General features: G+C 36.7%; 3 protein-coding genes and 1 long non-coding RNA gene across 4 annotated transcripts; all 4 read right to left on the bottom strand.

Annotated features, from left to right (window-relative positions):
• Positions 1-1,740: 1,740 nt before the first annotated feature.
• Positions 1,741-2,869, bottom strand: LOC133525667 (uncharacterized). The gene is made up of 2 exons (XR_009800607.1): positions 2,537-2,869; positions 1,741-1,969 (listed from the first exon to the last, which is right to left on the bottom strand). It is a non-coding gene; the product is annotated as an uncharacterized LOC133525667 (long non-coding RNA).
• A 14,177-nt stretch (positions 2,870-17,046) lies between these two features.
• Positions 17,047-20,029, bottom strand: LOC133525668 (uncharacterized). The gene has a single exon (XM_061862005.1). The coding sequence runs from the start codon at positions 20,027-20,029 to the stop codon at positions 17,213-17,215; it is 2,817 nt and encodes a 938-aa protein (XP_061717989.1). The 3' UTR covers positions 17,047-17,212.
• Positions 20,030-20,049: 20 nt separating this feature from the next.
• On the bottom strand, positions 20,050-21,324 carry LOC133525669 (uncharacterized). The gene has a single exon (XM_061862006.1). The coding sequence runs from the start codon at positions 21,322-21,324 to the stop codon at positions 20,050-20,052; it is 1,275 nt and encodes a 424-aa protein (XP_061717990.1).
• Positions 21,325-59,288: 37,964 nt separating this feature from the next.
• On the bottom strand, positions 59,289-60,427 carry LOC133525672 (cuticle protein 3). Its single transcript, XM_061862008.1, has one exon. It carries the CDS (start codon positions 60,378-60,380, stop codon positions 59,553-59,555), a length of 828 nt encoding a protein of 275 aa, XP_061717992.1. The 5' UTR covers positions 60,381-60,427; the 3' UTR covers positions 59,289-59,552.
• Positions 60,428-62,025: the final 1,598 nt, after the last annotated feature.

The raw sequence follows: 62,025 nt of genomic DNA on the forward strand, positions 1-62,025 counted from the left end.
GCTATCTCAGTTGCTTGAGTAAATGTCAGCTTTTCACATTGTAACAATTTCCTTTGAACCTCTTTGCTTCTAATACCACATACCAACCGATCACGTAAAGTTCGGTCCAAGTCTGTAAAATTGCAATGAATACTCATTTTCCTTAAATTTGCCACATAATCTCTGATCTTTTCCCCCTCCTCTTGATTTCTTGAGTGAAACTTAAAAGATTCTACAATCTCATTAGGCGTGGGGTGGAAATGAGCCTTCAAAAATTCTAAAATTTGTTTATAGGTTATGTTCCCTATACTAGTTGGTGATGACAAAGAAACTATTAAATCAAATAATTGAGAGCCACATACCGCCAACAAATTAGCCTTTTTCTTGTCTTCATCCACAATATCATTTGCACTTAAACAGAATTCAAACCTTGTAATGTAGTTTTCCCAGCAGCCATGACCCATATCAAATTCACCAAATTTAATACCCATTTTTTGCACTTTGCACTCACAATTTCACAAAAACTCACTAACACAATGATTTGCCTCGATTTGCCTCGTCGCCACTATTATATTGCGATATAATCGCCGAAATTCGGGAGAGCACACGGGAATGCCTACCTGACAAATCCAGACTGGTTTTGTAGAAGTACCCTCCTATTTCAATACACTACAATACCTAATTTCTTTCGCAACATCTACCTAATACTTCCATATGTTTGTTGCAGGATTAAAACTCGCCCAATATAAGGCGTTCGTAAAAGTTTCTCTTCATACAAAACTTACCTACGGCGCTTTACGTACATACGTGTACAACGCAAACAAGACGAAAAATAAACTTGTTAATTAAAAAAACTAAAAAAATTGGGACAATAGTTTAGATTACATATTATTGTAAAAGTTGTCCGTTTGTTAATCATCACGAAAATATATTATTTAGGCTGATTTGTTTCATGCACTCAGCTATTGCACATGTATACCTATGGAAAATCCTAGTTTATACTTTGTGAAGTCGGTATGTACCTATTAAAGAGAAGTTTTAAGTCGCTTTACCTGTTTGCTCAATAAATTAAAATCATTTATTCAGTGTGCATAATTTTAGAAAAATATTTTAACATTTAAATCATACCTTCTTTTATCCAGAAACAATATAACTCCATATTACTCACATGAGTGGAAGTTGTTAAGTTTCCATTGTCAAGGTATCTTTTATTAATATTTTGAGTAACTGAAATTGTGTCAGTTCCTGACAAGTCTTGAATAGACTAATGTGAAAGTTAATAAAATTTCTTAACAGCATTCTCCTGATATCTAAATGACTTTTTTAAATATCTACATATAAAATATGATCTAGCCGATACATGTAAATATCTAACATTTTTAGCCTGTATAAAAACAGTAGTGTGAGCAAAACCTTACCAAGCTAGCATGTAAGAGTGGTCTCAGAGATATTGGAATATCTCTGTACTATAAATTAGGCAAATTGCTTTAGACTAAGTTTTATGTGTAACTACTACTATAAGAATAAATTTTGAAACTTGGAGTGGAAACTTTAAACTTGAAATTACAAATTTTCAAACAGATCTGTTTTATGCTTAAGATGCAATAAGTGACTAGGTACAAAGTATTCTGATGCTTGGTTGGAGTGGACCAGTAACATTGGTAACTTAATGATATTTTTTCAATGAATGGCCTGAATTAAGTGTAAATAAGCTAAAGTGACCCGTATCTTAATTGCTTTGAAATTAAATGAACACCAAAATATCTGCAGTTGTGTTTTATTTATTTTTAATCTGTATATTTATATAAGTATATTGTAAAACCATTTCAAAATTACACTGGTATGTGAATGTGACATTGTTCAAGAGAAATACACTAATTTACAATTAACAAGTGGCATAAGGCTTCTTCAGTTTCTGAACTGATGTTAAAAACAGCTTTCTACCGTGGTGCTCATGTTCTCTTTGCTCCCTATTTGTCTTCTAAGTTTGCTAAAACAGAATAAAACCATATCAAAATGATGTAAATAGTCCAGATATTTGATATTTAATAAGCCCTGCAATTGTGACAAGAATAGTTACAGTGATACCCTACCAGGGCTACCGCTGCCAGTGATGGCTCAGGGGTTACTTACCTAGGTTTTAATATTTACCTAAATAAAACAATGGATTGTTTTATTCTAGTTAAATTCAGTAGTATAGGTACCTACTAACAGCTCGTTTGTTAAAAAGTACTCAAGTGCAAATGCCTTAACCTTTACATTTATTTAGCTATGACATCTTCATGTTTAAGTTGAATATATATGTAGCAGATCTGCTCCTAAGCATACCAAAGGTTAAGAATGCGAGCGCTCGCCTTTTGCGTCCACCTTTTACTAAGCATACAAACCTTTATTTTAATTCAATCTATTGATATATTTTTCGATTGTACCTACCTAAATATGTCTAATTAGCTTTTGAAGGTTGCATAAAGGAGCATTTGTATTGCATTTTATCGTGATATGTCTTTAATATTGAATTCCAACCGAGAAATCTGATAATATATTAAAATCCAGCTACCTGCGGAAGCAATGATTTGATTCAAACATTATTTTCTCCAGCATAGTCCGTTTGCAAATAGGTATTTTTTGATCTCGTTTATCATATTGATTGACATCGTTTTTACTCCAGTTTAAATTGTCCCTCTCATAATAATAACAATTTCCAAATGCTTCAATAAACCGCGAGCGGCAATTTTAGTTGACGTACGAAGAGCGCACTCAGCGGAAAAAAATATGTTTCGGTTCGATGTACATTGCTGCTTTTCTTAGCGCAATACTGCTCTGTGAGTGTTGCCATACTTCAGTTTGCTTTACATTGCTACTGACAGACTTTGCTTGACAGACTATATAATTGAATCTAAAAATAATCATCGTGTGCATTTATTTAACTGGCAAGATGTTTACAACTTTCTGTCATGTCAACAATAAAATTATTTGTCTTAAATGTCACTGTCAACGTGAAGTGAACAAGATGTTTTTACGTAGCTTTGTTTTCCAATTTTCTCAAAAAAGAAAAAAACAAACATATTGTAACTGCATTGGCAACTAATTTGTTAGCACCTTACATTATTACGGGTGATGTATTCATATCATTTTGCACACGTTCTTATTCCCTATATAGTACAACAAAGTTATGTACTAATTCTGCTTTTGATTGTACATTGCTGTTTTCTTCAAACGCCTACTGAGTAAGGTCGAATCAAATGATCAGACGAGCTAACGCAGATCTGGAGGTCATGTTCCACTGTGATTTGCCCGATATTTTTTCTCTCCCTCGAATACACGGCCAGGATATACGTGCAGAGATATATACACACAAGTTACCGCCTGGATAGGGGCAACCCTAAATTGCTTTGCCAACAAATCCTCGGCTCTGCGATAGCACGCTTTATATGGGTCAGGTTCGCGGTAAAGTACGCCTTCCTCGATAAGTGTCACTTCTAGAGCTACGAGGAGCTTGTGTTTTAGCACTAACAATGATTTAGCCACTTTCATATCGGTAAATGTTTTCACGTAGTTAGGAAGGGTTGGTGAGGAAGGATTTGGACTGGTTTAATTAAAAAAAATGTGTACATACATGTACAAGCGTAGATTATAGTAGTTTATGTGACTGCTACATAATATAAGGGTTTAAGAAACGAACGAAGTGAGTCATCACACGAGTTTTATTTTACTGTTCACGTAACAAGTTAGATAATTTACCTACTGATACCAAAAATTCCGCATAAAAATATATTATGGCTTAAAAACTTTAATTTTAAAGTTTACATTTCAAGCAACAACAATGTATTATTTATTTTGACAAACCGTGATTTGTGAATATTCTTTGAACTGTCCCAATAAACTTGGAGGTACTAGATGAATGTGCCCGTGAGGCGAGGGGAGTTTTATACGAGCCTTTAATTTTGACTAATGTTCATACTTCGGTCTTTAGCTACAGTCCAAAGCAGAACAAAACATCCTAGAGTAGAAACGTTTTTATTTCTTTTTGACTGTTTAACCTAGTTTAAGGATACATCTGAAGACTTAAGCTTTTATGAAAAACTAGAAATTATAAGGAGACCAGACTCGATAAAAGAAGAAGAATATCATTCTTAGTTTTAGCGAGTAGTCAGTTTTTTGTAAATATTTAATGTTTACTGTATACTTATTGTTATTTTATATTGTTTCATAAATAAAATGACATCAGATAAAAAAAAAAACAAATATGAAATACTCTCGAGTACCAAGTCTTAAGCACATCCACGAGGATGTGCTTAAATTAAAGTTACTGTAATTAATGTTTTTTTTTTTTCATATAACTAGTAAATAATTTATTTAACATTTAACTCATTTAATATGAACTTATTTTCAACTGTTCAAATGTATATCAAATTAAATTTTATCAGTTTACTATATACAAAGACGACTGCAATTATTCCATGATCCGAATCTGCAGAAAAGCGGGAGATATGGCGCAGTTGAACTAAAAGTTAAGATTTAAATTGGGCCGTGGTCCCCGCGTGGGGAGCTCTCATTTTGAGGGTTGTAAATCAGGGTAATACGTTCCTAGTCAATTAAACTGGTTCTTGATAAACGTGTTTATTTTCATCGGAAATAGAAGGATGCTGAGTAATGTATCTGGTAAGTGGTTGATTTTATTTAAGATAGGGAAATTTATTTAACAGTACCGATGTTTAACAGCTGAGATTCATGTCTGACCAAAATTAATACTTAATTATGCTTAGTATTTCTACATAAATCAGTATGGAGTAAATCAACCGCGGTTACCTTGCGAATGTGTGATAATGTCAAGTTTGGAAGGCGATATCAGAATGAAGGCTTGAATGAATGAATACTATCGTCGGTCACTCTTTTATTTTATCTAGCTAGGACTTATTCTCAAACAGCGTATAACCAGACCTACCAGGCCTAAGTGAATCACACGGCGTAGGTTCTAAAGTAAAAGTATTGTCATTTATTAATAACATAAAGCGCGGAGACGGCAAGATTGCCCCAGTTTGCCGGCGCAGTACTCATCTTGCAATCGCTGTTGCATTTTATTACTTTTCCATTTCCACTGGGGTTTCAATTTCCTTTCTCATAATTAATAGCCTTTCCACAGTGTACTGGCATTTTCTATTCCCCGACCGCTTACGTGAAAAGGCTTATCTTAGTTAGGGGAAAAAGGCCTTTACGCCCTTATGTTAAAAGGGAGTATTCCCGTGCCGCAGAAACTTTACCGTGCAGTTTGCGTTCCATCCACCAACTTATTACCTTTGGTTTTGTTTTTCATGTGCTTCTCTAGTTTTAAAATCGATTAGGAATCAAGTAACACTACTTACCATTATCTACCTATTTAACTTGTTATTAAATTAGAATATTTCGTATTTAATTAACTAAGTATATGAAATTATTTAACAAGTACAGTGAGCTGCGAAATTGCATGGATAAATTATGACTTAGGTAATTCATTGAAAAATTCTCCATGCAATTTAACCTTTTTACGTTACTCTATTAGGTAAAAATCGAACCTTCTAATTAAATAAAGTGCCCTTATTTAGTTTTAAAATACCTAGTATCTTGATGTGATGTAACCCTGAGATCGCTTCACTCATATTATAAAGCTCCATCGACTGCGCCATCGACCCTGAGCGTTGGGAGGAGCTTGCTGGAAGGAGGTCTTCTTGGTGTTCTACCATCCATAACGGTGTCAAAACATTCGAAGATAACCGCCTCACTAGCCTAGACATGAAACGCCAGTTACGGAAAGAGAGACCTAAGCCCTCCTACGTGTACACGTTCAACGCAGCTGGCCAACTTTATTGTCACGCGTGCAATAGAGTATTTAAGAGCAAGTTCGGCCTGGCCAGCCACATTAGGGCTCATGCTAGACAACGTCCATAATGTGTTTATTTGGGGTCGCCGTCATCGATAACGATGAGGAGGACTATATAAAGCTCCATATATACTGTTTTAGAACTTGCATGCAATATTCAATAAATTGCTATACCTACAGAGTACAATTAATTCAATCAATCGATCTAATACCACAATGTAGATAGATAGATATAATACTCTTTATTAGCACACCTCAGTAAAATGATACCAAAGAAAAGAGGCAATTAAGGTGGTTCGATTTTCATACAAAAAACAATCGCTATTTATTAATTAATTACACAATATTATAACATAAATAGTTGCGCATCTATCTACTTTCGAATATTCATTTGCGCTAAATTAATAGAAAAACTTTGTTTCATACAGAAATCATGCAATAATCAACGTTATATTTTTATAAATTTTACTCATGTGTGTGTGACAAATGTCGTGTATAGTTTCTATTTTCCTCCGTGAGCTTCTACGGGTTATCGTCTTATCTATTGTTTAAAAACCGCAAAGGCGCGTGCCACTATGAAAAAATGGGCAGGCCGCATAGGTAGCGTTTATTGAATTACTACTCTATTGAGCACGGAATAAGATTCATTATGAACTAATACAGAATTCTAACAGAATAGCTGTCTGATCTCTATTGGTGCGTCTAAGGTAGGCGACTAAACGCTCTCAAACCAGCTTAACTTGTGACACTGCGATCCGAAACAAAGATACGTATTCGAAGACCTCGCTTGCACTGGTAATGCGAGCGCACGGCTAGCTAGCGCAAAGGAAGCAATGTTATGTTTCTCGAGGAGCAGGTAAAAAACAGGGCCGGATTTTCACACAAATATTATAGCACATAACAGTCTAAACATTAGCAAGCTGAATCCAAAAAAACGTAGCCAGGTCGTCATAAAAAGGTCGATATAGATTAAAGGGCACATGTACTTAAAGCGGAAACTTGTAAGACACTAAAAAAATGTACATACATTTAATCCAGCTTAACCATATCCATTTAACAATCCCCTACCCCAATCTGTTAGTACCCAGACCGAGACCGGCAGGTAAGCGCATTCCAAAATAATGAGTCATCTTAACGCTTAGCAAACATGCCTAGCGGTGACTCGTCATTTGTATAATTGGTTTTATAAGCGACATTTTACATGGCCCAACGTAGGGAATGCTAACCGGTTAACCGGTTAACCGGTTACCCGGTAATTTGACCAATATTACAGTCGGTAAAATACCGGTAATTTCCAGCCGTAACCGGGAATTTACCGAACGTTGTATAGGCAAATAAAAATGTAACAACCTGTTGAATTAGCCCATCTATGTCTTCGTACTTACAAAAAAAACAATTACTACGATTTACGATTACGAAGAGACACTTAAAATACTTACTTTTCTGCATCTTATGATCTCGTCGGAGTAGGAACTAGGAAGCAATGTTTTGTGACAAATGAGTGGTCGCTAATCCCTCGCCCTTTCCCTTCTCGCCACCCCTACCCGACCCGCCTTACTATGTTCAGTGTCCTTTGTTTTAGTCTGTAGTGTCCGACAAGTGTGGAATGCGAAAGAACATTTTCTACCGCTGGTAACTTGTGTTCAAGATATCGTTCACGAATGTCTAAGCAACGTTCTAATTAATCGCCTAGATATTTAACAAACGCAATTATTTTATATATAATTAACAGAATGATCTGATGATGACATGTTCCTGATTCCAACTCCTATCTTAAGAGCCCGGTAACGATTTTAGAGCAAAAATTTTAAATTGATAGATTTTGTCGTTGGAATTGTACACCTTTTGTTACGTAATATCTAAATAACAAGTATTGGTTTATATTAGCACGTTTTTTCATCTTGCCTTTTAATAATGAGGTCGCAAGCGTGCGTCCCCGGTAATAGGTGACGAGAAGGGATAGTTTTTAAAAATTCATATAAATTATGGTAGTAAATTATACAAAATGATGTATAAGAACAGTTTCAGCAAATGTTGTAGATTGTTTAAGTATCAAAATTACGTTGAAAATAAGTCAATTTTCAGAGAAATTGTCACTTGTTTTGAAGTAGTTTCTGGAGAAAATTGATTTCGTCTAACTTTCATTTACACTACTTCAAATTTATAGTAACAAAAATGTAGTTTATTAAAGTTGAAGTACAGGATATGTGTAATACAAAATTACCATTTTTAGCAGTCCAAACTTAACGACATTTACAAATAAGATCGACAAAATCACTGCTTTTCGCGCGTTTACCTAAACGTCCATCAGAAAAGAAATCATTATTAATTAAGTGAGTCTGTTTTTAAAAAAAATATTTAATATAATGAAAGATAACAAGACGTGCTAAGGGAAACCAGTACTTGTTATTTTTAATAGTTAACAAAAGGTGTACAATTTCATGCGCTTAATCTATCAATTTGACATTTTTGCGACTAAAATCGATAACGGCCTCTTAAACTGTAATTTTAAAGTAACTAGTGTTAAAATGATATGAAACTTATTTTGCTGTTAAATTTTTTTTCTTATATTTACTAGATGATTACGGTTTTAGTTACTTTAATAACAATATTATATTGATAGATGTGTAAATGCAAACTTGTATGACATTTAAATGACGACTGTCACTCTTTAGTTATAATTTTTGTTACCCTTTGATTACTGCGATTTTTAAAGAATTAAAAAAGTTTGATGTTGCTAATTTAATGTACAAGTTCATTTCGCTTTGAAATGATACATGTTTTCATTTTTTATTTAATATGATTAGTAAATATATCTTGTTTAATGTTTATAGTTTATTTTCATTATTTTGTTTTGTCGATGTTTCTATAACGTGCTGTTGATTACTTTTAAAGGTTACTGACGAAAATAAGGACACAATCAATAATAATGCAAAATCAATGTTTTTTATTTCATAAACGTATAACCGGTAATTTACCGGTTAACCGGTTAGTGGGACCTCGCGTCGGTAAATTACCGGTAATGAAAAACGCCCGGTTATTGCATTCCCTAGCCCAACGATAAAATATTTATGATTGTTTCTTAAATGTTAAAAAATGTAAAGCCATATATAAGATACGTATTCGAAGACCTATATAGGTCTATATTTAATACTATTTTAACATTGTTTTCTGTGATTTTACCTAGAGTCGAACAACGCTAACTCTTCAGACTTCTAACAGACTGACACTGATTGTATGGTTTGCTTGAAAGAGTTAGCGTGATTTGACTCTAAACGATATGCATATTTTGTTTTATATTTATTTATTTTATGCATACACTATTATGTATATGTTACTTATTTTTTTGTTGACTCATAATATAAATTTGTATAAATGTTTTACTAAATGTGTACTCTATTGTAAATAATATCTTTATTTTAGTGTACATAATTATAACATATAGGTCTATTTTAACATTAGTAGTACGGGATTGTTAAATGGATATACATATTTATTACTATTTTACCATTGTTTTATTGTTTATTTAAAATTAGCCTGTTTAAAGTTTAAAATTAGCAAACAACTGTTTAAACAGTTGATTATAAAAATGAGTGTATCTCGTTATTATTGTAATTACACAAACCCATTCTGTTAGATGTGTACCTACTATTTAAATAGTGTTATGTTTTATCTCTTTAAATTAAACAACGTAAAACCACCCAAATATATTTGTGTGAAAATCCGGCCCTGTTTTTTACCTGCTCCTCGAGAAACATAACATTGCTTCCTTTGCGCTAGCTAGCCGTGCGCTCGCATTACCAGTGCAAGCGAGGTCTTCGAATACGTATCTTTGTTTCGGATCGCAGTGTCACAAGTTAAGCTGGTTTGAGAGCGTTTAGTCGCCTACCTTAGACGCACCAATAGAGATCAGACAGCTATTCTGTTAGAATTCTGTATTAGTTCATAATGAATCTTATTCCGTGCTCAATAGAGTAGTAATTCAATAAACGCTACCTATGCGGCCTGCCCATTTTTTCATAGTGGCACGCGCCTTTGCGGTTTTTAAACAATAGATAAAACGATAACCCGTAGAAGCTCACGGAGGAAAATAGAAACTATACAAATACATTGCGGCGTTGCCACCCCGCCTCGGACGGCCATCGGCGCGACGTTGCGATGTTTGACGCGTTTTTAGCTGACTCTGTCGACACTGACACTCAGTGTGACCAGGCGTACGATAATTGTCGTATATGTACGATAATTTGGGCCCCGGTATGACGTAATGTTCCAAAGAGCATTATCGTACACTAAAGTACTATAATTTCAGCCCTTGGTTGATGCCACCTTAAAAGTCTAGTAATTTGAAGCAAAATATGACACTTTCTCTCAGAAATAGGCTAAAATTAGTATCTTTTGGGTGTTCGGCTCCTTGGTGTAAGTTTAAAGTTTAAAATGTCACAATTTCCTGTATACCGTTTGAGTCTATCCCAAAAATACACAAACATAAACAGATTTTTTGCGCAATTTAGACGAAAATTGTTTTTTCTTATTATTATTAATTGGAAATTTAAGCTTATTTTGCTAGACATTTTTAGGGGCTGCCTTTTTGATTGGCGTACGATATTTTTTTCAACGGCACAATAATATTGACACTCAAGTACGATAATTCTCTTCCGCTCACCTGGCAACACTGCTGAAACTTGACAGGACCTGGGGGCCTACCGCGAAAACCTAAATTCGCAAATTTCGGGAATCTTTCTCTTTTACTCTCACTAAGACGTAATTAGAGTGACAGAGAAAAATGCCCGAAATTGACGAATTTCGATTTTCCCGGTAGCCGCCCTGGTGCTTCAGGTACTTGATAGAAAACAACGCTGCCGCATGTTCTGAATTGTGATTTTATGTGTTTTTGGATTGAAAATGATAGCAACGTCAAAATCAAGTTACAAAAATCATCGATATTCTGGTCCGCGAAAAACCAGGAAAAGTGTAACTGTAATTGGAGTCTACAAAAATGACCAATTCATAGAAAATATGACCTAGAAACTAGTTCACTTTTATAAAACTCAATTTTGCCCGAGATTGTACTTAGGCGAATACCTAAGGGAGCTAAGTGTATTGATCTTGAATAATTAGTTGGCTAATACATATATGACTCCAACATGATATGGACATTCACATCATAACTATTATACCTAGTTGGTTACTAAATTCTGTTACTCGATTTCTTTCTTTCTTCCTAGCGTTGTCCCAGCATATTGCCACGGCTCAATGGAGCTTGGGGTCCGCTTTGACAACTAATCCCAAGATTTGGCGTAGGCACTAGTTTTTACGAAAGCCACTGCCATCTGACCTTCCAACCCAGAGGGTAAAACTAAGCCTTGTTGGGATTAGTCCAGTTTCCTCACGATGTTTTCCTTCACCGAAAAGCGACTGGTAAATATCAAATGATATCTGTTCTGAAGTTCTGGTACTCGATTTGCAACCTCTTTATTTCCGTTAAAACAAATGCTACCGAAAAAATAAAAAATGACATAATGTGGTGGATTTGTGAGCTATAATTATATACCACACATAACGCTTATCTCGTCGTATCTATAATGAATTGGGGCCTAAAAGAGAATCGTATTCCAATTTTTTGAAACGCTTGTATTACTTTCTGTATTAACTAAAAGTTGCCTTAAAATTCAGCTTTTATACTAAAAACGGCTTTAAATATGTTAAATTAACAAAATATATTATGACAGATGCTTTCGCACCCAAAACGCTCTTTGAAAATTGTGTGACGTCACAGTTTATGGTTTGACACATAACTACATACACACGTAGAAGATACGAACTGTCAACTGATATTTGTCATTTGTTGTTAATCGCCTAACTGTCAACAGTGTCAATCTGAGAGTTGTGACGTCATCAGAATCTTCAATGACGTTTCGAGTTTGGTCACGTGACGTGTGCCAAAAGATATTTGAAATTCAATATTTACAAAAATATGGTCATTACAAGTCCCCTAAAAGTAGTTTAACATGTTCTTATAATCCAAAATAATTTTTTGGGATACAATTATGCCCTAAGATTTGTAGATGGAAACAACCCTATTGCGTTGCACAAATGTGGGCACCCGCCAAACATGATTTTGAGTGTGTCATACTCAGGGCTAACACAGATTCATTTCTGTGAAAAAGGTGTGAAAACCGGAAACTGGAAACCGTTCTCGAACCAATAGTGAAGCCCTTAAGCCACACCCTATTTCAAAACCAGCCATGGATCTTTGAACAGGACTCAGCTCCTGCACATAAGGCAAAAACAACTCAAGCCTGGTTTCGAAGGAACAAAATTGACTTTATTGCCCACGAAGACTGGCCGTCTCCAGCCCGGACCTTAACCCCCTGGATTATGCCATATAGCAGGTTATTGAGGAGAAAGCCTGTGCTAAACCCCACACAAATCTTAACTCCCTCAAGCGGGCCATAGTTAAGACAGTGACGGAATTAGACATGACAATCGTGCGTGCCGCTATTGATGACTGGCCTCGTCGTTTGAGGGCCTGTGTCAAAGCCAGAGGAGGCGATTTTGAAGGATATTGTCATATGTAATTCCTGATTTTGTGTACTTCATTTTAATATATACTTAATTAAACTTTCGTTGGTATATTTTATGTAGATAAAGATTATTGCAGTAACAGAATTTAATAACCAACTAGGTAGAAAACAATGCAATACATAAACACATAAATTGGATATGATGTGATCCGTTGAATGAAATTGACAATAAATAAAATAAATAAATAATTTTCTATCTGAAACTTCTAGTCGTGTCAAAATATCGGGAAATCAATAATATAAACAAACATGGTAAATATCTCATTTCTTTTTATAATGGTTATAAATAGAAGGCCATGCAATTTTGTAATTCACTGTAATTTAATTAAATGTATCGTAAAAAAATGTTTTAATTCTACTGTAAAATAGTACCTACTTTTTTAAAGGCTGGGCAGTAAGGGATTGCTTTAATTTTAGAACAAAACAGCGTTTTTTTTTTTGAAAAAAATTCCGGAAAATCTGACTTACAAATTTGGACTTTCTTAGGTTCATTCTACTTAGAATCTTCTCCACCCATTATCCACATTAAAAAAAGATATCCTAAAATATCCATACCATTACGTCACATTTTAGTGTGAAAGAAATTTCAATGTAAAACTAAAATTTCAATACAAATTTTCGGGTTTTTTTAGCACGAGGACTGATTATGCTAGTGATTCTGAGTTGGAAGAACCCAAAAATATCATGATGTGTGAGAATCAGATTTTTAATATTTTTATGGAAAACGCTCATATTTCTCATAAAATAATTTATTAATAATAGGTACTTGATAAAACTGATAACAAAAAAAAAAATAATGAGTCTCGAACCCACATCCTCTTGCATGTATTTCCACGTACATACCGCAACGCTATTGAAGCCTACTCACGCTGTGCCAAATTGTCTACTACAAGGATCCCAGTAAGACTGTTTGAATGTGTGAGTGATACTTAGAAATAGAGTCAAGAAACATTCTGTCGACATTAAGGGGTAGTTTTTGTACAATGAAGTGTTCAATGTTTGTTGTAATAGTTCAATATTTATTTAAAGAGTGCGCTAAACATAATTTACAGTATAGAAATACCAAGACTACTCCACAAAAAAATTAAAACTTAAAATTTGCAATTGTGGCGCCATCTAGTGAGGTTTAAGCTTTGGGTAACCTAGTCGAACCACCTTAATTAAATATAGCTGCAGAAAACAGGCAGGAAGGTAGGGAACGAAAATCGTATGAAAGTTCATGAACCGCCTAAATGGAGCATATTTTTGTCTTAATTCAATCAAGATCGAGTGAGACTAATATAAAAATATGATCATATTTTAAAATGTTGAGTGTTTGAAAGCTAGCTATTTCTAAAATAACTTTAAGGCCATGATTGTCATGAATAGTCTAGTCGTCAAAGGGAAAAATTGTGCACATTTCGTGTATCATGTTCAAGTTGTGAATTTTCAGTAGATGTCTAGTAGTACTTATTTTTGAGAAGTGCACGTTTTATTAGGTATTCTAAAGAGCGTTTATAACTCTTATCTGCCAATATAAAAACCTAATCCCTTTTCGGGACGCTGCAGAAGAAAAGACAATGAAATTTCACAGAAGGTACACTTATTTGAAAATTTATGGCTCGTAAACATGTCGTCACTTTACGGTCGTGACGCAAAACACGGAATACTTTATACATTTTTTACGAGCGTGTTAGTCGTAATTTCAAATGCCTTATATAAGAAAATTATTATAATATGCACGTGTATGATAAAATGAGGTTTTCTTTGTTTAAGTGGAAAATATACCAGACTGAGAAAAACCGAATAATTCTACTTCGTTTCTTTATTTGCAAATTAGCAGGGCTCGAAACCGATGTTTTGAAAAACCCGAAATAGCCCAATATTTTTAATTATTTTATGCTCTTCACGTAGGACTGAATCATGTATTTAGGTTAAACACTTTGTATTATTAGATTGTCCTAATTAAATATGAAATAATAAACCAAAGAACGAAAAAGAACGTAATAATACCGGTATTTTTTGTGTGAAGAAAAAACCGGTTAGTTTTTATAATTGATAGTCAATAAATGAATGCAGTCAGTTGTCACAAAAGCACATTTTTAATAGGGCCGACAACGACCCACTGGCCATATTTGTTTTAACATTATATTTCCTTTCGTAAAGATTAAGTAGATAGCTTTTTCTCTTAAGTTCCACAACTAAGTTCCGGTAAGCATACCTAATAAAGACGGAGAGGAAGCCGTGGATATGACGATAGAAAGCCGAGGTGATGCGGAAACGTGTGGCGAAAGCTATTTCCTCCAGTGGGCATCCTACCGTTGAATTTACAGTTCGATTATAACAGTAAATAAAAAAAAAAAAAAATAAATAAATCATTTATTCTGGTAAAAAAAAACCCTGATTTTACAATTTTATTTTCTTCTGCCAAACTGTAAGACAGTTTGTTGGCAGAGGGAACTCCCTTAAAAACAGATGGGTTAGCTTATTGCCTAGTTAATTAATAAGTAAGTACGGTACATCTTATAGCTTATTGTGGTGGTAATTTAATTTTGTTTAATAGGTACGTTTTCAATTTACATTTAAACATCCTAAATGATTTACATTCCCTTATATCATACGGTATTTCATTATACAATTTGGGGACCAGATACTTTCTACTTCTTTTTCCATAATAATTATTACGGCACGACGGAACCTCTAACATTTTTTTACTTATTGTTCTTGTTAATCCAGGGCGATTAATATAGTTTTTAAATTCATCTTTATTGAACTGCTCTAATGCCAGCAACATCCCTACTTCCTCATGCACCGGCAACATACGGCATTCCACAAATAATTCCTCATAGTCACTTTTTTTACAGCGAGTTTTAGTTTTTTTGTCTACTAATAGTTTCATAAAGCGTATCTGTAATGATTTAATCCTGTCTAAATAAGTTTTAAATGTCCTACCATAGCATGTCAGACCATAAGAAAGCAGAGAGTTTGCCAGCGCATAGTATAAAGTAAACATCGTGGCCCTATCCAATACATATTTTAACTGATGTAGTTTTACTAGTACAATTCTTAATTTTTCACATAACTTGTTGACATGACTTTTCCAAGAAAAATTGTAATCTATTAATAAATAAGTAGAAGTGATGAGTTCATGTTTATTATCTCTTCTATAACCCTCTGTTCGAGTCGTTATTAGGTAACCCTTAAAACTTATTCTGATGCATTATTTTTAGAGACATTCTTATACAAATTGACTAAGTAAAAAAAAAAATCTGTTTATTTCAGTGTTGTTGTTGAGATACAGTCCGAACTCAGTTACAATCTCTATATTTGGAGATTATCTTAAATAAGTTTAGCCTTAACTATATAATTAGTTTTGTTGGCAGTTAGTGTTTACATTTTATTTTAATATCCCACCCTATACAAGGTGATTCAGTACACGTGAGCAGGATCAAGCTTGCGTATTCAGTAAGTTATAAGCAACTGTTTCGTACCTGTATTTGTGAGATTACCTAACGTTAATTTAATTTTTACTGTTCAAATTTTTTTTATGTACGATAAAGGTCTTTATGGTCACCCTCTGTTTCATCCATAACAAATGACAAATTGAATGTCATCGAAGTCTTTTAACAAGTGTGACATTTTATTTTCTTCATAATCAAACTGCTGTCATAGCGGTTAAAGCGGTTTTATCTTTGTTAATTAAGTATTGTAGGGTGTCCATGATTGTAAATAATCAAATTTGTCCTTAAAAAAGTTAGATAACAGAAAAAAAGCGTGATTGTCTTACTTAAATATGACGGTGAACGATTCATTAACATGTACTGATTGTGTAGGCTTGGTCCTGCTCGCGTCTCGCGAATCACCCTGTATAGTCCCACGGTAAGCCAAGAAGATATTGATTTGATTGCATATTGTGAAAAGACGACGCAACCCATTTGTTGCTGGGGTCATGGGATAATTTATTATTTACAAAATTATCTTACATATTTAACTAAATTTTCAACTAAGGTCAGTGCTGCCAAATCCATCGGCGAAAAATTCCAATATGATACCATGTCAGCTATCTTAGATTAATATGTAATGTTTGAAGCGCGCGTACTCCCGAGAACCTACTCGTATAAAACAATAGCCTGTCGGTTACGTAATAGTACATTACGACACTAGTGCGAAAATAGGAAATTCGACACGAGTTGCGAATTACCTATTCGCACATGTATCGTACAACGTTTTACAGTACATATGGCCCTTTAAATGTCCGACACAGTAACGGAATATGCTAATTTTCGCACTAGTGCAGTAAAATAGCACCATATGTACTATAAAAGTACATAAACGATCATGCATTAAATATATCATAATCATAATTTTCGAAATCCACAACCTCGAGAACTTAGAAAACGATAACCATAATGAATTTTACGAAATAATACCTACAGTCAGCCTTATCTTTTATATTTCCCTGACTTCGTCCCTGACCCATTTATCTAAAGATCGTAATTTCGTTATGCCGGTGCTCGCTAAGGAATGTGATCGCTTTTCATATCAACGCGCCGCTGTGGATGTTTTCACACGCCATCGCCTCCGATAGACTGCCTCCAGGTATTTTAAGGTTCCGTTGGACTAACGGAAAATCTTTATTAAATTAAATTAAAATTAAAATTCGTTTATTTCGAGTAACATAATGACTCATACATATTAATTTGGAACACTAGACTTAAACACTATACTACAAATACGAGTACACATGCATTAATACCTACAATAAAATTATACAAAGAAAATTAAAGTTTTTTAACACATTGACAGTTATCACCTATCTCAATGTGTTAACCACAGCGCTGCTGGGCGCATGGAGTCCACAGCAAAATGTCATGTACGGGCAAAACTTGTCCGCAATCATTGCCAGGACGCTGTTGGAGCTGGCGCGCACGCGTCGCACCAGAGATGCGGCTCGCAAGCGCATGGTAGCTTTAAAACACGCCACCTGCGCCTCCGCAAACATCCCTGATGCGCTGCAGTATCGCGACAGCCCCATCAGTGCCCTGAACGCGTTATTATATTGTACTTGTAGGGCCCTATACGATCTCAAGGTGTACCTTTTCCATAGACTGCAAGTGTAGAATGTTGTGCAAAAAGCTCTGAATAAGGTCACCTTACTTTCTTTTGAGCATCGAGCAAATCTGCGTGCAATCATGTTAGCTCTGACCGATAAGGCCCTACGTTCCCGTTCTATATCAGCATCGTCCTTGAGGTCGGTAGTAACGATATGACCTAGATACTTGAACTGGTATACCCTTTGCAGGGCAACCGTGTTAAGTTTGATAGGTGGTATTACAGATGGTATTTTAGACTCGACCCCAAAAACCATATACTGACTTTTATCAACATTATACTTGAGTCCGTGCGTGTGTGCGTAATCCTCACATACTTTAAGCAACCTTCTGATGCCGCAGACTGACGCACTCAACAGCACCATGTCGTCGGCATAGCTCACATTGTTCATATTAACCCCGTCTATGTGACAGCCCGCATGCATGCTGCTGAGCGCGACAATAAGCTCATTCATATATAGGTTGAAAAGCGATGGTGAGCTCAACCCCCCCTGCCTCACCCCACATTGCAACCTATACGTCTCAGACAATGTACCTGCCCATCTCACGTTGTTGATCTGGTTTCCATACCAATATCTAAATATACCTATCAAATCGGGCGCTAAGTTAATTCCCTCAAGTTTCTTCCAAAGTATATCGTAGGAAACCAGATCAAACGCTTTTGATAAATCTAGGTAACAGGCATAAACTGGCGTATTTCTATCAACATAATACGCTGCGGTATGCTTAAGGCACAGGATAGCACTTTCAGTTGACAGCCCGGGCCTAAACCCGAACTGGTTGTCATGCAATGAAAGGTTTTTATTCAACTGCGCATTAAGCACACCGTCCAGTACCTTTGCCATAACAGTAGCGAGCGATATCGGTCTATAGTTATTTTTACTAGTTAGGTCTCCTGTCTTGTTTTTCGCCACTGGTATGACCAAGGTTTTTATTAAGTCGAGGGGCAGGTAAGAATGGGATATGCACAGAGAATAAAACATTGCAAGTACACGCAGAATATGACGACCAGCAAACCGTAGATGCTCCACACTGAGACCATCGTGACCAGGCGACTTGCAACCAGACATGGATTTAATGGCTTTGGCTATCTCTGAGACTGATATCATTGTCGCCTGTCTATCCACAATCGCCCCAGCGCAGGCCTCCCTTTCCTGCGAAGGTGTTATGCTTGGTTTCACAATAAAGTGGTCTCTGAATATATTAGCAATAGTCTCATGATCCGTTGCCCCTTCAACGCTCGCCGGCGGGCCAGGCCTAGCATTTAGCTTGCTAGTTGACTTCCAAAATGCCTTAAAATCTTTTTTTGCGTGTTGTGACGCTATTATGTCCATTTGTATTTGATTTTGATGATCTTGGCACCATTTTAGTCGAGACTTGAATATACGTCGACTCTCACACATTTTATTGTACTCAGTGCCCACCATAGGTTTGCCACTAGACACCCACACAAGAAATGCCTGCCTCGCCCGCCAATGAGCATCTTTCACGTGCCTGTTCCAACCCACTATACGATTTCTATTCTTTTTCTTAGGTCCCACATTTCCCTTACTAACTATGGCAGACTGGCTGAGCGCCGATACAATGTCCCTATACATGTCATCTAAGATTAATTTATGATATGGGTCACTACAGCATTTATCACCACAATGAATAAAATCAGAAGGAAAATGGATATTTTTTAATCTGTTATCGCATTCTTTTGTGTATGCCGCAATCTGCTCTGTTGTTCTCTCCCCCCATATTGCGTAATTAGTGTTATTAAGTGGCGCAGCAGTTAATCTAGGTGTTAATACACCTATATTACATTCCACTATGAGGGGAAAGTGGTCAGACCAAACCACGTCACACTTAACATGTAAATTCCGAACAGAACCTAAAGCCGATTGTGTCACAATACAGTGGTCCAGCCAGCGCCTAGACCCGTGCGCCTCACTGATAAAAGTGTAGGTATCAGAAGAAAGTCCAAATCTGTTTATATCTACGCACACCCAGCTCTGTTCATTACAATAATTACTTAGTTCCGTGAAAAATAACTCACCTGGATGTGCGTTAAAGTCCCCTAAGATATAAACTGATTCCACTTCACATTCATCCACTATTGCACTCACCGCGCTAAGGCAATCCGTGAACTCGGGCAAGTTGTCTGAGCAATCCGTGGGCATATACACACAGACAACTATAAACGGCCGACCACTAGTCACTATTTTAACCGCACATACGCGTGAATTACTACACTGTAACACTGATACGCATTGAAACAGATTACTTCGCCACAGAAGTGCCACTCCGCCGTACGGTCGCCCTTTCAGCATACCAGAGGATGTGTCCACCGCCGATGTTCCCGTAAACGAGAAATCGCTGCTAATATTGCCTAAATATGGAATTTCAGTAGGTAATAGCCACGATTCCTGCAAAGCGATTATATCGGAGAATTGGCAGAGTTGTCTAACGTAGTCGACTGATCGTTTGACACTTTTACAATTAAAACTAGTTAATTTAATTGTGCGTTGTTCCATTAATATATGTAATTATGTACTTATGTGCCGCCTTCAGTAGCAACTCTGTTCGAGTATCTGTGCTTGAAATGCACAAACCGCCTAAATACAATGTCTTTAGGCCACAGACTAGTGTCTAGAAACAATGGCAATTTACTCTCGTATACAAAAAATTTAAAAGCCTTATGATTTTGTTTCTTTTTCATTATAATTTTTTCTAATGACACATTTTCATGAGTTTTTGTTTTTATGTAATCTATTATGTCATTTTCATTAGTATCCTGGTGTATTTTTGATATAAAGATAGGAATCAGTTTCTCTGCCGCTTTGAACTTGCTGTTGACATCACTAGTTGCCGTTCCCACCTGTCCATTAAATCGGTTTGACGATTTCTTTTTTCGGTATGTAACAGTTTTCCATTCATCCCCGTATTTATTATGCAAGCACTCTTTGCTTATCGGGTCGCTGTTACTAATCATGACGTTTTGCGCGCCGGAGGTAGAACAGCTGATCACCTGACTTTCCGTTGTTCGTGGCGAGCCAGTTCCGATATGAGTAGACCTATTTTCCTTATCAGTCTCGACGGCCATTTCATTTCTCGTACTAATAGATTTAGATAAGGATATAGGTTGTTCATGCGGAACAGATGTCGATGACTCATCCACAATGGTTCTATATTGCAAATTTTCCTCCATCTGATTTATTTGCATTGACACATTTTGTTTTATGGAACTAGCATTATCGTTTAAGGTTGAGTTATGATGTTGTGACATACCATAAGGTCCACTGTCTGCTTGTAAACACCAAGCACCCCTTTTTACGTTAATAGTGGACAAAGGAATATGCGGTGGAGAAGCATACCTATAAGATAGTTGTATTTCATTCCTTAAATCCTCTATCTGTCCTTTCGTGGCATAAGTATCCTTTATGGTGTTAATTTCAGCCTGGATCCGCAGTATGTCCTTTAAAAGCTTGGAACAGTCAAGATGATCAAAAGTCAATGGGGGTAGTTTTTCAAGCTGGTGAGCCACGAAAGTCGGAATTATATCTGGTTCCGTTGCTTTAAAAACACGTATTATATCACGAAGGTCCCTTTGATCCTTGCCTCCGCCCTTTCTTTTAATATTCCGCTCATTTGTAGGCAGAGCATCGAATAACAATGATTTTGATTTTTGAATTTCATCAACTGTAAACGACTTTTCACATATTCGCACTAAAGTATCTTCGTCACTTATTGAAATTTTATTTTGAATGTATGATAACATTTCGTCAATAATAATATTGCACGTATTGCACTTTAAAGTGTTCGATAACATTTTTAAACGACACAGCGGTGACGCGTATTGAAAGCAATGCGCGCACACGGATGAGCGCTCGCGCAAGACTGTGTTTTTATAAATTCTTAACAAACTTTTTTATCCAGTGTGAGTACACAAACCTGATTCACAACGCTTCGTCAATATATCAAAGATAAAAAAACTACTAGGTAAAAAAATACAAGTTTTCTTAAAATATGGACGTTACATTTTGACGACTGGTTTGGCCTAGTGACCCTACCTACGAAGCTGATGGTCCCGGGTTCAAATCATGCCGGCCTAGCCAAGGCGACAATCGCTATCGCTTCGACAACGAATCGCTTCGTGTCTCTCTATTCGTCTTCCATATTAGTGCGACAGTGACAGTTGCGTTTCGATCGCTACGGAGCGTAAGCGATTTGCACGTTGGCTACGTGGCCTGGTAAAGGCATTTATTCGTGTGATGAGCATGGATATTTGTTCCTAAGTCATGGGTGTTTTCTATGTATTTAAGTATTTATAAATATTGATACATTATATATATCGTTGTCTTAGTACCCTCAACACAAGGTTACTGTGGGACTTAGTCAATTTGTGTAATAATGTCCTTGCAAAATCTAGCCTTTAAAGTTTGGCATAAGACCGTTTAGTATTAGAAAGAGGATGTTTACTCTTTCTAATAAATGCAGTTGAAAAGATCCCAATAGTCTCTCGCACGAGATACTGGAGTTGCACCGCATTTATGCTGGGCTTGCAGCGCATTGATTACGAAGGTAGTTATCGTTCCTAAAATGAGTCCATGGTACACGAACTTATAGTAGGTATTAGGCACGTTAGATTTGAGTAGAACTATCACCAATTATTTACTCTTACTTAAAATTCTAAATCTAAATCCGATTGGGAGATCTTCAATAACAAACTTCCATAAAACTTATTTATACCAAGTTTCTCAATAACTTACGCAACAGCTATTCACTGCCCACGCCTTTAGCTCTTAAAGTGCATAGATAACTAGTCAGATAAGCTTGTTCGACCTGGCCTCATCAACACTTTGCATAAGGGGATCCGGGCCACGCAACTTCTTTCAATACGTACCTACTTATAACGTGGGTAAGGACAACCTTTGAGTCTAGATCAGGTCCAGTTTGTTTTGCATTACAATTAAACAGACAAGTTTAAATAAATAAATATTATAGGAAATTATCACACAATTGACTAAATCCCACAGCAAGCTCAATAAGGCTTGTGTTGTGGGTACTTAAACAACGATATATGTATATAATACACAGATCCTTAAGTGTATAGAAAACATCCAAGACTTAGGAAGAAATATGAGTGCTCATCACACAAATAAATGCCCTTACCAGGACTTGAACCCGGGACCATCAGCTTCATAGGCAGGGTCACTACCCACTAGGCCAGATTAGGATCGTCAGGTCGTAAGTTTATAGTATACTACCTACTAATCTTAAACAAAATCTGAAAGTAGCTTTCTTTGTTATGATTATAGATGGCGTACATTCTGATTATAGACCTGCGCAGTAACAACTAACTTTACAAGTACATATGTTATTTATAGATAGCCTATATATTTATAGATAGTTGTAGCAGAAGTACCTAGGCAGTGTAATAACCAATGACGGTTACATTGACAACGACTGGCTGGCAAAAGTGGAGGGAGCTTACAGGAGTACTCTGTGACCCGAGGATGCCCATCCGCTTAAAGGGCAAAGTGTACAAAACTGCTGTCAGACCAGCAATGTTATATGGTGCAGAATGTTGGCCTCTCGAGAAGCAACAATCCGACCAACTTCACGTCGCTGAAATGCGAATGCTTAGGTGGTCTGCAGGAGTGACACTCATGGACAAAGTACCGAACCGTTACATCAGAGGCTCGTTCAAAATAAGACCCATACAGGACAAGCTACCAGAAACACGACTCCGATGGTATGGGCATGTCATGAGAAGGCCGGAGGACCACATGACTAGAAAGGTGCTCGAATATATGAAAGAACCGAAAAAGAGTGGACGACCCCGACTTACATGGATTTCCGTAGTTAAGAAAGACCTAGAGAATAAGAATATAGACCCAACGACGACCCGGAACAGATATAACTGGAGAAAATTGATTAGGAGAGCCGACCCCAAATAAAAATGGGATAAGGCCAGAAGAAGAAGCAAGTAAGAACCAGTTGCCGTTGTTAAAGTGCATATGCTTATATTATTAAATGTGTATCTTGATCTAGTATTATAAAGTCTATAATGTGGAACATAATGACAATGTATATTGCTAATAGTCATAGTTGTCCTCAAATGTAAAGGTAACTACAGGCTTCTCTTCAAAATTTGCAATATTTAGCAGTTAGTTTAAGACATAAATACCTACTTGCGATCAATAGCCATAGCTGCCTAGAGCTTAACTCAGCGGATTCCTTAACCAGTTAATCATACTTATATTACAAAGGCTGTGTGACTTAGGGAAACTATCCGTTCCTAGAATTAATAACTACTACAGGGACTAGAACCCTTAGGAAAAGAATTCCATGCTTACTTAATAGTTTGCCTGAAGCCATAAGAGGTGAAACTAATAAGTCTATATATTAAATCTATGTTAAAAACATTACCATACATTGTAGTAATTAATTATAAATTATAAGTTATTTCGGGCTACGACTATTTTTAAGAACAGCACTGTATCTTATTAAATTAAATAAATGAAGCCAGATGATGTTGACATTTTTGCTGATAGTACTGGTGTATTTCCAGGAAACTCTTAAAGTGCATAGATGTGATATGATATGATACTATTATCTCGTTGTATAAATTTTAAAATTTAACTTTTTATTGTTTTATGTAATTAATATTTTAATTTTAATATGGATACCACATACGTGTCTTGGTGTAATACTGTTAACCTATGTGTAACGTTTAAATAAATAATGAGTAGGTAATGCCAAAAGAAAGCTAGCAATGTCAAAAGAAATCAAATTTTCATTTTCTAATTTAAAAAGCATAATATTTTCTTCTTCATAAATCCAGTTTTAAAAAATTCGTCACAATGCTGTTTTACACTTTACGTACCATCCCATCCAAGTCAACGAGACACAACACACAAATCTCTATTTTAAATGCTTAAACCTAAAAGCGAATGTCTACCTTCAAGTGCCAACATCCCACATCCCACCGAACTTTAAACATTCGAATTCTACGTAAGTTATCAATAATGGCAACAACTTCGTTGAAAATTGAACGTCAACTTCTTAATGAGGCCAAGAAAATTCGTGCATGCGAGTGATGGAACTTAAAGCGTGTAAACTTATTCGTCGTCATTAAAAGTTTGGAAGATTTGTGCCAGGGCTAATTAGCCAGACACTTCGTGAAAAATGTGTGTCGAGTTCCTGTTTGAGTTTATTTCTTGTGTCGTCTGTGTTTTGTTTTAATACGTGTTAGGAACATAAGGAGCGGGTTGATGCGAGTATTTAATTACTTCTTCACCTCAGCAGCGTTATTTGCCGTGCGAATACACTGCGCGCAAAGAGCAAAATTCAATTTTGCTCCGTCTGTCTAGTAATTTAATTTGTTTAGTTATTATAAAATAAACAGTTTTTTTATATGGTGTGGTACTTACACCTAGTTTGTAAATGCAACGTTGATTTAATATCTTTCACGTTGTATTTGTGTTCTCGGTACTGAGTTGAATAATTGGGTGTACAACGAGAGAATTTAAGTTCAACATTTTCAACTCGAGTGAGTGAGAGTGAGAGGTCCATTGCTTCGTTCAAGATTCTGAATTTAGGATCTATCATATGCTTGGAATTTCGAGAGCAAAAACCAACTTTGCTCCATTACATGTTTTTTGTACAATTGTTTTATAAATACTGTTTGTTGTATGGGAGCCCCCCTTAAATATTTATTTTATTCTGTTTTTAGTATTTGTTGTTATAGCGGCAACAGAAATAAATCATCTGTAAAAATTTCAACTGTCTAGCTATCACGGTTCATGAGATACAGTCTGGTGACAGAAGGACGGACGGACGGACGGACGGACAGTGAAGTCTCAGTAATAGGGTCCCGTTTGACCCTTTGGGTACGGAACCCTAAAAAGTACAATTCGAACGTCTTTATCATTGTAAAACATGATTAGTTACAAACACTTTTAACAGATAACCATAGTAAACTAATCTTTCCATTAAATTAACCCTAAATTAGTTACAAGCTAAGTTACACGGTTTCAACAGCAAGTAATTGCCAAGTTACCGTGTTCAAAATCATTAAATTTATAAGTTCGGGGCACAACCAAACTTAGTCTAAGTGGACAGCCTGCTCTAGTCCAGGAAGCGAATTTAACTTAATTTATTTACATTTAACGGTGTAGTCACTATATATTATAAATATATATATATATATATATACTGTTATGAATATTTAGGATTTAAAGATTCAAAAGATTCAAAGATTCAAAGAATTTATTTGCATAGAACACAGTAATATAAAGGTCTTACAAGATAAAAGAAAATCCGTGCATTCAGTCTGCATGCAGGCGTGCAAATATTTAAAAAAACAGTCAATATATATAAAAATAGAAACAAAAATTTAAAAATATCAAATTTACACAATGTCAAGTAAAATAATAATCGAGGGTCGAAGTTAAACAAAATGTCAAAGTTATAATAAATAAAATAGAATTTACAATTATTTCCTGAATATGAATGTCAATTATCAACTAGAAATTTCAGCAGCGTGTCAGTTGTGATCTAAATATTTTTGTACACTATAGAAACAATTATCAAGAAGCCAAGCAGTCAGTTTATTCTTAAATCTATTTCCTTTCAATAATTTGATGTCATTAGGTAATCGATTATATATTACTATACACATGTTATATACATTTTTTTTGTAAATAATTTTATAAGCTCGTGGTTTATGTAGCAAATTCATAATATTTGGTCGGGTCTGTCTGTGTATCACTTCCCCACGTTTTTTGAAAAAAGGTCTATTGTTATTTACAAACATGCATATTTCTTTTATGTATAAGCAGGGTAAGGGGAGTATCTGCAATTTTTTAAACAGTGGAATGCAAGGGTCTTCAGGCCAGGCGTTACAGATAGCCCGAACACATTTTTTCTGAATAATGAATGCTCTTTCAACATCGACAGAATTACCCCACATAATCAAGCCGTAGTGAAGGACTGAAGACACATATCCGTGATAAGCCGCCAAAGCTGCTTCCACAGATATTGTGTTTCTCAATCTTCGTAGAGCAAACACAAATCTGTTCAGTCTAACACAAATTTGCTCGATGTGGTCTTTCCAGTGTAAATGGTCATCTAAAGTGAATCCTAGAAACTTTACAGAAGATACCTCATCTACGTTTGCATTTTGGTACTGGACTGAAATTGGTACAACATTTGAATTATAAGAGGTAATCTGCATACATTTAGTTTTAGTAATGTTAATTTTTAAATCATTCATATTCATCCAACTAATAATGTCATTTATAGTATTATTTATTTCTTGATTGAAAGTTAACCTATTATTACATTTTACCAGAATAGTCGTGTCATCTGCAAACATTATTATTTTATTGGGGGTCACATTAGGCAAGTCGTTTATATATATCACAAAAAGCAACGGACCCAAAATACTGCCCTGTGGGACACCGATGTGGTTTGTTCTAAACTGAGAGCGGAAAACCTCTTTAGTGGTTACATTATTGAATTCTACTAATCTACTGATCTCTGTACATTGCGATCTGTCTGATAAATAGCTTCTGATCCAATCGAGCGCTCTTCCTCTGATACCATAATGTTCTAGTTTGCTTAAAAGTTTCAAGTGATTTACAGAATCGAATGCTTTTGACATGTCTAGGAAAAGCGATGCCACTGGAGTACCTTTATTGATGTTTTCTGTGATGAATTTTACGAACTCAAACCCAGCATGGGTTGTTGATTTCATTTTACGAAAACCAAACTGTTCCGGACATAATATGTTAAATTTTGTTAAAAAATTACTAAGTCGGGTATGAAAAGCTTTTTCAAATATTTTTGACATTATAGGTATCAATGCGATGGGTCTATAATTGCCTGGGTCCTGACTGTCACCTTTTTTAAAAAGTGGCTTGACTATTGATATTTTTAGTTCTTTTGGGAAGACACCTTCGACAAATGACAAATTTATAACATGAGCCAGTGGGCTGCAAACATTATTCACGGGTTGGTAATGATGGTACTATTTTGATGGGTTATTTCGAAATTACGGAGTCTTTTATGCCACTGTAATAGTTAGAAAACATTATTATTATATGAAATATAAATTACAAGCACTTTTTATTAATCACTAAAAAATTATAACGACTTAAGCTTTTAATTCTGACGACCGGTCTGTGTAGTAGTGGGTAGTGACCCTGCCTATTATGTAACCGATGAACCTGGGTTCGAAACTCATTCTCTCTCTCTCACTATCTGTGTATTTGTTCCTGATAGATGTTTTCTATGTATTTAAGTATTTATATATTATATACCTATATCGTTGCCTGAGCCCCCACAACAGCCTTCAACGCCTCAAGCCTTCTTGAGCTTACCGTGGGACTTAGTCAATTTGTGTAAGAATGTCCCCTATAATATTGATTATTTATTTAGTTCACAAAATTCAAAGTACCTACAGTGGAACCTCGATTAGGCACTCGAATCTCTAAAAAGCGATAACAGCCTTTACTGCCCATTTACTTTAACTTATCTTATTTGATACAATTTTAAAACATTACAACGTGGTAACAGCCTTAACACAAACATTACGATACGATTTTAATCTCCGTACCTGTGTAAATGACGCAACTGTTTCGTCAACTTTTCGCAAGCCCTCAGGTACACCATAAATTTGGACCTTTTGGGACAAGTAATAAAGATTATTTTATTAAAGCATCCTTATGAGCAGTGTGTCACGATTGGCTCATAATTCTAGGACGTGCTAGGGATGCACTAGTCTAGAATACGGGGGCAAAAAGTTTAATTGTACCCGGATGGCGTGAACGTGCGCTAGCATGCGGAATAGATATAAATTATTTTTGCTCTGAAATGTTCCGTTTGTCATCTTTTAATGTATAGAGATATATCGTCCAAACGAGCTCTGTAAAAGACATCGTTTTAAAATTTGGGGAAATTACATTTTCAGAATATTACTCTGCGTAGTTTTACTTAAATATAATGGTCCACAATAATGTCTTCATGTGGAATGAGGAGCTAATTAATTGACTTTCTACGAAATGTTATATTTTAAAAATGACATCTATGTGAATGACAAGGAGATATGAATCTAAATTTGAGTCATAAGCCTAATTTTCATCACTAGATCCTCACGGGTGGCAAGCCAATGGAAAACGTCATACACATATACCTGTTAATTTCCATGCAGAATCAGTTTTTCTTATTATATTCATAGTCAAGTACGAAAAACTAGTGGGAAAGCGAGTTTTAAATTAAAAACCACCCGGTTGAAACCACTTGGCTCTAACTAATTACCATACAGAGACATATTAACGCGTTTCTAACGACCAACTTGCAGACGTCCAAAATACCGCAAGAAAACAATTTAGCCAGCGCCCGCCATAATGGCGAGGGTAGGTGCAAAAACGCTGGGAATGCGGCAGCTGACCCTCAGGGCACAGGGCCGCAGTTGGTGGAATCCTGGACCGATATGTTAGTACCGAACCATTGATTGGGTGCCCTGCGGCGCTTTTTAACATGTCCGATTTTGTGACACCTCAGTGATTTCAACGAGATTTTTTTCGGGATTTGACAATTTTTGGTATTCGATGAGGAATTTTTTGTGAATATTTTAGGTATACATTTTCGAGGATCTTCCTCCTTGAAAATAATTTCCTTAATTTATATGTTAGGTGTTTTAGAGTATTAACTACATAAGCTTTCTATAACACGGAAGGAACTCAAAAACTGCTGTAAAATCAACATGTCGCAGTCCTAATGATAAATAATAGAGTAATTGTTAGTTTGGAAAAATCAAATTATAGCAATAAAGGTATTATTTTTTTGTTCTACCATAATGTATCAAACTAGTACCTAGTAATAAAAATAATGATTTATCGGGTTTTTTGATGGTGTTTTAAATTAACTTCACTTTAATACGTCCAATAATTTCTTAAATTTTATTCTGTCCGCTTTTTAATTATTTTATCAAACTCTTTTTGTACCACTGTAACTATTTTGGCACAAAGCAATTCCAAGAATCAGAATATTGTCTAAATATTGAAACTATTGGTAATATCGGAATGCAGACTCCGTCTCTGAAGCAGTCGACGGGGATTAATGGCGGCAGCAATTAAAGTAGTAAACAGCAGGTGCAGTGAGACGCGCCGGCACCCTCTCGAACAAACAAAATAGTGTGGCGAACCCGCGAGGAGTGAGCTCGAGCTATACGGCGGTAACTGTGACATACAACCAATTGGCGAAGATTGACCAAAAGCGAGACTGTGACGTGGGTGTACAGTAATACAAGGTATCGTTAATAGAAAAATAAAAAAAACAGTGGGCCTAAAATACTACCTTGTGGTACTTTTTTCGCATTGAATCTTTCTTGGATTAGGTTCTTAGTTTCGAATCTATATGTTTATTTTTTTATTTCAATACTACTACGAATGCTTTATTTCCTCTAATAGCACAGTATTTAGAGAAGAATAGGTACATGGTTCATGTCAAAAGCCAATGATAAATCATACAAAAGTGCTTCAATGGCAATAGTAATTATATTCTCTTTCAAATATTTTTTTTTTTTCTGTTGGCAACACCACAAATCAAAACAGAGATTTTATTGAAATATCGTGGAAAATTTACAATACAAATGTGATGCGACTAATAACAATTTTGTTTTTCATTCTTGATGTCCGTGTACCACAAGTATAAGAAAGTAAATGAGTAAACGGAACCAGCGGGTAATTCCGCAGGGCTTCTGAGCGAACTCAAGTAATGCGATATTGTTGGCGAACGAAATAATCTGTTTACGAACCAACATACATGCACCGCAGCATTGCAGTGAGCAAACTATCGCGATGGCGACAGTTATACAAATAACTAAGGAAAGTATGCACCTATACAGAGTATAAAGTATTCAGGAATAAGATTGCTTGTCTTAGTAAAGTGTTTTTTATACGTTTGATGTCTATTGGTCTATACAAAAAGATTCAATTCTACCATGTTAATTTAAGTTCATAATCAGTAAATAAGGTAACATATGTCACATGATAATTACGGACTCTTTAAAAACCTGTAAGAGCATTCTTTAACTTCTGCAGTTGATGAAAATTGGCAGTGGCTGGAATTAAAATGGGAATATGAACATAATTATCGTACCTGCGTGAAATGCAGAAAAATAATTATATACCACATCAAAACCGGGATAAATATTTGCATCTCACTGAAAACCTTCAGTTGCGAATATTTTATTAATTTATTTCCTTTTTGTGTATGTGGTTAGCAAATATAGCTATTCATTTTATTTTCTTAACAAAAGTGAAAATGTTCATTTTCAGCAAAGAGAATTTAAAATAGAGGTGTATTGTCAAAGAAAACTTTGTACGAGTAGCCACGTAAATTTGCTGCCATCTTTCGATACATGATTAAAACTTTTAGAACGCCATTTGACTTTAATTCTTATTCTTTCACTGATATGTGTCAAATTTGTTAAATATCAAAAAGTGGCGCCATCTTACCGGGCGCAACCTAAAGGTTATGGCGCCATCGCTCGAAATAATGCCGCCATACCTTTGGCTTTTGATCTATTAGATAAATTTTCTGTGTCTACAAAGTTTTCTTTGACAATCCACCTCTATTTCTAATTCTCTTTGCTTTCAGGCTGGTAAAATAAATAGTAACTAGGAAAATGATATGAGTATAGGCACTATGTAATTATGTAAGACTAAGTTGGAAGTGAATCCACGAGTACCAACTAGTAGAGGATGCTAATTTCCGTGATCCGGTGTTCACCTGCGGCCGGATGTGTTGGACAGCACCCGTGAGCGAGCTTCGCTACGCGTTTTCTTGTGTAGGTAAGGTATTTCCTTTTATTGGAATTTGATTATAAAAATATATATTAGTACTTATACTTATATCAAAGCGCCGAATTAATTAATTTTGTAATTAAATCTTCAGAATTTCAAACAAGGTTCAATTTTGAGACACATGCTTACTTATAAATTGTCTCTAAACTTATTTCTGGAATATATATTTTAGTGTTGACTAATTGTTAAGCTTATATTTTTCTAGACTTTTTTTAAGAAATCAGGCTTGTATCCATTAATCAAATGGTATTATTATAAAAAAACTATATTTTATTCTCGCATGACATTCAATCTCGCACATTCAAATAAAGGTACCGTAATATTGTTTGCTGGTGAAGGGTACTTCATGTGGCGGTCACCGGAATGACTGGGGCGACAGCACATCCCATCACGGACAGGACATAAATCCACAGGCACGTGCCTTATCGCACGAAAAAAACACTTCCATGTGTCCTGTTTTTATTGCGCACAATAATGCAGTTTAAGAGTTTGTCCTGCTTTTTTGTGGTTACTTGGGCTTAGTTAAGTTTTTATCGTTTGAAGCAAAGTGGCTGTTCAAGGGGTTGAAGAATAAAACAGGATGCACTGTTTCTTATATATTTACAAGCTGCGCTCGCGGCTATATCCGCATATGAGTTTTGAAGATTTGTATAATTTTCTGTCCGTTCTGGCTTTCAAAAATACTGTAGCCTATTGTAATTCTCAGGCTTTAAGATATATAATTTTTTAATATTTAAATTAGTTTTTTTGCTTTAATCTGAAATTACTGCACTCTAAACTTTCGCGTTTTGTAGTGCCGCGCTGACGTCCCAGCAAAATGTCAATGGAGATATTGGTTAACAAAAATGGAGGTATTGGTAGCTGGGACGTCAGTCTTTCGTGACCACAGCTAGTGCAACCCTGTAGGGCTATGATGGTCGGCTCTTTATCATTTGTCACCATGCCTGTCACGTTCTAACAAGTATGTAAGTGCGAAAGTGACGGGCATAGTAACAACTGATATAAATGGAACCATGATGCCACCACTGATTGAAACGTCAGATAAAATGTAAAATAATGAAATTTAATCGCATTAGACCCATTAATGACATTAAATATGTCTGAATTTACTGTTCAAAAGTGTGCGTGATACATCTTATTTATTTGAAAAAGTATTTATTTGATGACGTAACCTTCAGAGTCCTGTTTGAGTTTAGTATGTACAAAGGTTGAAAACGGAACCTTGTTAGTCTGAGTACTATGATGCTTGTGTCTTTCAGTGTGGCTACCACCAGTTCGGCGCTGACATGAATGCCATCGAGAACGTAACTTACTTTCTATGCATCTCACTCGTACTGGCATATAAGTGCGAGCGAAATGTATAGAAAGTAAATTACGTTCTCGATAGCGTATATGTCAGTTTTGACACTGTCAGTGACTTATGGTACGGGTACAGGAGTCTGCGTCAAAAAAAAGGCAAAGGTATTCATTTACATAAAATGCGTAAAACTATTAGTGTAGTGTGAAAGAAGGCCATTATGAGATAAATGGAGGTGATAACTAATTACCACCTCGTATATGATGAAAATATAATTTTAAAAACCGGCCAAGAGCATGTCGGGCCATGCTCAGTGTAGGGTTCCGTAGTGACCTGTCTGTCATAATAAAACGGCTTAATCCTGACGACGGCGACCTGACCATGTTCGCCATAATTTTCATTGAATGTCTTTATTAAGCTCTGCTGCTGCTTCATATTTTTTGGATCCATGGAGTATTTAGTGGGGGAGGACAATTTTTTTTATTTCTGAGCGATTATTTCCGAGAATATTAATTTTATTAAAAAATAATTGTTAAAGATCCCTACCTAATCTGGGGGCACGGCAGTGCCCCCACCAAGTCGAGCAAAAAAGCATCACGGCCGTACCATCCTTTTCTCGAAGCAATTCAGACCATTTTCGACCCCCTGTAACTTCGTTGTGAATAAAACTAGAAGACTGAATTTTCAGTAACCATGCAGGCATTGTAAAGACACGGTATATTTCAAATTTCATTCAATTTGAACCAGTATTTTAAGAATTATAACGGGTTTAATTTCTTAATTTTGTCACTCACTCGCCTGAAAACACGTGTAAATTCAATCGCCTGAAAACACATGTAAATTCAATTATTTAGTGCGATGGCCAAGTGTCAATATATTTATATAAAACATTAAAGAATTTTAATATTGATATGCGTCACTATAAGATGCTGTTAATTATTACGTAACAACTTAATGCTTCGAGTACGGAGATTCCAGACACAATTGATTTTCAATTGTTATGGACCACGATCGTGGTCTTAGAGACTGGACGTATTAAGACAGAAAGTCGCTTAAGTAGAGACTGAATAAATTAATAACCGACTTGGTATTACATGGATCTCACGACTTTTTACCGCAGAACAACTGAGTTGCGAGACTTGGTTTTTTCGACAAGTATTGTTTTTGATGGGATTATTATGACTTTTCCAACGATATCCCACACCATAGAATTGAAGGAATAAAAATCATCCCCACTTTACATGTAGGGGGAGGTAAAAAAAATGCTTTTATTTTCCCACTTTGTCGCATTTATTGATTTAAATATCCATGCCAAATTTTAACATTCTAATAGCACTAACGACCACGGAGCCAAGCCTCTGACGGACAGACAGACAGACGGACATGGCGAAACTTAAACTATAAGGGTTCCTAGTTGACTACGGAACCCTAAAAACATATATAATTTGTAATGCAGACCAATTCTTTTGGTGTACATCGATCCTGTGTTTACGAGTTGTGAAAAATTTGCCCAGATAATGGATAAAGAACGTACTAAAAACTTATAAGCCGTTAAACTTAAAAACAACAGTAGCTAGCACTAAAACAATGAAAAAAGTTTTGCAAACATTTATTCAACTTATTCTTATTCTACACCTAACCGTAAGAAAATCTAATTTATCCCTAACATACGTAGAGCAGTAAGTCTTGCGGTATAGGTACCTAAGTTCCGCACTACAAGGTGTCACAGTATTAGTGACAATGACAGTAAACTATTTCTAACTGTTATAAACGTGAGATTATGTTCGACAATAAGTCCACGGACGTAAGAATTGGTCGACCTTACTGTATGGTATGTGTCAAATCAACACAAGTGAGTGCATTTGCAACATGTGTCATCATTTGCTTTTTGCATGCGGCGGGAACCTAAGACAACCTTTGTTTTTGATGACTATTTTTATACTAGTTTTATCCCGACAATCTATTTCGATTAAAATTATAATAGGAGAACAATGTCCGTGAACACTCATATATTTATGTACTTAACGTATTTTTCGTTACTGCAATTTACGGAAAAGTTATACCTAAGGGTCTACCGCGAACCACGTATGAAGTTTTGCCTTTCAATCGCACTTGTTAATTCATACATAAGTGCGACAGAGAGGTAAAACTTCGTTCGCGGTTCGCGGTAGGCCCTCTGCATTCAAAAACCTACGGGTCGCTTTAGGACGTCCAATACTAATGTTTTCTTATTTCAAAGATGGGGTACTCTATACACATGTACTCTGGTCATACCTACCTACAAGTGCCGCACTACAAGATATCGTGTGTCCAGTAAGGGGCATGCATTTCCCGCTCTCCCGAGGGACGCGAGCGGTTTTCCACTGGAATAGTAATGTACCGGAGATGTTAGTGTTTAGATCGATAAAAAGATGAATTTATCGCTGGTTTTCTTCTTTAATATTAGATTGGCTTGCTTTTTATCCCGCCGGGATGTGGAGTTTACTTGAATTTAACGTGGTTATAAGTTGTGAGTTACTTATTTTTCTTGTTCTGTCCTATATATGTTCTAAAATGTTACTATGCTCTCCACATGTTGATGTTATAAACTAAAAAAAGTGGCGGTGACATAAACGGACAGACAGACGGACATGACGAATCTATAAGGGTTCCGTTTTTTGCCATTTAGTACGGTCGCCAAGCCGCTCCGAGGCCAGTTTTAATTGACTCAGCTCGGCCTTACCCACAACCGGTATCAATGTGTTCGGACAGTTCTCCTGATCACCGTACATGCGGTAGTAAAGCGGAAAAATGGTGGAGGGGATAGTAATGACGTCACAAAGATGGCGGCCGGACCTATTCTTTTTGGCGGTGTATCTCGAAAACCACTTAACCGATTTTAATCATCGAGGTGTCAAATAATAGCATATATTATGGAGATTATTTCCTTTTCTACAAACATTTACGTGAAACCTATAGGAAAAAAAATAATCACAAAAAACAGTTTTTTTATAAAATTATTATTTTTTATTTTGTAAAAATCTCCGTAAATATTAGCATTTCGCAAATTTTGTTTCATATAAAACATATTGCTTCATTATCAAGGAATATAATGAGCCTTAAAACATACAGATCGAGTAATAAACAATGAAGCTACACTCATTTATTTGCGCATGGGTAACGATAACTGGCTTTTACCGGTCGAAACTGTGGTGACTGTTACGATACGTATTGAATGGAATTTATAGAGTATCGGTTTTAATTACTGAAATTATAATGACAATTATAAAACCAGACACAATAATGTTACCTTACTTCGACGTTTAGTCTCTTTTTTCGTCTTAATCATAGGTAGGTACATATTTCTTTTTACTTAAAAATTTTATACAGGGTGAACTTTTAACCACCAGTCATACTCTGCGCAGCGACTTTATAGGTCATACTTAACAACTTTTACTATGGGACCAAGTCCGAAATCGCGAAAAAAATTTTGACTGTTCCATATAAAGGTGCGACCAACTTTACCAGACCAACACTTTTCCAAACTGAGCTACAGCTGTCCGATGAAGTTAAGTACTTAGGACTAACTCTCGACAATAAACTCAATTGGAACAACCACATCAACAAACGGATAGACAAGGCGGGAGTTGTCTTCTGGCAGTGCAGAAGGATGATTGGTAAGAGGTGGGGACTCAACCCGAAAATTACCCTCTGGCTCTATAAGACGATAATCCGCCCCTTACTCTGTTACGGTGCTCTGGTTTGGTGGCCAAGAACAAACCTAGGCAACGTACGAGACAAACTACAAAGACTTCAAAGGCTCGCATGCGCGGCCACCACTGGCTGCACGAGGTCTACCCCGACTGCAGCCATGGAGGTCATGATAAACCTTCCACCGCCGCACCTACACATACAGCAAGAGGCCAGTCTCTCAGCGGTAAGGTTGCGAACCCTCAAGATATGGTCTAACATCACAGGAGCTCTTCACACAAAATGCCTGGAAAAGGTGTATGACGAATTTCCAGTGCTTAGGTCAGGCACGGACCGGATTCACAAACAAGCTATCTTCGATAAAAGGTACAAAATACAGTTATATGAGGACGACAATCATGAAGGACTCAATTCCCGGGAGCTGAGAATCTTCACTGATGGGTCCAAAACAGACAGCGGATCGGGCTCTGGAACCTTCTCAGAAGACCTGAACATGTCGATCACCATTCCGCTAGGAGCCCATAACTCGGTATTCCAAGCTGAGTGCATGGGCATCATAAACGCGGCGGCTGCCATCACTGCAAGGAAGGTAGTAGGATCCTCCATCCGCATACTCTCCGACAGTAGAGCAGTCTTAATGGCTCTAAATAGCCATATAGTTACATCCAAACTTATACACGAATGCCACGAACGACTAATGGAGGTATGTCATAATAACAAGATCACCCTACAATGGATCAAGGGACACAGTGGATCCCGAGGTAACGATGCTGCGGACGAGCTTGCCAGGCAAGGATCGAATGCGGGGGCGATTGGTCCGGAACCGATTCTTCCGATACCATTTAGCAAGGTACGCTCAATGCTGCTGGCACGTACAGGGAAACTACACACAGAACACTGGCTGAACCAGACTGGATGCAGACAGGCAAAAGAAGCCATGCCTGGCATCAACGGAAAACTCACAAGGGCGCTCCTGCAACTAGGGAAGGTCCGACTGAGTATGGTAACCAGTGTCATAACAGGTCATGGACTATTTAACAAACATCTTTTCACAACAGGTGTCACAGACAGTCCCCTGTGCCGAGGTTGCATGGAGACAGAAGAAACAGCCTCTCACGTGGTGCTGGAATGCAGCGGAGTGACTCCATACAGGGCTAAACATCTCGGATCTCCGAGAGACCTCCCCGAGGTCCTACTCAACATCAAAGGTTTGATAGGATTCCTCGAGGAGCTGGGCTGGCAGGACTAGCCCACCCCCAACATATCACGCAAAATAGGCGCAAGTCGTCGAGTTGCGGAAAAATCGCCCGAATACAATACAATACAATACAATACAAGGTGCGACCAGACCGCAGCTTAAAAAACGGTCACGATACGGAATCGCAGTGACGCGTCGTATGCGTACCGTTTTTGACGCATGCTCCCCACGCCGCTGTTTAAAAAACGGTGACGGTACGGAATCGCAGTGACGTGCTTCACGCGAATCTTTTTTGTTCGCAAAACAGTTGCGTCTTTTACGTCACCGGTACGGTGTCTGCCATAAGATCTCCGTGTAATATTTTTTGCGATTTTTACGCAGTTCAATTTACGGTGCGTCAGCTTATTTTAAGCAGCGGTGTGGCGAGCATGCGTCATGGACCCGGGTACGTCCTTAAACTACGTCCAAAAGAGAGGTATGGGCATTGTGAATGTCATCTCGCTTTGTGTGGTAGGGCACAGCCAGTGGGTGTCATTCCAGATCCAAATTTTCTTGCGTGATTCGGCATTGGTCCCATAATAAAAGTTGTTCAGTATGACCTGTAAAGTCACTGCGCAGAGTATGGCTGGTGGTTAAAATTTCATCTTATACCTATATTCGACACAAGTAGTTAGTACTTACAGACCAACTATGATACACATTTTGCCTGTATAGTGATACATAGTGAATAAATTAATACCTGATTTAAAAAATAAAACAAAAATAACAAATAGCATGTTATTTAATTCAGTAATCACTAATCAGTCTTAAACAATGAACATCATACTTTTAGATTAGACAACAAAATGTTTATTTATACTGTGTTTCGACTTGAAAGATTTTACTGCTTTAAAACATAAGACAAACCTACCAACCAAATGTATAAAAAAAAATGTTTTTGTGATTATTATTTTCCTATAGGTTTCACGTAAATGTTTGTAAAAAGGAAATAATCTCCATAATATAAGCTATTAGTTGACACCTCGATGAATACAATCGGTTAAGTGGTTTTCGAGATACACCGCCAAAAAGAATAGGTCCGGACGCCATCTTTGTGACGTCATTACTATCCCCTCCCACCATTTTTCCGCTTTACTACCGCATGTACGGTGATCAGGAGAAACGCCCGAACACATTGATACCGGTTGTGGGTAAGACCGAGCTGAGTCAATTAAATCTGGCCTCGGAGCGGCTTGGGGACTACTAATAGTAAAAGTTGTTCAGTATGACCTATAAAGTCGCTGCGCAGAGTATGACTGGTGGTTAAAAGTTCATCCTGTATAAAATTTTTAAGTAAAAAGAAATATGTACCTACCTATGATTAAGACGAAATAAGAGACTAAACGTCGAAGTAAGGTAACATTATTGTGTCTGGTTTTTATAATTGTCATTATAATTTCAGTAATTAAAACCGATACTCTATAAATTCCATTCAATACGTATCGTAACAGTCACCACAGTTTCGACCGGTAAAAGCCAGTTATCGTTACCCATGCGCAAATAAATGAGTGTAGCTTCATTGTTTATTACTCGATCTGTATGTTTTAAGGCTCTATATATTCCTTGATAATGAAGCAATATGTTTTATATGAAACAAAATTTGCGAAATGCTAATATTTACGGAGATTTTTACAAAATAAAAAAAAATAATTTTATAAAAAAACTGTTTTTTGTGATTATTTTTTTTCCTATAGGTTTCACGTAAATGTTTGTAGAAAAGGAAATAATCTCCATAATATATGCTATTATTTGACACCTCGATGATTAAAATCGGTTAAGTGGTTTTCGAGATACACCGCCAAAAAGAATAGGTCCGGCTGCCATCTTTGTGACGTCATTACTATCCCCTCCACCATTTTTCCGCTTTACTACCGCATGTACGGTGATCAGGAGAACTGTCCGAACACATTGATACCGGTTGTGGGTAAGGCCGAGCCGAGTCAATTAAATCGTGTTTCTAGAGGGCTTTTGAGATTTGGCGACCGTACTAATTTGGCTACGGAACCCTAAAAACTAGGTACATTTTATTTAGGAATAACAGGTTAAAATAAATTAAACTAAAAAATCAACAAATTAAACTAAATCTACATAAAAAATAAAAGCCTACAAAATTGACCCCAGGTCTGTGCCGTTCGGTAGGGTGCCCAGAAGACTGGCGGTGTTGCCGCGCTGAACGGGCAACGCCAATGCGTTGGGCTCTCGCCCAGCATATCTCTATGCTCCAGCCTTCCGGTCACTCGTCGCGTCTATTAGGCGCTTGGCCAACTCTTTATAAATGCTTTGCGTGCTTTAACCCCACGGCCCAAACGTCTTCACTCCAAACAGCTCAAACATGCAGCCGATGTCAATGGCTGCATATTTGCGCCATTTGAGAAGCTCAACCGTATTGCCAGCAGCGCCAGCCTCAACAGAGGTCCCTGGAAGATGGGACGGCGCGAGAGTATCCACACACGTGTACCGGCCCGGTTCTAGAACCGACGGGGCTCCGGCGGTGACGAGGGGCCTTCGTCACCGCCGGCGCAGTATGTCAGCCGCCGCTCTTGGTGCAAGAGAGGCCGTGGGTGCCAAACTTCGACACGTCAGTACCCCAGTGGCAACGATGTGGGGCCATAAGAATTAACATGAGAACTTAATAATTTGGGATTAATTTCGTTTTTAGCCGACTATCGACTGTAAGGTACACCTGTACGTAATTTGTCTGACTTTATAAATAATATATCTAAATAAAGCCCGTCACAGACGGAGCAATAAGATATATTAAGTACCTAATGTACAATAATATAGCGACAGATACCGACAGACAGATATCTTAGAATATCGCTAAGCACGCCAACTATACCAAAATATATACCGCTGTCTGTATAGCACCTACATTGTGAGAGAGACGAAATCTGCCAAAATATATCGTAATATACCGAGCGATATATACATATTAAGATGCCACGTTCATATCCTAGACTTTTCTTCTCCATTAAAATCAATAAGTCTTTGTATCAATACAGCACGTAATAAAACTTCAGAAAACTCAAACTGCATTAGACCTCACTCGGTAACGTTTAGCAGTCGTAACCCGGAGTCAAGTTTAGCGGCCGTAAACGCGTGGGCCGTAACCTGCATAACTGCCTAACTTCATTATGGGGCACTTCAGCGGGAACCGTTCTGTTCATAAATTGCTACATGGGTGCTGCTACGGTATAAGGTGCGATACGAAAGCGACATGGATATTATCGAGTGTTTTTGTACTACACTTTTACGTTTTTGGCCAAATGCTCAGCAATACTTAATTTATTTTTAGATTATTATTTTTTTCTATAAATCTGGCCATGCACACTGGTACGCCTGCCCAGTTTTACCTGTATAGTTCAACTGCACAGGTGAAGCTGCCAGCCTAGCCAAGTTGACAATCGCTATCGCTTCGACAATGAAACCCTTTATGTCTCTATCACTCTTCAATATTAGTGCGACAATAACAGTTGCGTTTCGATCGTAAGCGATTTGCATGTTGGCTCCGCGGCCAAAACTGCGCAGTCGAATGCCACATACGCTACGTTTTACCTGTGCAGTTGACAAAACTATACCCTACCCTACCCATACCATATACCCTACATATCATATACCCTAGTCTATTGTATAATATGGCCAGCTTAAGTATGAACGTGAACTAAAACTTCAAGGGCACATTTTTTATAGTAAATTCAGATGTCTCGGTCTGTTTACAAGTACCAAGTGTACCAAGGCTCCTTCTTTCTTACTGTTGATCGTATCGTTGCCGTATTCATGTCGTTTAGTATAAATATCTACAAAGTTCAGGTATAAATGGAGCAGGGTAGTTTGAAAATAGCCAGGTAAAGTTTTGAGAGGCTACTAGTTTGTCTGTAGGCAAAATTGTGAAATTGTATTTTAGAAACTATGTCATCGGGCTACTTTGGATGTATGTACTTACGCTTTTACATGAGCATAACTGGCTCGCATACGATTACGGACTTAAATTGTTGGGCCATTTAGAGTTTACATTGGACATTTCATACCGTAAGTATCGACAGCCAAAATTAAATAAGCCTGGACCCTAAATGGAACAACAATCTGTGCATATTGATAAACGAAATTGATATCGTGTTTAGCAAATCCAGTAAACTTCCTTGGAATGAAATATTTATAAATAACGTTAAATTATACCGACTGCCTTTCTATTCGAATCTATTTTGTTTTGAGTTAGCTGTGAAACTTTAGTTTAAAATAAAGCAATTTATTCAATTTATTTACGTATTCGCTTGTTTATATTTTTCAACTCCCGCTTGTTAGTTGATTCGTTCATTTTAAATCATATGCCTATTGCAATCATTATATCTTGAATATCTGGTTTATTTGCAGTTATTTTATGTATTATTGAAATCATTTTCATTAATTTATAGTTTTTCTATTGCCGTAACCTACGTTGGTTTTTAAGAAGTCAGGATTTTTTCAAAATTGCAGTAGTTCATAAATCACTTTTTTAAATTAAGTCTTGCGAAAATATAGTTCTTTAAAAACAATTATCTGAAAAATGAACTTCACTAAATTAGTGAAGAAGTAACATTAAATGTTACTTCTTCAAGTAAAGGCCAGGACATTTGTAACTTATTTTAGAAAACATTATTCTTAAGGATCACTTCAATCATATAAAGTGCAAAACTTTTGTCGTTATACACTTTTTTTCTTAGCTACGCTTCTGAAAACTTTATTTTTCCTACTTTTATGAAGTTACAAAGGTTTTCCGTAAGGTTCATTTTTAATAATTAAAATAGTTATTAAGGTAGTGTACGAGATGAATAAGGGTTTTGAAAGCCAGTAACGCGTACGTGACACCTCTGGAATTAAAGGCGTTCATAGTTTCTAATAATAGTTTACGATGACGTTGGATCATAAGCTGTTTTCCACCGACGTGATTAAAAAAAAGATTTTAAATTGCAACTATACTGAAACTAATACACCTGTGGGTACTCGGATAATGATGAGTACAAAACGTTGGGAGGTAGTTCTTAAAAAAATCTATGATGGAATTATGGGTAATTATATGGGTATTTATCACTTACCAACTTTTTGTAATTATTTTTTCCTGATTGTAAGCTTTGGTTCATTCATCTTCCTCGCGTTGTTCCGGCATTTTGCCACAGCTCATGGGAGGCTGGGGCTCCGCTTGGCAACTAATCCCAAGAATTGTAGTATGCACTAGTCCCGAAAGCGACTGCCATCTGACCTTTCCAACCCAGAGGGTAAACTAGGGCTTATTGAGAGTAGTCCGGTTTGCTCACGATGTTTTCCTTCACCGAAAAGCAACTGGTAAATATCAAATGATATTTCGTACATTAATTCCGAAAATCTCATAGGTAGGAGCCGGGGTTTGAACCAACAACCTCCGGATTGCAAGTAGCTCACTCTTACCGCTACTAGGCCACCAGCGATTCAATTGTAAACTCTGGTTATTTTACTTGTATTTGATTGTAGTTTCGTTTAAGCTTTATAAATTTAGAGAACTTCTCGTGCCCGGCGGAATAATTTCAAAATCCCAATTTGGGAAAAACGAGTGTAACTTTCATACGTTTTCTTAAGTTTTTAGAGCAAGATTTTGAAGTAAAATTACGCTTTTATTGTACAGAATAGGGAACTCCACACAATCCCCCAAATTTTATCGAATTCAAACGAAAAAAAAATCGGCCCATATAATAAAACGCATAACATACCCTTTACATCGTCTACATATTCATTTTGCCAAGATTTCAATTTAAAGCACAAAAATCCAAGTCTCCAGTCTTGCCAATTGGTGTATGTTTGTCGTATTGGTGCAGAGAATCTGCACTCCGTGAGCTGCAGTCGAATGCATCGGAAGGAATGCACAATGCATACAAAGTGAACTTCACAAGCAGTGAGCCGTGATTTTTCCTTCGCTCAGATAGGTAGCATTCGGCGACAAAGACTGATTATTGCTACGAATCGTATGTACGTGTGCTCGATTTACGATGGTTATTTTTTAAATGAGTTTTTGATTGAAAATGGTCGACTCAGTCTTAAGTATCATACTTGAAATTTGACAAATTACCAATATAGAGGAATATTTATACTAAAATATTTTTATGGGTTTGTTGGGTCGCCGGAGTGGCAGCTGACGTTCACAAAGTTTTATGATACATCTTCCTTAAGAGGAAAGGTGACGAGCCGACCGCTTCTTCATAATATAAATATATATGTAGTCTCCTCATTTTTCTCTGGATTTTAACGTCACAGAAAATACTTATACATAATTTAATGTAAGTATATTAATGTATGTTTGCTTAATGCTTGTTGTGTGATGTTTGTTTGGTGTTTATTTCCATTTTTTTAATATTGTAAGAGTTTTTTAAAAAAAATATATAGTTTTTGTATTTGCTTATAAATCTTATATCGTCGCCGTAGAGCGAAAAGTCACCAAATCACAAAATGGCCAAAATTGACTTATATATGTCATCAAAATCGCATTTTTTTTCTCCAAATTTCAGTCTTATTGCGGTAGCAATAGCGATCATAGTTTCAATTTTACAAAGTTAAAGAAGTAACTAAAAACTCACTTCGCATTCAATATTATAGTCGAAAAATACCTAATTCCGTTATACATTTTTAAACTTCTTGTAACTTCTTTATGAGCGTACCTAAGTCAATTTAGTTATTTTTTCCCTAAGTATTACTAAACTATTTAACCACGAAGAACCTTATTCAAAAAGTCACTTAATTTACTTAGTTACTTTTTAAATACCGGTTATGTCAAAAGTGTGAAAGCGAAAATTAACTAACTCTATTTAGTTATTTTTTATTCATAGTTGTAAGGCAATGTACATCATTTAACCAAAGCGATAATTAATTAAACAGTTTTAATGAGTTTTACCCTACAAACAAATCTACAATACAATAACTAATCATATTTAATGAATTTTACAATAAAGACTGTACTGTACGCCGACGTGATTTGATTAAAATTCGCTCGCAAGTTAGTGACTTTTCGCCCAGTGCCGCAGGCCCCCGCTACCGATACCAACCGCTGCGCTGTGGCGTATGAGCCGACAGTGATACGTGTAGTTACTATTTTCTACACGGCACTTCTTGCAGCATAAGTCGCATGTATGTGTATGTTGTGCCTCTAGATATGAGACCACTCCACGAGCGCGACGCCTGTTCCTTTTATGCCTCAAGTTTTCCAGCCACACGTCGTCGTGCTTCTTCACTCCCACGCATAGGTCTCTACGCCACTCGGGTCTCAATGCAGCACGTTCTTCCCAGTCGCCGGTATCGATGCCAAAGCATTCCATGTCACGCTTGCAGGAGTCTCTAAATCTTAACATCGGGCGCCCCACTAGGTCTTTTCGCATTATTTGCTATCTGACCCATTAGCACTTGGCGTGGCACCCTTTCTGGATCCATACGGTGTACATGACCGAGCCAACGCAGTCTCTTCTGTTTGAGCATCGCCGTAATGCTGGTGATGCCTGACTTTGCAAGAACTGCTTCATTTGTCATCTTATCCTTCCAGGTCACTCCCAATATTAGTCTCAGGCAACGCATATGAAAAGCGTTTAACTGGCGCTTTTGTTTAGAGTAAGTAGTCCACGTTTCCGAAGCATATAAAAGGGTACTGAGTACGCACGACTGGTATACGAGGACTTTGGTGGCTATGGTGAGCTTATCATTTCTCCAAACGCGAGTGTGAAGACGTCCAAATGTACACGAGGCTTTGCCTATTCGAGAAGCTATTTCCTTGCCGCTAGAAAGCGTAGATCTTCTTGTGGAACCGAGGTAGCAAAAATGATCAACCACTTGCAAAGCAGAACCATTAAGCAGAAAGCTAGGCTTCCTATCTGTGCCTTGCACCATAACCACTGTTTTCTTGGCATTGACACTCATGGAAATAGCTGGCAAGCCTGGCTAAACTTATCAAGTAGCACCTGAAGATCCCCCTCTGAGTCGGCAACAAGTGCAGCGTCATCTGCATAAAAAAGTTCTCTGGCAAATAGATCATCACGTCTTGTAGTTGAATTTAAACAGTTGATATTGAAAAGTCGGCCATCCTTTCTGGTATGCAGATGCACTCCGACGTCGCCATCCCTGAATGCCAAATGAAAATCCCTGAATGAAATATATCAAAGAGAGTTGGTGCCAGCACACAGTCCTGCCTTATACCGCGGTTGACGCCGAAGGTTTCCGACGTTTCACCATCGAACACTACCGAAGCACGCATGTTTTCGTGAAAATATTTCACTATGGAAAGTAGAGTAGGCGGACATCCGACCTTACACAACACTTCGTAAAGACCATTTCGACTCACTGTGTCGAATGCCTTGTTCAAATCTACAAAGGCCATGTAAAATGGGACACGATGTTCGCGGCACTTCTCCTGAAGCTGACGAAGAGTGAATATCATGTCGCTTGTCGACCGTCCACCGCGAAATCCGCACTGAGTTTCAGGGTAAATACGCATCGCTAAGGCTTCAAGCTTTTTTAAAACCACCTTTGCAAAAGCTTTACCAGCAATACTCAGTAGGGATATGCCTCTATAATTATTGCAGTCCCCGCGATCTCCTTTTCCTTTGTATAGAGTGACGATGTCTGCATCCCTCATGTCCTGTGGCACCGTGCCCTCGGTCCAACAACGCTGAAGGAGAGCGTACAGGGAGCGAGACACACAACGAAGTCGAATTAGTTCGGCAGGCAAATTATCACGACCAGTACTATATCCTTATCTTTGACCAGTATGAAAAGGAGCTGGAGAGAGTCGATCGATTCAAATATCTAGGTCACATCATCACTAGTGACCTAAAAGACGATAGTGATATATATGAATATGCTGGCTCGCAGGTTCGCGCATTGTACAGGGGAAGTTAAGAAACCTTTGTTTAAATCCTTCAGTCAATCGTTTTACACCAGCGGCCTGTGGGTTAATTATACTCAGAGAGCACGCTGAGTGCTACGAGTCCTCTATAATAACATGTTTAGGGTCCTGATGGGACTTCCTAGATTCTGCAGCGCATCTGGCATGATTGCCGACGCCCACGTAGAGGATTTCCACGCCATAATGCACAAAAGAATCATGTCCATAAGAAGCAGAATCCAGGGTAGTCCCAACAGCATACTAAGTATGTTAGCGAATAGGCCAGACAGTCTTTTGCAAAGACATTGGATGTCCGCATTAATAAACCCCCATTCTGGGTTTGTTAATTATTAAAATTAAAATTTTGTAGCCGTTTTATTTTTATTTTTAGTGTTTTTTTTTTGTACAAGTAGTAAATAACTATAGCTTATAAGATACTCAAATTAACAAATGTGGACCACTTTGTCTGAATAAATAAATTATTTATTTATTATTAAATATTAAGCAGTATCCAAAAAAATATTATAGTTAGTAGTTTTTAATTAACACGTATTTTCACTTTATCATAGCAGTCACAATTCAACTAACTTCAATTAGTCAAATATAGACGCACTAAAATGTGGGCAAATAATCATCAACTTCGTTTAAAAAAATCACTAAGTTATAATTAAGGTGTAATATTTAAGGGCAAAAATTAATTATCGCCTATAGCTCCTAAATCGTTAGTGTGAATAATATAAGTCCATTTTGAGCTCAAAGAATAGCAGTTTCCAATGAATAAACACATATAAAACCACAATTTCATCTTAAGATAATTTCAGTAAAATAAAAATTAATTATTATTTTTTTAAACCCTCATAACTCAAAATGACTAATGAACGATTTGGTGACTTTTCGCTCTACGGCGACGATATCTAATAAAAAATCGTCATTATTTTGTATTCTGCCCAAAGTGCGTAGCCAACAAGCCAGTCGTTTACGCTCCGTAGCGAAAGAAACGCAACTGTAACTAAACTGTTACACTAATATGGAAGAGTTATAGAGATCCCGAAAATTTTTCGTTCTCAAGGCTCGCGTCGTCGTGAATGACGCGATCTATATCATATTCCGTATTCCGTCTTTTTCTAGCGATTAAATGAAACTGCACAATAATATTGTTAAAAACTTTTAATGATTGCCTCTGCTAGTGGAAGTAAATATCGTTTTTCTACACGACTAAGACACAATAATCGTAATAAAAGTCTGCAAATGGTATTTACAATCGTTAAAAGTAAATTCAGAGAAAAGTTATTAATTAAAGGAAAGAAGGTATTCTTTGTAAACCTCTTTGTTCAATTAAACGGGAACTTAAGGCTCCCTTTGTCAACGTCTCATTATTTAATTGACGCAGTAGACGTAGGCAGGTATTTTCATTTTTCATCGGGTCCATTTCTTTTTCAAAACAACTAAGCTGTCGTATTGTTACCAGAAAGACTGACTCTCCGATTAAAAGGAAAAAGAAAGAAATTTTATTTCGTATTATTTATGCTGTCTTTAAGTTAAATTAAAATTTAAAAGGTTTGCAAATGCTTGTGAAACAATTTATTTTTATTTTATAGTGTTTAAGCCTAGAGATCAGACATGGATATCAAAAACTGTTGCTTCAATACCATATCGACGCGAATTGTTTTTAGGAGATCTGGTTATTGCATATAAATTATGCACTACCTATACAGCTTTAGTAACCGTCAAAGGTCTTAAATAATGATATCATATCAAAATATAGAAAACTATGTAACAACATAAATATCAATTAATTTATATGAGGGTAAAACTGGGAATATTTTTTTTTGGTGTAAAAAAATAAAAAGGCAATTTCCACTTTTTTGTACATTTGAATAGTCAACTTGTCCATCCGAGGCAAATGCAACTATGGGGTTATTGCATCTTTTTGTTATTTCTCTAATAAGTACGATTGGTCGAAATTCCCTCTACGTTACATTTTATTTCTAAGTAGTTCAGGCTTTTATTACTACATGACGGGATGTCTTATAACTTAAGTAAGTTGTTTAAAAAACCGGACAAGTGCGAGTCTGGCTCGCCCACCGAGGGTTCCGTACTTTTTAATATTTGTTGTTATAGCGGGAACAGAAATATAACATCTGTGAAAATTACAACCGTCTAGCAGTTCATGAGACACGGACAGATAGACAAACAAACAGACACACAGACGGACAGCGGAGTCTTAGTTATTACTATTATCATTATTGGGTCCCGTTTTAACCTTTGGGTACGAAACCCTAAAAAAGAACTCAAATAGACGCAATAACCCTATAGTTGCATTTGTCGCGGTTGAACTTTACCCCATTTCTGGTAGAAAACATGTTATTGTGTTTCCTGACACAATAATGAAGATTTAGCTGCGATCGATCGTCAGATTATTTTAGTCCGATGATAGCAGCTTCGACTCGGTTCAGAACACATTGAGTTTCCTTTACCCGCGTGACCTAGTTTCTGACTAAGGTTTGAAGTCAGATGTCTAACTCTATTTCCTTTGAAGCAATACTGTAACTAATCTCAGATATTTCTTTGTGAAAATCTCTTTGAAAATGCTTAGTTAAAGCAACAGTTAGAATCTTCAGTGGGTTACTTGATATGTTATTTTAGTGAAAAATACTACGGAAACCTTTGTACGTGGCAATGGTTTAAAACAAGCGTATGGTGCAATTTTTTTTCAGCTAATTAAAAATCCCTTACCAACGCGTGGTGTCAGAAAGAGACCGATGCTATCGCGTTAAAACTAGATTTCTTTATGTAATAATTATCTAATGAGCAGACGAGACACTTACCCGGAAGCGGTGATCTTCACACATGTTTGTATCTAAGCTAATCGTTTAGCTGCTGACTGTAAAGGTATGCAAGGTATGGAAGTTTGTATGCAAAGGTGCTAAGCGAATAGTATTGCTGTACATAAATAACATCAAATGCGCTGACGACGTTGTAGAATCTTAAATAATCGCTTTTTAAAAAACTTTATGTCATAAAGCCTCATAGTGCAAGAAATACCTCAAAAGCATGTTTAAAAAAAAACGCGCCGTCTCGAAACTGCCTTTACCTGCCTTTGTAGTTTCTACTTCTAATAGTTATAGCAATCGGTATTAACGCAGTCCCGTTCAATTTAAGAAAAATACATTTAAAACGGCGCTCGTCGCCACTTAACATTGACTTATTAGTTTACCTTCGCTTTACTTCGTCCTGATTTCACGGTACCTATTACGCTAGACGGCATTTAGATTCTGATTTCCGCTCATAATTACGGTAAGACGAAGTTCTTCGTTGGTTCTGGAGCGTTTCTTCGCTTCAGCTCCGATTGATTCGCTAACTTGATTTTATTTACTTTTAAACTCAGCAGAGCTCTTGACCCACCAAGTAATGTTTTTTTTTAAACGAGTTAGATTTTTATTACTTTAATTATACAATACAACAAGAGGCCTTTGCCCAGCAGCGGGACACCGTATAGGCTTATAATAAATGAATAAATAAAATAATTATACAATATTAGTGGTTTAGGTGCAGGTCGCTGTGAAGATTTTTAACTAAACCAAATTAAGAAGCTTTCTTAGTCACTGCACCTCTTCGTCCTAGCGTTGTCCGCTTGGCACCTTATCCCATGAATTGGCGTAGGCCAAATAATAAATGTGCGATTTCGAAACAGTGGACTGTAAATTTTGGGGGGATTCAATCGAAATTAAATATTACAAGAATGCAGTTATACAGAATAATGCTTTAATTGCCTTGAAATTCAGATTTTAGGCACTAACCTGGGTTTAGAGTGGTCGTCAGCTCCTCTTTCAGGCGGCGAGGGCCCCGGAGACCAGCTCGTGCACTCACCAGACCTATAGCCACTCACTTGCTTGATATTTTTCAGTGACTTCTATTACTATAATAAAATAAGGGTGACAGCTGGTAACCACAGTTACCAAAAGCAAGTGAGTGGCTAAGGTTACCTGCACGCCTGAATATACCGCAACTCCAGCGTCCCTCCGTCCGATCTGAAGGCACAAACTTAATTTTCAACAATTTTAAGCACGATTACTCCGATTTACCGAGATAACTAACGAAAGCCAGCAAATAGGCTGCTTTTGATGCGAAACTTATACTCGTAGAGAGCGAATGTGACACGACGGTTTCCAAAAGGTAGGTTTTTTACGAGAGCGACTGCCATCTGACTTTCCAAACCAGAGGTTAAACTAAGCTTTATTGGGATTAGTCCGGTTTCCTCACTATGTTTTCCTTCACCGAAAAACGACTAGTAAATATCGTTTGAACAACGATTGGTACATGCCGGGGTTTGAATTCGCGACCTGCGGATTGCAAGTCGCACACTCTTACCTAGACCACCAGCGATTTTTTTGCCACTGCAACTAAGATTTGAAAATATGCACTTGCACATAGGAGAAATATTAAGACAAACTAAGTATGTCTAGTTTTATAATTAGTACCTAATCATCGCATTTACTTGTGTTATTGCCTATATATATTATAGGTAACATTTTTATACCTAATGTAAGTGAGTAGTAGGTACCCTTAATGGTGAAATAAGTGTAGTATACAAAACTAAAACAATCTGCCATGTTCTCAGTATGTTGTTGCTAAACACACTCAAATTGTAATTTGCCTTCTCTGATGTTATATTGGCTTAAAACTAGCCAAGCTGTGCCCATGCCGTTTTCCAGTAATGTAATAATAAGATTTACATTAAGTAATTCTCAATATTAATGGAAATAAATGATTTGTATTTGTTTTTTAGTATTTGATAACATTTGTTTCCTCAGTGTGTGTGTGTTTGTGGTGATACTGAGCCCACATTGTCCGGTCGATCACATTGTTCTAGAATGCCCTCTCACCAAATTCAAGGGACGGATTGAAGACTTCGTAAACCTCAGTGAAAGGGCCATCGAGTATCTGAAGAGTGCAAACATCAATCTCTTGGTTAATTTAAAGATAAAACCAGTAACTATAATGACATACGATAAATAAATACACTTGTTTCTTGAATTCATATTTCCACTTAGGTAGCAATATATACTATAAGACCTCCTATTGTATTCATATGTCTTTGTCAAGGTTAGTGGTTGTCACAGCATGGATCATTTTTCGATTACCATTTGATTCTTAAAAACGCAATAATAATAGTGCCCCAAAAACTTTTTAATATCATAAAGATGTGTGCGGTTAAGAAGTTTTTGTATATATGTGTTATATAGTACAGAATATATTACACGTATTATAACTATAATATCTGGGAAAACATATAAAAACTCAGAAATGCGCGTTTTCCCTGAGATAAGACCTAACTAGATCGATTTTTCGCCCCCGAAAACATCAATATAGAAAATTTCATCGAAATCGTAAGAGCCGTTTCCGAGATCCCCGAAATATATATATAAATATACAAGAATTGCTCGTTTAAAGGTATAAGATATGACTATTTACATATTTGTTTTATTTCATATTCCATTTATGTATATATTGTAGGTTATAGGACTTACAAGTTTACATTTCTTTTAGGAAATTAAATATTTTCTTGTTTTCATATTTTATGCCGTTTAGTACAGTTTAGATGTCTACCGTTCTCCATTTCTTCCTAAATCACTCGAATGTTAACTGGAAGAGATTAGATAGGATAGAACTTTGTACAAATGATGAGTGTTATTTTCTGTTTTATGTTTCTTTTTATACAATAAAGTGTTTTACTACTACTACTAAATATGCAAGCAATATGATAACGAGTCTAACACTTATTAGACTCGGGCGTGAAATTAAAGAATTACAGGTACAGTCAAGTGCAAAAATATGTATCGAAAGAATCGTCTCATAAATATGGTATATTTGATCTATTATTACACTGGAATAAGATGCTATGGGACATATTTTTGAGTAAGATGTGTACACCCATATTTTTCCACTTGACTGACTATTTATTAACAGTGCATCATATTCGAAAAGTTAAAAAGTACCTATAAAAAATATTCTTATAGGTACTTATTCTTATATTGCTCGAAAAATATCTGCCGACAAGAATATGTAAACTCAAGTAGGGAGCAAATCAAAAGTTGTTCTTTTTTTGAAGTAGTCGCATTACTAACATATAATTAAATACTAATGAAAATGTGATAAAGCCCTAAAGTGATACAGCCCTCCAGGTAGCCGAGGTCGGAATCGAACTGGCGTCTTCAGCTTACGCGGCTAACATCTTGGCCACTAAACCACTTGGTCACTTTTTCTTCTAGTATGTGACATCTATTTCAGTTTACAATGTAAACTCTTTATTTTATGTTAGGGACAAGTTTACAGAGTATTATTTGACCTATTTTTATCTTCAGATATTTTTGCCGATGCCGTAAAAACGATTTGTAATTTCACCGATCGTTAAACACCTTGTGCGACCCAGACCACAGTATACTGATAATGAACAGTACTGTACACCTACCAACCGATCCCTACTGTTCAGCACATTTAATAATGGAATTCACATAACAACGAGCAAGATTCTGTTTTTTTTTTTACTTAATATTATTTTGATACGATCACGACACAACTCGTAGTGCCTAATGAAATGACTTGACGTACTTGACTTGTGCATTTCACGTACACCAATCAGCGCGACTGATCGTATCAAAACCTCAACACATTTAAAAATCAGAATAACGCTCGGTCTAACTATGGACGTAACGAATTGCTTTTTATTTTCTATAGTGCTGTTTTTTGTTTTCAGATAAGGATAGGATATTTAATGTCAATCCATTTAACAATCTACGTCCAAAGCCGATAAGTTTTGATATTAATATAAATAAATAATATTATAGGTCAATTTTACACAGACCGACCTAGTCCCACAGTAAGTTCAATAAGACTTGTGTTGTGACAACGATATATATAGATAAGAAAACATCCATAACTGGGGAATAGATATTTGTGATAAACATACAAATAAATGCCCTAACCAGGATTCGAACCTCCTGTTTCGACAGGGTCACTACCGACTAGGCTAGGAGGCCGTCAGGAAGATTTTAATGACAATAGAACTTTATATTTCGGTCTTTATATTTTTTTTGATTTACTGCACTTATTTTTCCATCATATAAGTACTTAGGTCATAATGAAAGTTCATATAATTTTGAAAACTATAGTAGATATGTAACATTTTCATTTAGAATTATTTATCGGGATTAACGTGAAGGCGTTGGTAGTGTTAGGTTTTTGGACAAAGCTTGTTGCGGATTTTATTTTGTACATTTTTGACGAAGCCTGTGGCGGAATATTACTTTTGTAGATTGGTCGTAGTTTGTTGCGGATTCCATTTAGTACCTACGATTTTGACGAAGCCTTCGCTGTGGAGTTAGATGAGGATTGTGCTTTAGTGCTTTTATTTTCGTTTAATAAATTATTTTTCGTAAGACTTTCTGACAAATTTTGTTTACGACCCTATCCTATCGTAAACAAAATTTGACCCTGAAAAGTACACGGCCTATTTTTCAGGCACTTTTTGTATGAAAATTTGGGCGTTATATGGCGGTTGTGGGATATCAGTTTAGATTCATGTTTTCTGACGTAAAAGTGTGTATGTGAGATTTTTACTTGACTTATTTGGGTACATAAGGTTGTCTAAATTTGCTGATATGAGACTTTTTTGTAACTAATTATTAATGAGCACACAGCTGCGATTTTAGTTTGGAGAGTCGTTGTTGAAAAACTTCTTTCTTGATTATCCTCCTTAAGATTAATATAAAAGCATCTAAATTGATAAAACATACCACAAACTGTCGCACGAGAACTGGCCTGTAATACAAGATAATATTCAATACTTGGTATAAAGTTCTTGTCGACGGAAGGGCACATTGAAAGTCGTATAAAATTCTAGCACGAAAAATGTATCGGGTTAAAATTATAAAAACGCTTGGCATACAATTTTCAAACTGCCGCACTCCTAAAATACACATCACACCCAAATAAATTGTATCTAAAACAATTATAAAGAGTTAAGTTTTCAAACAATAAACCTTTTCTTTTACTGCGACATCTCTAAGTGGCTCATTACACAAACTTTCAGTATTGCCCACGTATTTCTTCTACTTCTATTTAAAGTATGGGCTCATTTAGACGGTACGAGAACTTGCATGCGAGTTTCATTACATTGCGGCATTTGACCGGTTGGCCGAATTAGTTGTAACCTCAATAGTCCGCAATGTAACTAAAATCGCATGCGAGTTCGCGTGCCGTCTAAATCAGCCCTATGTATGTTTTGCACCCTTTCTTAATACCACGCAAAAAATATAGGTAATAATAAAATTGTTCTGTATAATATTATATCATACATTATTTTATATTTTATAAGATATATAGTAGTTTTGTAGTTTGTAGAATAAAATAAACTGACCTACAACATTACATTCTCTCGTACGCAGTCTAATGTCCCAGCTGCGTCGAAAATGCAGTCAACTTCAAACATTTTTGCCAAATAGGTATGTAGTAACTCCGAGCATCTCAAATAACAAATGTGATTTCTCTTCTAAAATATTTTCCAATGCCACCATGTCGAGTTAGTCGTTATGGAGTGGCAACCGGTAATACAATTGTCAGTTAGTTTGACGTACAATAAAGTGTATTATATCGAGCATAGAAAATATTTTTTTCACCAATTCGGAAAAGGGCTTTTTCTTCCCTGCTAGGAGAGATGGACACTTTTATGTTCTAGGACACTATGTTTTTTTAGATAATTTTTTTAGCATATATAAAATTTTGAAATATAATAACTTCCTCATAGGTGATGTAGGCAGTAGTAGTGCTGATGTCCATGGGCGACGATGACCACTTCCCATCTGGTGGCTCGTCTGCTCGATTGCTGACGATACTATAATATAAAAAAAACACAATTTACACAACTATTAGGGGATGGCAAACACGTTTGGAATTATTAAATCCGCTACTATTGATGCTGGCTGTGCCATGAAATCGTTTGTTTTTGACCCAGATGGTAATCAGTTCATTTAGAACAAGGTCATAACTAGTTGCACATTTTCACCTTATAACTTTAAGTACCTAATTAATTATTTAACCAAATGTTTTTAACAGTAACTAAAGCATAGAGAAATACGTAAGCATAGAGTGCTCACTCCATACATCACTTTTCTTACCAAAACGCTTATTATATTCCTGGTCGACATCTAACGTCAAGTACCGGATTTATCAGTACTGCTACTTGACAATAGATGTCGCAAACTCGCGACGAACGATAAGTGTAATGCTCAACCATTTTCAGCTAATATTTAATTGCATTAACCGGAACTCGATTTTTAACTCCTTCTGCTTGTAATATTAGTTGTAAATTGTTGAGCAATACACTTTTCGTCAGTCGCGACACTTGTGACATCTAGTGTCAAGTAGCGGTACTAATAAATCCTCTCCTTGATGTTAGATGTCGACTACGAAAATAATAAGCGTTTTGGTAAGAAAACTGATGTATGGAGTGAGCACTCTATACTTACTTATTTCTCTATGACTAAAGCTACCTAACAAGCAAAACGGTTAATTACTATGGTTTAATAGTCTCGGTATGTGGCGCACATAATCATCTTGATTATGCGTTAGATTAATTAAGTAACGCAATTATAACTAGGAGTGATGTGTTATGACCATGATTATTCTAATTTGGCCAGTTTATCGTTTATTGTGTCATGCAATGCTCTCTCACTTGATTGCTAGTTAGGGTGTTGCCACGTAAGCTGCTATAAAATGTTATATAACAGCGTGTAGAGCGCGAGCCAGGAACATATTTCCATGACCAAGCTGTTATAAAATGTTATATAACAGCGTGTAGAGCGCGAGCCAGGAACATATTTCCATGACCAAGCGGTTATAAAATGTTATATAACAGCGTGTAGAGCGCGAGCCAGGAACATATTTCCATGACCAAGCTGTTATAAAATATATAACAGCGTGTAGACCGCGAGCCAGGAACATATTTCCATGACCAAGCGGTTATAAAATGTTATATAACAGCGTGTAGAGCGCGAGCCAGGAACATTATATCGATGACCAATCGCCTCCCGGGCAGTAACTCGTATAGTGGTTAACGGCTATGTATTATGAACCCTCGTGGACGTCAGCTAACGCTAACGGAGCGGCCGTTGGTAGGTTGAGGATAGGCAGCCAACGAAACACATTAGAAAAATTTAGTCATCGCCTCCCGTATTATACTTGATACAGATGTGAAGAACTGACGGTCTTTCTACCGCGATATAATCGGCTGATTATTTATTTATTTATTCAGGATATCATCTAAACTATCATCTGACAAAGTATCAGCCAGGAGGCAATGACTGAAGATATATGCTAATGTGCCGCGGTCTAGTGTGACAAGGACAACATAAGTAAAAACACTGTCAAGACTATGATGCTGTTCCTGTCACACGATGTTATATAACATTTTATAACAGCCTATGTGGGAGCACCATTACAATAAGAGGGCAAATTTTTTTGTATATGTTAATGTTACTTAAAATCAAGAGCTCTTTTCCGTACAAACCTGAAGGTATATAAGTAAAAGTTCACCCATCATGACAATCGAGTCATATCAATTATTAAAAATATTTTTAATATATGATGTAACTAAAAATTTACAGTTTTCGTAATTTTACCTTTATCTGTGCTATAAGACATTGCTTCGTACCAAATTTCAAGATTCTGAGTTCACGGGAAGTACCCTGTATGTTTTGATTCCCTTGCGAGTGTCGTAAATTTGCGGAAATTTTCCGCATAAACGGCTGTATCTTTTGATTGCGTTAGCTTAGAAGTTTGATTTTTTCCCATCTCCAAGGGACAGTAGACCTGAGTATTTGATATAAATTCGAGCTTGATACCTCTACGCGTTCCTGAGAAAAAGGGTCTTGATAGACAGACAGACGGACGGACGGACAACAAAGTGATCCTATAAGGGTTTTGTTTTTTCCTTTCGTGGTACGGAACCATAAAAATGGCTCACATACATACGTGCATACGATAGAAACATCATAGGCCCCTATACCGGGTGGCGCCTGTAACAGGACAAGGGCTGTACTCCTCAATCTGACCAGCGACTATTAAATATAACTTGTGCTTTGATTTTTAGTACAGTTTATGTTTATTCTAAGACGAATATAAGTATTGCGAATTTTAAGGCGGCGTCGAGGTCACTGAGAGCCCATATTGAAGTATGGAAATCAAGAAAAATGCGATTATCTCGGTAATATAGTAATAAATAGTTGCTATACAATCTTTTTTTTAATAAAATGTAAGGAATCGAATTACGTTTTGAAAGTTAAAAAAAAAAACCTTAATTTTTAAACTTTTAGGCCCTGCATTTTTTAGCATTTCCATCGTAGGTAATATTTGAATATCCATATTATTGCAATAAATTGCTCATTTGCTATTTATTTCACTAGTTTTCGTTATGAAATTCAACATGTGTCATCATGCCTATAGACGTTGCAGCAATAAGTGTGGCAATGCCTCTATAAACGTCATATTTTTCTCATAGGAACTTGACGTTTACTGTCGCTTTCTAAGTTTGTGGATTATTACCATAGACGGCGGATTAAGCAACGGCCGCTCTACAAATCGATCTGTTACCGTTAAAGTTAGACAGAAACAATCACATGTCGAAACGAACAATAACATCATTTCGTTTTCTTATTGCTTTACAAAACAATAACTGCTATTACGTTGCAAAACAGTGTAAACTTTTCTATAGAATGGAGATTTAATCTAGATTACTTTTGTCCTTAACCTTTTTGATCTATTTACTTGAAAATAAACCTATTATAGAGGTTTAGAAGCGGTGATTTTCTTAAACACATTAGCAATGTCAAATTAAGAGCATCCATATACATATACATATATATATATATATATATATTACATATATCGAAAGTAGAAACCTATATTAGTAGTAAGATTATTAACTGAATATGGGCTGTTTTCCTGTTGCGGTTTGTACATTTTGATAACCACAGGTCAAATTAAATGGTCACCCGTATCTCTGTAATCAGTTATTTTACCCGGTCGACCTCCATTCGGGTAGCAAATAAAATTTATAATTACAATAGTTCGTTGTAAGTTTTATTGTCGGTACACGTGACCCAATACTGGCGGGTAAATGGAAAGCTAGGCGTGGTCGGGACCGGTTCGTAAAATATCCTTGTGTTAAGTAAGGTGATCTAGTTGGCCCTGTGTTCGAACTTTAGGTACTGCGATAACGCGTGTCTCTTTTACGTACTAATGGTAAGAGAGAGATAGGAGCAAGTAATATATTGGCTATATCAGTTGGAAAGCCTCGAATAGATCTGACGCGTGCTTGCGGCAATTTGTGGGAGCAATGCGGACGCGGTCGCACCCACGAGCCTTGGCTATCAGGAAGTGAACTCGTGCAATTATCAGGTAACATTTAAGTGTGCAAGCATAGCAAATTTAATAACAGTTTTTGGGAGTTTAGTTGCAATGAAGGTCGTTGAAAACGTGTGCTTTAATTTTGTTTAGGATGCAACGCGATGCAGGGAAACTTAATTGAGAAACTAAAACCGCTTTGACATGATCTTTCATATCTATTTATAGATAATAACTTACAAAACTAATTGAGAAAAAATATCTCTCAATTTCCAGGTCAAAACATGTTATAATATTCATCTTCTTTGTTTATTTATTCGTAAAAAATTACGCAATTCCGGTTGAAATTAGAAAAACCAAAATAAGGTCAATCAAATTTTGTCATTATTACATATCTGTTTAGGGGAAGAAAAATCAGTTTTACTTAAGAAAATCTACGTTTATTTACATGTCCAGTATTGACGACGCTCATTCCAATCAAACCCTCTTCCACAAGTAACAACAACAATCAACATATTTATACCTGTCCATTAACACACAATATCACAGCAAACAACAATTAAGAAATGCTTTCGAAGCGGCCGAGTGCGGGCCCTTCGATGACTCGGCGAGTTGCTAATTGATGCATGCTTTTTACGTGTCTCGGCCTTAACAAATCGCCTGAGCCCTTTATAGTTTAGATTTATACTTTGTGGAAAGAGTACGTGTAGCCGTCAGGCGCTCTGTTTAGGCTGAACTTTCCTGGGGGGAAGAAGCGGCTTGGCTGTGGCGTCGTTTGGTCATAATACTGCTGAGGAGCTTGTTGAGGTTGGGGCTGATACTGTTGAGCAGGCTGGTAGGTCTGCGTGTTCAGACCACTGTACTGAGCCTGCTGCACTCCAGGGTAGATGTTGTTAGGTTGGTACTGCGGCTGAGGCTGAGCCTGGTACTGCGGCTGAGGCTGAGCCTGGTACTGCGCCTTGTATTGGGGCTGAGGTTGCGGCTGGTACTGAGGTTGAGGTGCTACGTAGTTTTCTTGCTCGTACAACTCCGGGTGGTATTGCCCATCGTCTTCATTCGGCTTGCCACCGTAATTGCGCTGAGGAGCGGGAGCTGTGTACTGCTGGGGAGCACTGTACTGGGGCGCTTTGTAATCTGGAGGATTGTACCTCGGGTCAGGCTGGTAGGCTGGCGTGGGGGCGACAGGCAGAGGTGCGGTAGGAATATGGTCTCCGCTGGCTTGGAATCCGTTTTTCCCGGCGACGTAGTTCACTGTTTTCCTTTGACCGCTAGGATCGATGTATGAGTAACTGCCTCTCCTGTTGCCATCGGCATCTGTTTCTTCTTTGAAGTCAATTCCATCTTCTTGCTGGTATGCGGCTCCGAATGCTCCATTGCCGCTGAGGTAGCGAGCTTCCTGGACGATGGCGGCGGTTTTCGGATCTCCTGCGTATTTGGGGACACGTCTGCCTTGTTGTTCCTGGCACGTCGCGAACGCGAGCACAAAGGCGAATACCACGAGCCTGTACATTTTGCGATCAAAATGTGCACTGCCCGCGTGAAAGTAACTTAATATGTCGTTGCGGGCGGGTGAACTCGTTTTATACGAGCAGCGGAGGCCTTGACGCGTATTGGAAGGGCCTACGGGTGCGACCGCGAAAATCTCGCGCGTTCATAGCTCCCGCCCGCATCCGATGCATGCGTGGACACATCAGGGAAGTGACATTAAGGCGAAGATCGCCTGTGTCGTCCTAGAGGAAAAAACGACCTCCGTTAAATGTCAACTGGTTGATCTATTTTTCGATGCGCATAATTATTTTATATAAAATACTGGTTCCTTTATACGACCCTTGTGGTCTTTTAAACATATTCATGTCGTTTTGTAATTTGATCGTGTTCATATAATTTATAAAGATCACTTTTAGAGATTTGATCATCTAATTATCGTGTTAATTAATTTTTTGTACCAAAACGCCTTTGTGAATTTATTGTAGAAATTAATGCAGGTTCCCACACAGCGTCTTGTCGGGTTTGCGTAAAACTGCTTAGTAAGTTGACGTTGATGTGTAATTATAAATAGTGCTTTGTTCTAGGTTAGCTAATCGCAAGTTACTGGAGCATGTAAAGAATTTAACTATATTGCGTAATATCATAGTAAATATTTAAAATGAACAAAAAAGTTCGGAAATTTAAGGTCGAAATGTTGTATTTTTAACGAAGGCAATATGACTCAACGTTCATTCAACATTTTTTGCAAAGTCTGCATCGAAATAAACCACTAAAAATAACACCTTGGTAGGTACTTATGGCTTTGATTTTCAACCGACTTCAAAAAAGAGAAAGATCATTAATTTGACCGTTTTTTGTATGTTAATTACCGCAGAAGTCCGTTATTTCTGAAACTATTTGAATAATCATTTTATGTACATTAATTTTAAGATTAAAAGTATATACATATGTGGTTTCAGACCGATCTCGTTTATGTTAGAATCTAGTTCTGATGATGGTATTCACGAGAAATTAAGGGAACTCCTCAAATGCTTTATGCATACATCATGGCAATTTTTGTATTTTCATCAACGATTCAAGTATTTACATTCAAAAAGTGCTTTTTTATGAATGAATTAAACATCGCTAGCGCATAAAAAAGGGATAATATTATATTTTACCCTTTTTGAAGTCGGTTGGTCGGCATCTATCTTTGAGAATAGCTACATACAATAAGGTCACCATAATTTATCAATACGTATCAGATAAAAAACAACGGGTTGCGCTCCGGGAGTGCCGGCAGAAGGTGAAAACTTGAATATTAACGTTGTGCATTTTTGATATTTTGGAATGGTTAGGGAATAATTTTCCACGAATTGCTTTAATTATCAGTATAAAAATACTATCTATCATTTATGTGGTAAAATGCAATATTCAAGTTTTCACTTCTGCCGGAAACAAAGAAATCATAAAATCATAGAAGTCTACTGGTTTCAATGACATTCTAACAGTTTTTCGATCAGGTCACGTGTCCGTCTTACGAATTTTCAATCTGACGAATCTGTCTGTCACGTGACACATTTTTTTCCCCCACACAAAAAGTGCACAGCGCCGCTAAAGGAGTTTTCACTTCAAAAACTCCAATAAACACATCGGTGCTAAAATTAAATTATCTACATAATGAGCTC

The sequence above is a fragment of the Cydia pomonella genome, chromosome 15, assembly GCF_033807575.1.
Source record: "Cydia pomonella isolate Wapato2018A chromosome 15, ilCydPomo1, whole genome shotgun sequence".
NCBI classification, from domain to species: domain Eukaryota; kingdom Metazoa; phylum Arthropoda; class Insecta; order Lepidoptera; family Tortricidae; genus Cydia; species Cydia pomonella.

Excerpts from the sequence above, each read along its gene's own strand:
- LOC133525672 (XM_061862008.1), bottom strand. The coding sequence starts at position 60,380 with ATGTACAGGCTCGTGGTATTCGCCTTTGTGCTCGCGTTCGCGACGTGC.
- LOC133525669 (XM_061862006.1), bottom strand. The coding sequence starts at position 21,324 with ATGTTATCGAACACTTTAAAGTGCAATACGTGCAATATTATTATTGAC.
- LOC133525668 (XM_061862005.1), bottom strand. The coding sequence starts at position 20,029 with ATGGAACAACGCACAATTAAATTAACTAGTTTTAATTGTAAAAGTGTC.